The 72,089-nt window shown below is 36.8% G+C and overlaps 3 protein-coding genes across 3 annotated transcripts; 1 reads left to right on the top strand and 2 right to left on the bottom strand.

Moving 5' to 3' along the window:
- Nucleotides 1-17,801: 17,801 nt before the first annotated feature.
- LOC145088570 (aquaporin PIP1-1-like) lies at nt 17,802-19,210 on the bottom strand. Its single transcript, XM_079026940.1, has 4 exons — nt 18,815-19,210; nt 18,447-18,745; nt 18,224-18,364; nt 17,802-18,115 (listed from the first exon to the last, which is right to left on the bottom strand). Exons 1-4 carry the CDS (start codon nt 19,143-19,145, stop codon nt 18,023-18,025), a joined length of 864 nt encoding a protein of 287 aa, XP_078883066.1. The 5' UTR covers nt 19,146-19,210; the 3' UTR covers nt 17,802-18,022.
- A 30,145-nt stretch (nt 19,211-49,355) lies between these two features.
- Nucleotides 49,356-52,420, top strand: EPC1 (Nucleotide-diphospho-sugar transferases superfamily protein). The gene is made up of 5 exons (XM_079026939.1): nt 49,356-49,883; nt 51,008-51,404; nt 51,487-51,650; nt 51,735-51,805; nt 52,064-52,420. The coding sequence occupies exons 1-5, from the start codon at nt 49,684-49,686 to the stop codon at nt 52,222-52,224; spliced, it is 993 nt and encodes a 330-aa protein (XP_078883065.1). The 5' UTR covers nt 49,356-49,683; the 3' UTR covers nt 52,225-52,420.
- Nucleotides 52,421-54,274: 1,854 nt separating this feature from the next.
- Nucleotides 54,275-56,011, bottom strand: LOC145088567 (nematode resistance protein-like HSPRO2). Its single transcript, XM_079026938.1, has one exon. The coding sequence runs from the start codon at nt 55,921-55,923 to the stop codon at nt 54,511-54,513; it is 1,413 nt and encodes a 470-aa protein (XP_078883064.1). The 5' UTR covers nt 55,924-56,011; the 3' UTR covers nt 54,275-54,510.
- Nucleotides 56,012-72,089: the final 16,078 nt, after the last annotated feature.

The raw sequence follows: 72,089 nt of genomic DNA, 5'->3' as shown, positions 1-72,089 counted from the left end.
CTATATCCGTATATCTGTATGTCTGTTTATCCATTATCCGTACTACCATGGGCTTGGTAGCTTTCAAAACTATTTTAAGTATGAAATTACTTATGGAACATAACGTTTTGGCTTTCACAGATTCATTACAAATATGTCTGTTTATCCATTATCCGTACAACCATGGGCTTGGTAGCTTTCAAAACTATTTTAAGTATGAAATTACTTATGGAACATAACGTTTTGGCTTTCACAGATTCATTACAAACACAATTTTATGTATGGATTTACTTATACAAACTATACATTTTGGTTTTTAAAGACTAATTGCAAACATTGTTTTAACTGTTGTTATACATACAAAGAAAATACTTTTTCAACTTTTTAAAAGTATTACTACGGTTAGTAGAAAACTCGTAACGCTCACCAACCTTTGTGTTAACCCTAAATCTTACATGTATTCTTAGGAAATCATTAGACAAGCATTTAGACACAAGATTGGTCATGGAATACAAACGATCTAGGTATCTAGTTTTTGTTATCTGCTTACCTGTCTAAGGCAACAACTGCACTATTATTATTTGTAAGAACCCTATATTCAAAATTAATGATGGAACACAAATGTTGTTTGTTTATCGTTGTGGTTGTGCTATATATTCAGTTTATCTTTGATCCATGAACTTAGTCGCACTCCCGGCATGTTCCGCCTTGGCCGGGGGTGTGTCACTGCAAGTGACTTAACATATTCACCGAATAGCAAGCGACCCGACAAACGAGTCCCAAATCACAAATACCACCACGACTCATCCTGCTGCCCCCTAGCCGCTTTCCAAAAGCAGCTGAGACCTCCCTAGTCCTAACTTACCTGCCGAAAAACTGATTCACCAGCTTTCCACTCGGTTGCTGAGACAACTAGTCATACACAGTAGCACCACGCGACTTCTGAATGCAGGCGTCATCCGACAATAATTGTCCTAGATATCTCGCCACTTTTGCTACAACACCCTTTTTGGATCCAACCGATCATAACTGACCGTCAATCCTGACGCCACCCAAATCCAATGCTAAAAGTGAATGCTACATGACCAACTATAGTCTTATATCACAATCGGCCACATACGACCCACCACTTATTTAATCTTATGGATGTTGTGGCCTTCCCATAGTCTTACAAACTGACATAATCTGGTCTAATCCATCTAAAGAAACCTAAAAGCCAAATCATATATTTGTCATGCCCTCACCGCTACTCAAGGACCGGTGAATGCTATGGGCCACCCTGCAGTCTTACAACGCTCCAACACTATCTACCAACCTAGTGAATGTTACGGGCCACCCCACAGTATTACAAAACATCTCCTAATCCATCCATACTCATCTGGAGTCGAACACACATCTCACTTTACTCCAATCAGGTGTTCGGGTCATGCCTCGAACCCCACAACCTTAATTAGGCAAGAACAGACAGGGAGGCTCTAACACAACCCTCCACCAGGATCCATCTATATGCTTGATATCCATCACCAAGAAGAGGACAACCGGCTGTTGGAAGTTTCTTGAATCCCAACTTACACTATCTTCAATCCAGACGACCACTTGAGTCGTCCTCCCTACCGACTAGGATCTGACACTCATCCTAGTTTCATGCCTAATTCAGCTTCCGAAAATCTGAACGATTCTCCCCCACTTGGATTTGTCGAAGCTCTCCTAACCCATGAAGTTTTGATGGATTAATAAACCATCTTACATCCTTATAATTTGAACCACCTACAGCCTGCGCTTACCAATACTAGTGTTCCATCACTAGCCAATCCCAATGACCACACAACTCTGGAAATACAAATGAACACTCCCCAAAATCTCAGCAAGTACGACAGCCCCAAATGCTTCCTATGATACGACACCCAAATCCTTAAGTCCTTTTATGCTGGTAACAAAGACCATAACCCTTGCAATAAATAAATTACCTTGGTGCTCCCAGTGGGCAACCAAGCTCATGTAACCACCACCACCATCTTCTTTCTACTGCTCCTTCCCTAGCAACGGTAGTGCTTGAACCCAATAATTCTTCCATAGAGACCGCCAATCCCTCCAGATCAAATGCTAAAACAGCTGAACTCTGACTTCACAGGAGAATTAACCCGCTAATCCTGACCATAGACCTTCCAACCGATACCCCTTAATTGACCCATCAAAGAACCGGAAAAAACTGAAACCCGCTCAGAAAGATACAACCCACTAATGACTCTTGTCATGCAAAATGTCATATAACAATTCTTTATGATATAAACTAAACAATAACAGAGACTAAACCAAAGATCATGCTTACCCAAACCAATAAAAAAAACTCCACATCAACATAATTACTTATGACAATCAAGAAGAAAGCAAAAGAGAACATACCTACAATATCACCTACTGAAACTCTGGTCTCTCCTAACTGACACTGCAATGCTCGACTCCTCTGTGCTGGGACTCCTGCCCTACCCTTGAAAGGAATACCATAATTTGCTCAATGTGCTAACCCAATACCAAAAAAAGTGAATACGTGTTGTAACTTTTGATTATGTTAAGTTGTATTAGGGAATGACTAAAAGTCTTGTTTATAATGTTATATATCTTTATGGGGCTAATGTCAAGTTAGTTCAAGGCATGATAGGTACAATGTCGATTGTGTAACACAATAAGGTTAATTGGATTGAATCCTATTTTTTTGTTTTGTTTATTGCATTCTTTTCAAAAATTTAGTATTTAGATTTTTTACTTTCTTCTTTTTTCTTTCTCTCCGGTCTACACTTATTTTTGCTCTTTCTTGAGACAAGAAAGGTATAAGATTGGGAAGGTTTGTTAAGTGCATTTTATACACCTATTTTGTCCGTCTATTTCTTTCATTTCATTGCATTTATTTCAATAATATTTCTTGTGTCGAACGTTTTCAGGAGAAATGGCCTAATCTCGAGAAAATCACACCAGGCTCCAATGCCCTCGTGTGCAATGTACTTGAAGCCTTGTCCTTCTTCCACAAAGAGAGTAATGGTAGTCTTACATGGTTGATGAAGAAAAAACATCATTTTCGAGTTCCTTTTAGGGACCTCAGTTCCCTCCAGCTCTAGCACGACATTACTCAGACTCGGTGGTGTCTACCAAATAATATTTCTGTAAATTCCATTCCATGCGCTCCCGAGCCTATCTCAAGTGCTCTAGAGTGGATGGTTGTCGACCATGAAGACAATGCTCATGTTAATCTCTATGTTCCTCTTGCGCGCTCTACTCCTCCCACTTCAAGAGAATCCACTGTTGTTGCCCCGATGGAGACCATACATTACATCTACACCCTTCGGGAGACTTAGTACCATGACACATACATGAGACGTTTTGATCTCCTTGATCAAGCTGTTGCAGACATTCACGCTGATTTGTCTGCAACCAACGCCTTCGTTCAACAATTAACATAAACAGTACAAAATAAGCATTATGAGGTTATACAGTTCCTTCAATGTTGGACTCCCTACGGTTAGTAGGTTGCCTTACCCTCTCCGAGCATCGAGCACAAAGCTTAATCTTAAGCTTGGGGAATGGTCTTTGTATATTAGGTTCTAGTTTCCTCATGAATTTCATCAAAAACATTTCAAAAAAATCATAAAGGATTTTGCTTTTCTTATTTTCATTTTTAAAGTGCATTCATTTCATACCATCTAAAGAAAATTACAAAAATATTTTTATTTTTTATTTTATTTCTTAGCATTTTGCATTGTTAATCACCAAACATTACAAAAAGATTTTGTTTGCAACTTATTCTTAGCTTGCATTGCATCCAAAAATTTATAAAAGGATTCCATAAATATTTTCTTTCTATTCTAATTTTTAAGCTTTTGCATCTCATTTTTGCATTGTATCCAAAAACTTTTAGAAAAAAATTCATCAAGTTAATAAGTGGACAATTCCACAGTATCAAGTCAATAAGTGGATAATTCCATAGTATCGAGTCAATAAGTGGACAATTCCACAACAACTTGAGTTGCATAAATAAATACAATTAGGAAAACTTGGCTAGCAAAAGATTCCCCTTGACTTGGACTTGAAGTTGTGACATTGGGACTAATTGTTAACTACTTTGACTGGTGTAAGTGGTATGCAACATATAACCAATCTGGGTAAATCCCAAGGAATTTTTAGAAAAAGATTATTGTTGGTCAAAAAAATAGATGGATTTGGTCATTGTCATGTTTCGCAAAATGAATATAATTGAACATATTTTTCATTACATATATTTTCATGAAAGTAAGACCATAATTTGTTCAATGTGCTAACCCAATACCAAAAAAAGTGAATACGTGTTGTAACTTTTGATTCTGTTAAGTTGTATTAGGGAATGACTAAAAGTCTTGTTTATAATGTTATATATCTTTGTGGGGTTAATGTCAAGTTAGTTCAAGGCACGACAAGTATAATCTCGATTGTGTAACACAATAAGGTTAATTGGATTGGATCCTTTTTTTGTTTTGTTTATTGCATTCTTTTAAAAAAAATTAGGATTTAGATTGTTTACTTTCTTCTTTTTTTCTCTCTCCGGTCTACACTTATTTTTGCTCTTTCTTGAGACAAAAAAAGGTCTACGATTGGGGAGTTTTGTTAAGTGCATTTTATGCACATATTTTGAACGTCTATTTCTGTCATCTCATTGCATTTTACTTAAAAACTCTTGCATTTAGTTAACTATTTGGGTACTTGCATATTTTATTCGAAATGCCTGGTACTTCATTACTTTTGGTTTATTTTATAGACATTATAGATCTTGGAGCATTTGAGGTGAGAAAGGAGCTTGGAGCATGGAGAGAAAATGAATCGGGAGTGTCACGGAAAAGACCATGAAGACATAAATCGAATCGTTGCATTTCATCATAGCAAAGGACCACGTTTAAAGCATGGTCCGTGTCATACCAACACGGGTCATGTTTTTCCTTTTCATCATATATTTGACCAACATGACTCGGAGTGAAGCTAGACCGAAGACGTAGCAAAGTTTGAAGACTTATTGAAGTTTTTTTTTTGCATGGCCATGCTAAAAACACATGGTTAAAACATATGGCCATGCTAAAAGCACATGGTCAAAACACATGGCCATGCTAAAAACGCATGACCTTGAATTAAGCACTCGTATAGGTACTAAAATAGAGGAAATCACCATTTTCATCGGATACGGTTTGGGGAGCAAGTTCTGGTGATTTTGGAGGACTTTTGAAGGCTACTAATCATTTCGAACACTTTTGATTTCTAGTTCTTGTTAAAAACATGTTGATTGCTTGACTTTAAGCATATGACTTGATACTTGATTTATGAGTCTATTCTAGTGATTATGTTCGTGTTTAAACTAGAATCCTTGAATTTGATTTGTGTTTGATTGACCATTTATATGAATTGAATTATAGTGTAGTTAATTAACTTTTAGGTAACTTAATAGCTCTATAAAGTTAATGATTCGTAACAAACAATATTTTTTCTTATTGTAGAATATATATCACCCGTTTTCACACTTCCGAGCATAAGAGAAGAAATGAACATTTTTGGGAAGCTTTGTGACATCCCCATTTTCACAGCCAGAAAAGACCGATTTGTTTATTCTTTGTTTAAAAACCAGAGTATCTTTTAAAGAAATATGTTGCGAAATTTGTTCCCATACAAACATGATAAATACGTTATTAAAGCATTTCGAAGAAATGTATTTTATTCATTTTCGAAACATTGGGATGTCATCGTCAATACCAAAACATAAGCATAAACAGAACTTACATTCATTTACACTAGTGATCTACACCCCTTTAATCTCTCAGTGTAATGTAACTTTGTATCGGCACCTGTGATTCAAATAAGCTTGAGTGGGTCAGGTTGGGAAAACCTGGTGAGTACATAGGGTTTTCAACCCACAATAATATAATTATTATGTTTAAACATCAAACAATCAACCCAATTACCCATCCCCATTATCTTCTTTACTCTTAAGGATCTACCCTAAGAATTAGTTATTCCACGTTCATTCATTCCTAATGATCATCCTAAGGAATCGACACGAAATCCATCGTTGTAGGGTTTACTCAACAGTCGCTAAGTCGCCAGGGTTTAGGCACTAAGTCTCATAGTCGCCATGGTTTATACAACAGGAACTAAGTCACATAGTCGCCAGGGTTTAGGCACTAAGTCTCATAGTCGCCAGGGTTTATACAACAAGGTATATCTGGTGAACACGCAATTCAAAACATCCGGTGAGCATGTAGTTCAAAACATCTGGTGAGCACGTAGTTCAAAACATATGGTGAACACTTAGTTCAAAACATATGGTGAACAATTAGTTAAAAAATACCTAGAGAATACGTAGTTCAAAAACACCTACAAGTTACGAGCCTGCTAGTGTTCCACTGGACTGTCTAGAATAGTCTGTGGTCATCATCTATACTGTGCTAGATGGCTAGATCATCTTAAACATTGAGGCCTCTCATCATTTTATCACACATCAACTATTCCACCTACCCATGTTTTACCGAACATTTTCGTAGATATAAAATACATATACAGTTTAAATCATTTAAAACATGTATAAAATCGTTCATCCCGCATAGATAGCAAGTATACAGATAATATGCACACACACACAACACGTGATTTATATAAAATACTTCATATCTATGTGTAAGATGAAAGTAACTATGCAATCAATTGTTAACGTTATGATTCCAAAATCGGGCAGCACTTTGTTGTTAACGATTCTATTTTCCTTCGACGAAACATAGCATTATTATCGCTAAGGCTTAGTCTAATATTCACTAAGACTAATTAATAGTCTAGATATTATTACTATTATATAAGTGTTAAACTATACTCTTCACCCACTATGTACAGACAAGGGACAAACATAAAACACCGGAGGGCAGGACCATTTTGGCATATAGCACTTATGAAATCCAACAACCCTATGCGGCCCTTTAAACCAGATTCCCCGTACCGCGAAATGTTAAAAAGATATTATAACAACACTTATATAACTCATAATAATAGCGCAATTAATTATTATAAGGTCCTAATAACATCACTATATTTAAATAAAAGCTATATTAGAAATAGTGTAGGCATAGCTCACTTACAACAGGTTTTTATTAAAAATCGGGCTTCGCTGGAGCAGCGTTTCCGAGCCGAAAGCTTTTCTTCTCGGAGCTGTCGGGCACTCTGGGGATTCCTTCTCGTGCTAGGGAGGTTCCATAGACTTGGTAGGGGTTTAGGGAGTCTACAGAGAAGTTAGAGAGAGAAAGAAACGCTTATGGTGTGAAGAAAATATGAAGAGTTCATCTCTTACTTATAGGGGTTTTCTCGTAGAGTAGGCCCTAAGTTTTGTCCGTATTTTCCGCGTACGAGCTCCATTTTCTATGTTTTTTATATCCACGCATTGGTATTTACGAGTACTACAACTTTCATTTAGACCTCGTCGGCTAGTTCTCATTCTATCTCCGATTTACAAAACTGTATTGAATTTATCGCGCTCGAAGATTAGGGACTAAGTTTTGTCCATATATTTCGCATACGAGCTTTATTATCGACGTTCTTTATATCGATGCGTTGGTATTTAAGAGTACTACAACTTTCATTTAGTCCCATCATCTAATTCTCACTCTATCTTAGATTTATGAAACTGTATCGAATTTGCCGCGTTCGAAGAGTAGGGACTAAGCTTTGTCCATATCTTTCGCATACGAGCTTCATTTTCGACTGTTTTTTTATCGTTTAACTCCTATTAACTATATATTCATTTCTCGTTTAGATTATTTTGGCTAAACATCGATGGATTTAAAATTCAAATTTCGGGTTGTGCACTGCTATGCTAAATCTTAGAAAAATCATAACTTCCTCATACGAAGTCAAATTTGTACTTTTTATGCACATTCTCAGTTTAACATATACTACGACTTTAATTTAGATCGATAAGGCTAAAAAGTATTTTATCGTAAATTCATTTTTTACGATTCCCGATATCGTGCTGGTGTAGCCGTAAAACTTTGACGGGTCATAACTTCTTTGTTATAACTCAGATTTCAGCGTTCTTTATATGTACGGAACCCTTGTGACATTACTATAACTTGGCCAAGATTATTTATTCTAAACTAGTGAGTGAGTCTGTGGTAAACCACAAATCACTTTTTTGTTGGTTTAATGGTTTTTGGACGGCGTTTCCTCAAAAGTGAAAAAAAATCTAATCATTGTGAGTAAAACAATTCACAGATTATAACAATTTCATTGGGAATATACAAATCTTCCCTTTCTCCACAACACATTAGAATCACCTCATGATTCCATTAGTCCAAAACTCCAAGACATGGCTATAGTTTTAACCTGTGCATCCATTCTATTTACATCCACCATCCTTGTTTCTCATTTCTTCACATGATCTTCTCAAACTTGTTTAAATCACACATTTACATCCAAAACACATTCCATATCTGAATGCTCACCTCATAGCTTTTTGCAGCAGTAATTAGGCGCGCATGATGTCATCATACACAACAACAATCACAAAGTACAACCTGTAAGTGTAGCCAAGAAAATTATATGTTGTTTGTAAATCAACTTTCAATAATGCTACCCAATATCAAATCAAGTATGAGTTTGGATTCTAAAAGTATCGCTAGATTCATGTTTAAAAGTGGCAGTATAATGAAAATTATAAATTATTAGTCTATTCAATAACATCTCGAAGGGAAACAGAATCAATATTAATGAGGAAAACTGCAATAACCAATTGATTCACAAATATTGTATATCAAATAAATTTGAAATTAAGAGAGAAAAATATTCGGAGAATTGTATGAAAATTGGCTTTGGTTGAGGCAAACGGCAAACCTGATTGGTGCAGTAAATAATAAGTTTTGTTAAAATTTATCTAATAGTTAATTATATTTTTATAATTATTAAATTCATGAATTGAACGTTTTTCACTAAATAGAACCACCAAATGCCGATATGATGAATCCATTTCCTTTTATACAGTTGTGACTTTCTCATTGTTAGTGTCGTCTATAATGATAGACAGTTTCATATATTATCGAGTTATACTTTTATAAATATGTTAATGGCCACGGATCTATATAAGTAGTTTTTAAAATATTAATAGCATAAATAAATTACATTATTATTCTTGTTTAGTTTAACCATTAAACCACAACATCGATAAAGTACCTCACCCGAAGACTTTGAAAATGAACCAAACAGATTTGAGTAACTCACGCCACACCTAACTACTATTCTAATTACCTAAATACCCTTGACTGATACAAGGTTATTTTCGTCAATATCAGTTATATACGTCAGTTATGACTCATGATTCATGATTCGTGACGTGTAAAAAAAAGGGTATTTTGCTTTTTATGTTTAAAGTATGAGCAGATCAAAAAAGAAAGCCCCACCATTAAGATGTAAGACATAATCATAGAGCACGTAAAAAGTATTGGAACTTCTACATTCCATTCCAGTTTAGTTTACTACAATGTATCTTCTTCATAGGATCCTATCATTCCATTCCACTTTAGATTTTCAAACCTGAGCTTCATAGGATCTCATTCTCTACAGGAAGAAGGTTCAAACTCAAATCATTGATTGGATTCTTAAAATCATATATTTTCAATTTTGATATCTTAAAATTTGAGTTTTTAGCATTCATTGCTACAAAATCATAGTTCAAACCAACGTTTTTTATGAGCTTTTGTTAAAATCTTTAAATGTATTACCAACCATGCTCCAACACAATGAAAACTTAAAATCATAAGCAAAAATCACAGATATAACATTGTGCCCTCCAATTGCTTGCCTTCCTGACAACACAACTCCTTTCTTCAATAGTGTTTTAAATATGTCAACATAATAAACACCTAAAAGTTAAGAGAAATATGTTTCAGGTAGATCATAGGAGGAAATGAAGAACTCTAAAGAAAAAACATGAAATGGTTAAAAATGGCATGATTTAATTTAGAAAATCTGATAATCTATGATATGCAGTGGTTCTAAAGATTCTTGAAACCGAAAAGCTAACAATAACTTATTCTAATGAAACCGACCCCTTGAAACAAACCTTTTTTTTATCTAGCTCAAACTCTATTTAATAACTTCTTTAACTTTTTACATCTTCTGAAAAGAAGGTTACAAAGGTAAATCTTCCATATTTCCCTACATTTTCCAAGAAAAGACCAAATGATAATCTTTCATATCACTCTTATACTACACCATCTTCTGATTTGTACTCGTAAAAATGAAATTTTAAAAACCTAAAATCATATTTATAAACTAACCACAAACAAAAGCACAAATCTAATAAACAAACAATTAATCGATTTTGATATATAATATTGTAGTACTAACCTTAATAGTATCGTTCAAAAGCTCACTCCAAAAAATAACCTCAGCCAATGTTGTACCTGGGATTCTAAAACAAAAACCCAATGTTTCATTCTTTGATTTCTTTGTTTGACTAAATCTCATAAACCAATAGATGATCTGTTTCAGTAAGAAACCAATAGATGATATAACATAAAACCTATAAAAATTCACTAAAAACTTTTAACAAACACCTAGTGGGCCTAGATTTCAAGATCTAATAAAATATGCAATACATGTATTGCCCCATCAACAAAGTCCAATTCTAAGCTTTGTGAACTTCAAATGAAGTCATTTACAGAATGAGATACAAACAACCGAAAAAAACAACTCTAAATAAGAATAAATAGGTTGGAATAAGTTAAAAAGGTGAAATTTAAAAGAGGATACTCTTACATCAATCATCTCCTGAACAGAAGCCTCCTTGAGAGTTTTCATCCACGGGAACTAAGACACGTTCATAACTCCGATGCCATCTCTTCACGATTCCAAGAATTCCACCGGTAGAGATGCCACCTGCTCTTTTCGAAGGCCTGAAAGCAATTGAAACAGGGACAAATCAAAACCAATTGAAAAAAATAACACAAATACACCCATCAATATACTTACGATAGCGCATCGGTCATCTGATAGATTCCACACCAGCGGCGACGGGTCGAAAAAGAATTATGTAGAAAGAGAAACCGGAGGAAGCAACAGATTCATTGATGATAGAATCACCATGTTCAATAAGGCGTAAATTAGAAAACTTATTCAATAGATGCTCTAGATAGCAACACCTCTTTTCCCTCATCCATCCTCTATGTCTGTATCTCTGGTGGAGAAATAGCGAAGCACGGGATTAAGAAATCGGAGGAGGGATTGAGAGAAATTGGGGAAGTTGTAGAGAAATATTTCGGAAAATAGAAAGAAATTAATTGTCTGGAGGAAGATTAAGGATGAAACTTGTCGATCTCTACAACTTTTGTGGCAAAATTCTGAAATGACAAAAGTTTACTGTTCTTAACTGCGATGGAAATTAATATATGTATATAACAATCTTATATCAAAAATATCATTTTTGACACTCGTTGTCTTTAAATTGACTGCCCGAATCTGCGGACGTTACAATTATCTCCTCGTTAGGATGATTACGTCCCGGAATCATCAACAAAACAAGGCTTGTATAATGACTCCATACATTATATCTTCATCCTAGGTAATAATAGTAACTTCTATATTCCTTCGAATCAGTATCTATCTCTTAGATTTATTGACTGCAAACAATACTTGATCGTGCACCCACTCTCTATCTCACGTTAGTCTTCCAATCATGACCTTCAAATCACAATCTCGATTCCTTATTGGATACTCCTTCTTCTTAAAAAAACTTAATATAAGTTCTTTGATTACGACCATGGACTATTGGGTCATGTTCTAATGACCTCTCATCGTATGATGCGACGCTTAGACTCAGGTCTTTTAGAGTCAAATTCCAGAACATAATATACCTTCCTTCATGTTCTAATGTGATATAATCACATTCTAGCATGTAGCACTTCTAGGTACAAGCTTCTAACCTTAACAACGGTTGCGATACTTCTATTGATCGCTTCGATTATCTTTCACTTCAATCTTCTGACTTAAGTCAGATGCTATATCGATCTTGGTTCTTTGAACCACATAACATACTTATCTTAGTCGGACTCGATTTGATATGACCATTAGGGTTAGATTAACGATCATCTTCTTCGTCATTACCGAAACGATGGTAACAACAGACATGAATAAAACGGAATCAATTACTAGTGCTTTGGTAACCTTATGATTTTCCCTGATCCAAGTGTGAGTCCTGTGCTTCCGGTAGTATAGGCCTCTACTACCTTTCACACCTACTCATACTCGTCCCAAGTATTGTCTCGCAGTTTTCCAAGTTATTATCACAAAAACAATTTTAATACATACAAATGTGTCCAAATAATCATAAAATTTTCCCTAGACTCTACTAGGACTTCTTCCATGTATATCTTCAATCATCCATTCTGCTTCAACTCGGTTGTCAGACAATGGGATAACTTCATGGATTATACCAAAAAATCTTTCTTTTTGCTAATCGTAAGTGTACTTCTCCTGTACTAGATGTATTATTTATTAGGCGCATTCTAAAGACAAGATATCACTCTTACGATATCTTCCGATAGGTATCATTCACTATCGTAAGCCTTCTCATTACCTCCATTTACTCAATTCACTACGAGTCTTCACCATGATGTTCTACACACCAAAGCAGGCGTTCGGTGTATCGAGACGAGAATATAGATAGAGGAAGATTTAGACGTGTATTCCTCCTTATTACTCTGAAAAGTTACATGTCAGTTCTAACATCGTAATTAAACTTTTAGAAACCTGAGCACCTAAAATTTCTAGATCCGGTCGACAACAGACCATAGATCCGATCAAACGATAACATCATAAAGTATATAAGGCAGCATAAATCACTTAGCACATAAAAGCAATTTAGTCATCTTCCCTAAATAAGCTAGTGCTTGTGTCAATTCAGGTGTACTACCTAAAATATAATAGACACACTCCTCACGATTATCGCTTAGCATTCTAAGTTTAAGTCTAAAATAAATCCTTATTCCTAGTTTGCTTAAACTAATGCTCTGATACCAACCGGGACATCTCCATTTTCACAGCCATAAAAAACCGATTTGTTTATGCTTTGTTTGAAAATCAGAGTATCTTTTAAAGAAATATGTTGCGAAATTTGGTGCCATAAAAACATGATAAATACGTTATCAAAGCATTTCGAAGAAATGTATTTTATTCATTTTCGAAACATTGGGATGTCATCGTCAATACCAAAACATAAGCATAAACAGAACTTACATTCATTTACACTAGTGATCTACACCCCTTTAATCTCTCAGTGTAATGTAACTTTGTATCGGCACCTGTGATTCAAATAAGCTTGAGTGGGTCAGGTTGGGAAAACCTGGTGAGTACATAGGGTTTTCAACCCACAATAATATAATTATTATGTTTAAACATCAAACAATCAACCCAATTACCCATCCCCATTATCTTCTTTACTCTTAAGGATCTACCCTAAGAATTAGTTATTCCACGTTCATTCATTCCTAATGATCATCCTAAGGAATCGACACGAAATCCATCGTTGTAGGGTTTACTCAACAGTCGCTAAGTCGCTAGGGTTTAGGCACTAAGTCTAATAGTTGCCATAATTTATACAATAGGCACTAAGTCGCATAGTCGCCAGGGTTTCGGAAGTAAGTCTCATAGTCGCCAGGGTTTATACAACAGGGTACATCTGGTGAACACGCAGTTCAAAACATCTGGTGAACACGTAGTTCAAAACATCTGGTGAGCACGTAGTTCAAAACATATGGTGAACACTTAGTTCAAAACATATGGTGAATAATTAGTTCAAAAATACCTAGTGAATACGTAGTTCAAAAACACCTACAAGTTACGAGCGTGCTAGTGTTCCACTAGACTGTCTAGAATAGTCTGTGGTCGTCATCTATACTCTGCTAGATGGCTAGATCATCTTAAACATTGAGGCCTCTCATCATTTTATCACACATCAACTAATCCATCTATCCATGTTTTACCCAACATTTTCGTAGATATAAAATATATATACAGTTTAAATCATTTAAAACATGTATAAAATCGTTCATCTCGCATAGATAGCAAGTATATAGATAATATGCACACACACAACACGTAATTTATATAAAATACTTCATATCTATGTGTAAGATGAAAGTAACTATGCACTCACTTGTTAAAGTGATGATTCCAAACTCGGGCAACACTTCGCTTTTAACGATTCTATTTTCCTTCGACGAAACCTAGCATTATTATCGCTAAGGTTTAGTCTAATATTCACTAAGACTAATTAATAGTTTAGCTATTATTACTATTATATAAGCGTTAAACTATACTCTTCACCCACTATGTACAGACAGGGGCCAGACATAAAACACCGGAGGGCAGGACCATTTTGGCATATAACACTTCTGAAATCCAACAACCCTATGCGACCCTTTAAACCAGATTCCCCGTACCGCGAAATGTTAAAAAGATATTATAACAACACTTATATAACTCATAATAACAGACCAAATAATTATTATAAGGTCCTAATAACATCACTATATTTAAATAAAAGCTATATTAGAAATAGTGTAGGCGTAGCTCACCTACAACGGGTTTTTATTAAAAACTGGGCTTCGCTGGAGCAGCGTTCCGAGCCGAAAGCTTTTCTTCTCGGAGCCGTCGGGCGCTCCGGGGTTTCCTTCTCGTGCTAGGGACGTTCCTTAGACTTGGTAGGGGTTTAGGGAGTCTACAGAGAAGTTAGAGAGAGAAAGAAAGGCTTATGGTGTGAGGAAAATATGAAGAGTTCATCTCTTATTTATAGGGGTTTTCTCGTAGAGTAGGTTCTAAGTTTCGTCCGTAATTTCCACATATGACCTGCATTTTCTATGTTCTTTATATCTACGCGTTGTTATTTACGAGTACTACAACTTTCATTTAGACCTCGTCGGCTAGTTCTCATTCTATCTCCGATTTGCAAAACTATATTGAATTTATCGTGCTCGAAGAGTAGGGACTAAGTTTTGTCCATATCTTTCACATACGAGCTCTATTATTGACGTTATTTATATCCATGCATTGGTATTTAAGATTACTACAACTTTCATTTTGATCCCGTCAGCTAATTCTCACTCTATCTCAGATTTACGAAACTGTATCGAATTCGCCGCGCTCGAAGAGTAGGGACTAAGCTCCGTCCATATCTTTCACGTACGAGCTCCGTTTTCGACTGTATTTTTATCGTTTAAATCCTATTAATGATATATTCATTTCTAGTTTAGATTATTTTGGCTAACAATCGACCGATCTAAAATTCAAATTTCGGGTTGTGCACTGCTGTGCTAAATCTTAGAAAAATCATAACTTCCTCATACGAAGTCAGATTTGGACGTTTTTTTTATGCACACTCTCAGTTTAACATATACTACGACTTTAATTTAGATCGCTAAGGCTAAAAAGTATTTTATCATAAATTCACTTTTTACGATTCCCGATATCGTGCCGGTTTAGCCGTAAAACTTCGACGGGTTATAACTTCTTTGTTATAACTCGGATTTCAGTGTTCTTTATATGTACAGAACCCTTGTAACATATACTATACCTTGGTCAAGATTATTTATTCTAAATAATATTATATCAAAAATATCATGTTTGAGGCTCAATGTCTTTAAATTGACTAGCCCGAATCTGCAGGCGTTACAAGCTTGTATAAAACTTAATGTAGTTTTTCAATACAATCTAAGAGCGTGTTTTGGTTGAATTTTGTTAAGTTAGGTCTAGTCAAAGAGTATATTTTTGTTAGATAATTTGACAAGCAATAGGTATTAGAGTGTATTAATATCTTTCTGTACCAACTTACAATAACAATCATGACATGACGTCATAATCAAGTTAAATGACAACATTAAGAACTAGAACTAGAACCATTCCAACAAACTGTTTACAAGTTTATTTCATTTTATGCATGGTCTCATAGTAGATTGTTATTTTCATTATTAGACTTTTGCAAACAACCCCCCCCCCCCCCCCCCTTTTTTTTTTATCAAAGTACTTTGCGCAAAAAGGTATAGACTGACTGTATCGTGTCTTTGTGGTTTGAATCTGCTTGCCTTGTACTACTTTTTAGTGTATTAAAACAATGTATTTGGAGTCTATTGTACCCATATTATTTGTTGGGTTTGACACACCTAACAAATTGGCGTCATTGTTGGGTACATGGTGTTACTAATTGTTTATGCCTAGATCTTTAAGTACAGGTACATCATTGCTAATTGACATGGAGATAGAGAAGACTTCAATGAGGTTATAAAAGCAAGCCAAGTTTCGTAAGAGGCAACCGAGTTTCAGGACTTCTTCATCATCCACTCCTCTCATCATTAACATTTGAGAGGACATACCCCTCTCAAGTGTATCAGAAAATGAAACCGAAACCTTCTCACTCTCATTACAACCATCATCATCCAGAAACACCACTCCACCCTCTTCACCTACGCATAGTATCACAGACTTCATACCCACATAAACCTTAATTCCTACTTCCACCATGGAAGACCAAGGAGGAAACGTAGGTACTAATAATAACAACCGTGGTCCACAAAACCTACCCGAGCAAACCCTTTGCCAATGGGCTAGGCAAAATGTTACTCAACAACCTCTTTGCATCACCTATCCAACAGCCACAAACTTTGAACTATAATTCGGCTTCATCCACTTACTCCTAACCTCTAGAGTCCGAGAAAATGAAGATCCCCACAAATTCCTCACTGAATTCCATGTTGTGTGTGTTGGCATGAAACCACACAATGTAGCAGAGGATCAAATCAAGCTTAGGGCATTCCTCTTTACGATGCAAGATTGAGCTAAAGACGACTTTATGATCTCCCACCGAGGACGATCAATACATGGGTAGACCTTGCACGCCTCTTCTTAGATAAATATTTCCCAAAAATGAAAGCCTCAGTCCTAAGAAGAGAAATAATTGGGATCAAACAACACAAAAGATAAGCCTTTCATAAATACCGGGAAAGGTTCAAAAAGATTTGTGTCTTGACAACATTATACTCGTCATTCAACCTCATTAGGAAGTCATGCAACCTTTCCTTGTTGACATCATACTTGCAACCATTACAAACACAAGAGGGTGTAGGACTTATAGACTGTATTTCATCCCACAAACTCCTAAGCTTCGTGTAGTATATAGATACAGACATATCTCTTTGTCGTATGGTAGTCACAGTTCTTCTCAATTCCTATGATTTGGGGGCGTTTTCTTTTCCAAAACGCTCTTCAAGATCCACCCAAATGTCGTGTGCAATAGCCGCATAATTTACACTGCTCTTGATATCTTTCTCCATTGAACTCACAAGTCATCCTTGTACCATTGCATTGCATCTCCTCCAATTCATCAAAATCTTTTGGCATCGACATTGTGCCATCAACGAAACCAAACTTGTTTTTGGCAAACAATTAATGCATTTGTCAGTCATTGTAATTACTAGTCACTGTAATTTCTGTCATGGAGTAAGTTTTTTCCAACAAAATTCTGGCGAGGATGATCAACCGGGGTGAGGAAAACCAGACCCGATACATGATATCAATGTGTGTCTTTGATGAAGATGCGTCAACAGGTCCTGTTGTGGCTTAGGTAATATCAGACCCGTTCTTATACTATGTGAAATATGGCAGAGAAGAATAAAAAAAGCTACGTTTCTCATTGATGAGAAGAAAACGATTATAGTTGTTTTATATACCAAACAAAAGATAAAGATCAATTTAAAATAGAGATAAGCATATATCTAAACAATTCGTATATGAAGATAAGTATTTCAACAGCTTAGAGAATAAATTTACAGAAAAGTACAAGATAAGCCCACAAATACTTCGATGTGGAACCCCAAAGAGACTCATCCACCTCAATTCTCAAATGGATTCTTATGGAATTATTAGAAAAACAAAGGAAACCACTACAACTACTACATACATTTTACAAACAAAAACAAAAAAAAAAACAAAAGGATCGTCGTCTTCCTCATTTGTTCTTGAATGGGATGGCCCTGATCACCACTACGTGGTACAATGCCGCAAGTGCTGCTCCGATGAAAGGTCCGACCCAGAATACCCACTGCATTCCCACAAACACAAAAACAACAAATCTTTATCAAAACATTATTCATATGATCTTGTATTTAAATCAACATTATATTTATATAAACGGAGGTGGAATACTTACGTGATCATTCCATGCGTGGTCCTGGTTGAAAATAATGGCAGCTCCCAAGCTCCTTGCCGGGTTAATTCCAGTTCCGGTGATCGGAATGGTGGCCAAGTGCACCAAAAACACGGCAAACCCAATTGGCAACGGCGCCAATATCTGAAAAATCAACACAAAACCCATTTTCAAATCGTTGTCTTTATTAGAAGATTGGTGATTTAAGAGTTGAACTAGTTCGTACCGGAACATGGGAGTCTCGGGCGCTGCGCTTGGCGTCGGTGGCGGAGAATACAGTGTAAACGAGGACAAATGTGCCGATGATTTCAGCACCGAGGCCGTCGCCCTTGGTGTAACCGTGTGCGATCGTGTTTGCGCCACCGCCGAGTAGCTTATACTGTTTGCTTCCTTCGAACCCCTTAACGACACCGGCGCCGCAGATGGCGCCAAGACACTGCATCACCATGTAGTACAACGCCCTGGTCAACGACAGTTTTCTCGCCAGAAACAACCCAAATGTCACCGCCGGATTAATATGCCCGCCTGCAAATTCATTGTTAATTACTCCGAATAATTAATAAAGATTAATTCTTTTGTTAGAAAGTGATATACCTGAGATTCCGGCTGTGCAATAGACGAGTGCGAAGATCATGCCGCCGAAGGCCCATGCGATGCCTTGGATACCAACGGTGGAGCACTTGGTCGGCGACTTAACAACTCCCATGACCGTCAAAACGGTGACGTATAAAAACAGAAAAGTAGCGATAAACTCGGCAATCCCGGCTCTGTAAAACGACCAGGAAGTAAGCTCCGACGGCTCAAAGAACGGAGCCGGTGGTGGTTCTTGGTAATCCTTATCTGGTACCTGCGCCGCCGTCCCAATGGGTTGTCTTTCCCGGTACTTGTTAGCTCCCAAATGAACATCCTCTTCCTTTCCCTCCATTGTTGTTTCTCTCTGGTACTCTGATCACTGAAAAATTACGTTTGTAGTGAGTGTGGTGGTGGAGATCAGTGGTGGAGTGGTTATAAATAGGAATAAATTGTGGGGTATCAATGAGAAAAATGTGTGTATTTTATCGCCGTCCAGTGCATAATAATGGAAATGAAGTCGTTTTTTACTGCAAATTGACAGCGACGTCGCTTTGGTCGGCTACCTTCTCCATAAAAATAGAAAGCACTGACGTAGCTGGCGATGTATTGGCCACACACGTGTCCAGAGAGACTGAGAGAGAAACGTTAACAGTGTGTGTGATGATGACTCACACCGCCCCATCTCCAATGTCTCATTGAAATGTTATTTATCATATGTTATCATGAAAGAATTAGAATCTTTTATTTTTGTTTTATATATTGATTGTATTCTCTTCCTGTATTGTGTATATATATCCGTAATATTTTGCTTAAAATATGTATATGGATAGATGTTCATACAAATTTGGATAACTAGGATAGTAAGATCAGCTTTATTTAGTGACTTTCCTTGTAGGAATCTCAATTATAGTTTGTAGGGTTGTTTACAACTTTTGTGTTTGAGCCTTTTCAAAATTGTCAAATTCGAGAAACAACAATTTATTGGTATTTTTCTGTGGATTATAGCAGTGTTTTAAAAACCGGTTCGAACCGGGAACCGAAGGTGAGGGCGGTTTGATTTAGACAGGTTTGATAATGATTTTCTGACCGGATTGACCGGCCGGTTTTGGTTAAAAACCGGTTCAACCGGCTGAATTGAACCAGAATGGACCGGGTTCAACCGGTTGAATTGAACCAGAATGGACCGGGTTGAACCGGACATTCTTGGATTTTTATGTTTGTTTTGGGTTTCTTTGATTGATTTTGACTTCTATAATGATTGTTTTTATATGTTGTATTCTATTTACGTAGGATAATTAAAAACATATAAAAATACAGAACCGGTTAAACCCGAAAACATCATCCGACCGGTTCAATTAAAAAATCGGTTTTTAAAACATTGGATTATAGTAATGTTTAATTAACACGAAGAAGCGTTAACTTCAACCACTATATTTTTTATAATATCCTATTTATGTAGCAATCGTTTGACGTTTTAATAACAATATAAATACCAACCCCAAATTTAAACACAATGAAAACCCCCAAAAAACAATTCGGCATCCAAATTGCAATCAGACATGAAAATCATTCGGCATACAAATTAATCACAACTATCCTGAACTAAACCCCCCATCCATATTAGTTTTTAAATTACTGATGGCTGATCTATCACAGCAAAATATAAATACAGCATCCATGATCGATCCATTCCCATATTCTCGATCCATGCACAGCAAAACACTAAAACAGTCATGTCATTCTCTGAATGAGCCACACCATATACACGTTATTCACCTGCTACAGTGATAGGGATCACATATACAAAACGGATGATGGAGTTTGATCGATTAAAAAAACAAAAACATATGAGGACTTGAGGTGTGAGGAGGTATCTATTAATTAAGGATTTCATTCATGAAATAAGTGACAAGATACAAGGTGTATGAATAGATAACACTTTTACATAACAACCATTAGACCATGATAGATTTGCTAGACTAAACATTAGTTCTATACATGGCCATAAACTAAGGTTGGCAAACGACAAGCTTGGTTTTGCAGGTAAAAAACAAGGTATGGGTAGAGGCTTGGTGAAGCTCTTTGCCGTTATATGTACAGCCCATTTATTACTTATTAGCCTTGTATAGTCGGCCCATGCATGTAGTATAAATATTCCTTTGTATTGTATTTGCAAGATTAATGAGAACTAGTGAAGAGGTTGCATAGGTTAGGATTTTTTTCACAACTATTGTAACAAATCTGAAATGTCAAAAATCTAAAATTCAAATTACATTCTATTACAATTTTACAAATAAGATTTATGTCAATATATTTGAAATTAATGATAGAATATTTATTATTTTTGGATCTCAACATTAGTGTCGTCACCTTCACCTAATATCTCTTTATTTATAAAAGAAAGGAATATAATTTTGTCCGGAGCCCAAAGCAAACTAAGGTTTTATGTGCCAAATGTCACTACTTTTCGTAAGTAGCAAAAAACACATTATTAACGCCTTAGATGTGTAGTAACCTTCCTTACATAATTTAAAAATCATTACATATAGTAAAGTTAAAAGGATTGTAGATATACAGTCAAGATGTATGTCCCTTCTTTCTGTAACAAACTATGATTTTGCACATTTTCGTTTTGGTTGTTACATGAGTGGTTATACTAAAGATGTCGTTTTCATTACAAATATATATAATCGCAAAAGTTTCATTTTCGTAACATTATGTGGTCTGGAAGCATGGATGCTCCCTTATTCCATCAACTGAATGCGCTGTAATAATGATGCTATGTCAAAAAACTAAATGCAAAAAATAGCAATCTATTTTCATTTCTAAATCAACGACAACCATTAGAGTGGGTTTGTATATAGAGAAACTTGTTGGTATAGAACAATTTTTGACCAATTATCCACCCTCATTTGAAGCGTACATAGAAATTACATGATTCAAGAAAATCTAAATCAAATATAATCAAGTACTCAATCAAGTAAATTAAAGTGGAATGAATACCTTAACTAGCTCAGACATTTTATAGGCATGTCCAATGGAGAAATTAGAGGGTTATTCTTCCCAAAAATAAATCAACCAAATAGCATACGGGGAACTGAGATGAAGTTAATAAGTAGACCAATGACAAACAGAAGAGCCACTTACGGAGGCATGTCCAATGGAGAAATAGAGAATCATTGTACCTTTGAAGTTGTGAGTGTGATGACGGCATCGACGACAGGTGGTGGTGGAGGGTGAGAGAATGGGGGAGTGACTTGTGGTGCAAGAAAGGGGAGCGTCGGAGATCGCAACGGGCATGGAAGGTTTCTAAAGGAGAGAATGAAGTCAGTGTCAATCAATGTATGCATCCACTGCTGCCGATGTTGGTGGAGTTCCAAAGGTCCTTCCGTCACCACCTTCCTTCCCGAATTAGGGAAGAAGCGATTGTGAGTCGGCCGAGTTGATTCGAAGCAGATGAAGCAGAAGAAGGTGATGTGCCAATTCTCAACCGAATCTATGAATTGGTACAGCACATGAACAAACCACGTGTCCAAGACACACAAGTTGGCATTGACCAGCCAGTCAAGAGACCAAAAGTGCCAGTTCGAGAAAGTTATGTGGTCGAAATCTGAAAGGGCAGAAGATAACTGTTCCTAAGGCCACTCAAATTTAATATTATATATAAATATTTGATTCCATTCTTATATGATTTGCAAGATAACCATATACTGAGATGAACTTAACTCTATATTGAGATAAACTTAACTCTACGCTCATCTTTTTTTACGGATGCTTAGTAAATAAGAATCAGAGGGTGTTTGGGATTACTTTTCAAAAGGATTTTTTGAACTTTTAAGTTTTCTAAAAAGTTAAAAGCTTGAAAAGATGTTTGGTAATTCTAAAAGTCTTTTTAAAATGACTTTTTTGCAAGAAGAAAAATGAGTGATTTTAAAAGCTAGAAATTGTGACTTTTGGCTTTTTAGTCTTTGCTCCCTCAAAAAATAATCCAAACACATTTTAAAACCTTATTTTTCAAAAAGCTATAAAACAAAAAGTCTTTTTGTTGAAAATGACTTATTAGGCTAAAAACCAAATCCCAAACACCCCCTTAGTATCACTAAGTTAGTAGAATTCGTCATCACCCTAATTAGAAGTAGGGTTTTCCAATCTAAGAGGAAAAACCTTTACCAGTGTGCTATCCGACTTTCGGCTCATCTACTAAAACTTTCTATAGAACAAAGAGAAATTATATTTCAATGGGCTTGATGCAAGCAACGTGATATTGGTTGATAAATACGTCGAAATTAGATCACAACACCATAATGTGGACGGACAAACATTCAAAAACAAATCTCATCAATAAGGGTTGAATCTAAGCTCAGACACGATATCCACAAGGGTGTCGTATTCTAACTTGGTAGACAAATCATAGACATTTTGTTGCTTCCTTAGCACCATGAAATTAAGTTTGAGCTAAGAAAGATTGAAAACCATTAGTGCTAATATAGTGATTTCCCTTTGTTAGGCGGGAACGTAAGAGAAAACAAGGTTCTAAATGGCGTGACGGCAAGGCCAAGCCTCAAGCTTAACGATCAATGGCGAGTCATGCCGTTTTTCAAGGCGTAATGTAAGACGTCGATTTTGTATTAATTTATAATTATATTACCACATAAATATAAATTTATATTAAATATAACTACTTTTTAGAAGTGTTATATCAATAACTAATAACAAAAAGTTAATAAAAAACACGATACTTGTATCTCCGATTAAATAAGACATAACAAAGAGCAAAAAACGTGTCTCAAATGAAAAAACACGTGTCATAACGCGTCATGGCACGCCATATCACGCCTTGCCACACGTCACGCCTAACAACAATGTTCTGAAACTTTTCGTCACGGCGAAGCCACACCTCACGACGTGTCACGCCTTGGTGTGCCTTTTAGAACACTAAGAGAAAACGATAAAAGGATATAAGGAATTAATGTGTTTTGATCGATGTAACCTACATCCATGTGTATTAACCGGATAAATCTTATATTACCGGTCTATTAAAAAAACGATTACAATGGAATCTCTAATTATGAATACTTACAATCGTAGAAACCCTATAGCAACTACAAGGTTGAGCCTATACACAAGTAAATCCATAATAACTAAACATGTCCATACATTCGAAAGCGCCCTAAACATACTCCAAAACACTTATCATTTCAAAATTGTCATTCAAGTTTTCTTTACTTTGTTTCGGTTCAGGTTATTAATCCTAGTAACCAAAATTCCAAGTCGCACATTAACATATTCCACCTTGAATTAAATTGTCTTCAACCATCAAGGATTCCCAAAGTGTAACGTCTGTAAATTCAGGCTAAACATTTAAAAGTATAAAAATAATAATTATACATTGTATCGAACAATTAAAAAAACCTTGAACAGCTTAATTATTCTTCGTACGTGTTATGAGCTATATAAATATTTATCGTATACATGTTATGTGAACAAATATTACAAGTATATATAATATTTGCAGAAAATATTAAATATAAAATTTATCGCCAAAGTGCTAAAATAAAGTTTAAAAGTAAAAGATAATTTTGGATAAGTAATCTTAGGGAAAGTTGAAGTAGTCATGATGATGATTTCGTGGATATAAATAACGCTACAATATGACTTTGTATGAAAAAGTTATTATTTTCGAACTTTTGCGTTCTACCAACACAACAATGTGTGTCATAAAAAATGAAAAAGAAATTGGTTGCTTTTTATCCAAAACAATCTAAATGAAAGTTGATGTCCTTGAAAATACGAATTTGTCAATATACATATTGTCAAGAACGGAATTTATATAAAGAAGTTATGATTTATAAAAGAATATTTACACAATAAAATAAAGTATAAATCATAATTATATATATATATATATATATATATATATATATATATATATATATATATATATATATATATACACACACTAGCCGTTTACCCGCGCAAAGCGACGGGTGGGGATCAACAAAATGACATAAAAAATTTGTTAAACAAAATGACGAACAGATAGAGATTTCTTATACCTGGGCTAGGATTAAACGTAAGACATTTTTGGGTTTATTCGATTTTAATAGAAAGAAAAACAAATGAGGAGGTAGCGATTCAAGGTTTAGCGGTCAACGGCAAGGCATTCATGATAGACGAATGCTAGATAAATGCGCCTCTTCCAGTTTATATGAAATGTTTTATAACGTGTACCTCGTATTAGACCGATTCAAATGGATATGAAGAACACTTGGTCAAACTTTGACCCATTCAAAATTTTATCATCATCTTATTTGACTTTTTCATTATTATTGACAGATTCAGTATTTAGCGATTCAATTGGATATGAGGAACACTTGGTCAAAGTTTGACCTATTCAAAATCTTATCATCATCATCTTATTTGACTTTTTTATAAATGTTGACCGGATAAGATTTAGTATTTACCGATTCAATTGGATATAAGAAACACTTGGTCAAACTTTGACCCATTCAAAATCTTATCATCATCATCTTATTTGACTTTTTCATAAATGTTGACCGGATAAGATTTAGTATTTATCAATTCAATTGGATATGAGGAACACTTGTTCAAACTTTGACCAATTCAAAATCTTATCATCATCATCTTATTTGACTTTTTCATATTTAACCAATTCAATTTGAAGATAAGCTTAGAAGACCTATTCAAAATCTATCTTTGACCGGATAAGATTTATTATTTTCCGATGCATAAAATTATTGTATATGATGCTTAAAAGCTTGTACCTCTTAAAATTCAGCAAAATCTTGTAAATGCTTTTTAAGGTATATATATATATATATATATATATATATATATATATATATATATATATATATATATATATATATATATATATAGTAATTAGAAACGTATCGATGATGCGATCGATATAAGACTAATATTGAATATTTTTTTATATAAGTTTAGTACAAATATCATTAAATGTATTGAAAGTAGTATTATAAATGGACGTTTAGTCGTTTAAGTAACTATAATGAAGCTTTTCGAAAATTCGTTTACTATATATAAGAGGCTCTAGCCTCTAATGTTTCTTGCACGATTCTCTTGATTCAAGAGTCTTTCTTTGGTTACCCTCGAGCATGACGGTCCCTTGTTATTTAACATATATTTATGTAGTTTTAGTATCGTAAGCTGAGCGCTAGAGGAATCTTTTCAGAAGAAAGATTCAGCGACAAAGTTCTGTCTGCAGTGTTCTAAGTTTTCACTAGATAATCTCGTAAGGTGAGTTACACTTACTATGCTTGTTAAGTGTAATTTATATGTGTGTTTTTCGTCGTTGTTTTGAACTTATAAATAAGATTTATCGGTAATTTTAGTTGTAATATTGATTGACGTATTTGTGTGCGTGATGTCAAGGCTAGATCTTAATGAGGTGTTTAAAGTGAAGTTTCCAAATGGTACATCTTTTTACTAAATGAATCATACCTCCGGTATGATCGTATCTGGTTGTTCCTTATCAGCTAGAACTTGATGTATTCGTTGGTATTATTGAAGAATTTGGTAACGATTAATATAACCTTTATAAATACGAACATATAATGATGCTTAGTAATATTCGTATTTAGGTCGTTCAAAAGGGAAAATTGAAGTGTCAGTCAGGGAGCTAAAGTTACTAAAGATTTTGGCGGGAAAATGTCTGGTTGGAGTCATACTAGACATAGAAATCCGTTTAGGTTTCGGGGAGCTGCCACCTTGGACCCTTGGACCCCTGCCAAGGGGGCTGCCCCTTGGACCATGCTAGGGGAGCTGCCCCTAAACCTCGCCAGGGGTGTAACCCTTTGGAACCATGAACTCAGAGGTGCTTCCCTTGGACCTCGTATTCACGAGTTTACATTTATCATTCCAAAGTATACACCATGCACTTCCTATCTCGGTTAGTAAATGGAGCTCAGCTGTAACACCCAAAATTTGAGGAGCAACTTAGGGTATAAAATCATCTTTTGGGGATTGTACATGGCGTGTTGGAGGCCCCAACACGAAATTTCGAGACAAGAAAAGAATTGGGTCTCATTAAGAGTTACGCGGCGTGTTGCCTCCTGGAACACGACGTGTTGGTTGCTGGAAATAAAACCCTATCTTCCGGATTTTTGCACCTATTTAAAGGAATAAGGAGGTTAGAATTTGTTCACCCTCGGTCCCCATCAGCCCTCAAGCCCAGAAATAATCCCTAATCATATTTCCCTCTCATCTGTGAGCTAGTGTGGTGTTTTGGAGCCAAAGAAGGAAGAAGTTGGAAGAAGGAAGCAAGATTTAGCAAGCAAGTCCCTCGTCTTTCAGCTTGGCATCCTTTTGGACCTCTGTAAGTGTCCAAGATCCAACTTTTATCATTCCATATTGCTAGATCTTGAGTTTTTTCCTCATAGCTTCTTGTTCTTGAATGTTAGGATGGTTAGATCTCATAAAGTTTGCAACTTTATGAATCTCCAGGTCAAGGTGACCTTGTAGAGTGTTGGATCCAGCTTATGGTTGAGTTTTGATGTCATGCGTAGAGATTAGTGCATAATCCTCATTGTTGGCCTAATATTGGTTCAAGACATGCATTGGACATGTATGTATATAAATCACCGACCTTTGGGATGGTTTTAGTGCTAGAACCTCTTTTGGAAAGTATTGGGCATCGACTTTAAGGATTGAGTGCTTATTGGTTAAGTCCTTGCATCTTCAAGCCTTATAGATGGGTTTTAATTTGGACCCTTTGGAGTAGTCCTAGAGGATAAAGTTGGAAACTTTATCCTTCTTCATATCATTTTGGTCTAGATCTAAGCTTTGGAACTCTGCTGCAAGTCAACACGACGTGTTGGCTGGGGTTTTCCCGACTGTTTGGATGCAGGAGGAACACGATGTATTTGCAAGTCAACACGGCATGTTGGAGTCAACATGGAGTGTTGACTTTGACTTTTAACTTTGATATATTTGACCTAAAGGGTATTGTGGATATTTTAGAATTTTGATGGTTATTGGTCAATTGGATGGATAGGTATTGGTTGGAGTTGAGATTCGGAGTCGGGACCTTATCAACTATGGATCGGAATGAGAGGTGACTTTTCCTCACTTTACTTTTGGGTCGAAGGAACCAAGGCCGACCCATTGGTTTGATAACCTGGTATTCGTTGATATGTTGGGTATGTAATAGATATGGATGCTAGTTTGATATGCTAGTCTGGTAGATCTGTAGGACTGCCTACGATACTATTTATATGATTATCAGCATATGTTATTACATGTTGGCGTATTGGGTTGGGTTGAGGTTGTACTACTTCGTGCGGCAGTCAACACACCCTGGAGTAATCCATATATGAGTTGAGGGCCAAGGAGGGCATGGCAGACTCATACTAAGGGCTCATTATCATTTTATATATGAGCTGAGGGACATGTAGGGCATGCCAGACTCATACTAAGGGCTCAGTAGCATTCCTGATACGAGCTGAGGACCGGTTGGTATGCTAGAATCATACTGAGGGTTGAACATTTTTGTGCCAGTCTAATGACTGATTAGGTTAAGGAGCAAGCCAGACATAGGCTATGGGCCCCGAGGGCAAGCTAGACTTATGTTGTGGGCTCAGGAGCAAGCCAGATATGAGTTGTGGGCTTGATAGGCAAGCCATACTCATATTATGGGCTCAAGGGTAATCCAGTCTTTTAGTTGTGGACCCATTGCATGCTATTATTATATATATGTTAATTGTTTGTGTGGGTACTTTGGGGGAATTCACTAAGCTTCGTGCTTACTGTTTTGGTTTATTGTTTCAGGTAATTTAGTGGATTGTGGCAAGATGAAGGCGTGACCATACACATCCTTGCGTTTTTTGGGACTTATTATTTCTAGGAAACTCTGATAACTAAAATGTTTTGAAAACTATGTTGTAAACGATCCGGATTTTAAATAATCTTTTGGAAACAATGGTTTTTGTAATTACCTCTTTAGTAAATGGGTTGTTTTAAAAAGTTAGAATTTGTTGAAATTTTTGGTATGTTACATCAACCTATCTCATTATTAATAATAATTATATCAAAATATGTTGATAACACTAAAATCACTGACACACCAGTCATATTCTCCAAGATATTTAACTATACTTAGATTAAAGTCAAATATGGAGATGAAGTATTCGTAAAATTCACACAAATTAAATTTAGTCAAACATATTAATAAAGTCCTTATTTTGAGTTAAGTATGAATGGTCACACTTCAACTATAGGACTTCATTATTCTAGAAATTGGATTTTTATTTGGATTTAGTATTGGGATATTGGAACATTAAGACAACAACTATTATATATTGTTTTGATATATTGGGATATGATCATCACATCATACTTGTATTGTTCTATATTAACATGTTTAATCCATGAATAATCTTATTATTCTAAAAGTTCATAGTCGATTATAATTGTCTGGAGCAATTATGAAGAATAATATGAATTCGATTGGTCGAATCTCACTAGATGAAAGTAGGAAAGTGCTTGTAACCAAGTTTCACAGGTACTTGTCAGATAACTAGTATTGAACGGACCCACATCAAGGTTAACTCTGTTGGAATAGTGTCTAAGACTGCAACTATATTAAGCAAGTATTTGACCCGGTTGTGCATGGTCCTTTTGGGTTGCCTTCACCATAGCAACTTGATAGGATGATTTATTAAGAGAGAATAAATATTATTAATATATTATGGGAATAGTATAAAGAATAATAATATTGTTATTTGATTAATATAAGTCATAAATTAATTGGTATTAATTTGGTGACTTAAAGAGATTAATTAAATAAGAGGGTATAAACTATCAATTGTTTGATAGTTAAACTTTAGACTGTAAATCCATATAGATATGTATTGGACGGATTCTAGAAGCTAAAGGATAGCTTCAAATCGTCCAAGGGGTTATCTAAGGAATGGATTTGGATGGCTTTAAGAGAAGATTATCCAATTAGGGTTTAGATTGTAACCCTTAAGGAGTCTACAAGTATAAATAGGCCCTATGGCAAAGGGAAATCGGCACTTGATCTAAAGTAGAGAAACCCTGGCCGAATTCCCTCCCCACTCCTCTCTCCCAAATCACCCTCCTTGCTATTTGGTGTTTGTAAGCCATTAGAGGAGTGACAATTGTGACTCTAGAAGCTTCAAGACAACAAGATCAACAAGGAATTCAAAGGTATGATTCTAGATCTGTTTCAATGTTGTTATTACACCTAAATAGTCATTAGAAGCCTTGGATTCAAAGCATGTTTAATTAGAAAGCCTAGATCTAAGCATTAGGGTTTTGCATGCGCACATAGGAATGTTCTTATGGCTAAAACCCATCAGTGGTATCAGAGCCTAGCTTGGTTTTCATTAAATTGTTGCTTATTTGTTTGAAACTTGTTTGCAAAATTCGAATTTTGGGTTTCTGAGTCGTAAACTCGACGAGTCCCATGGTGGACTCGACGAGTTGGCCTAACTCGACGAGTTCAAGCGTCAGGAAAGGCCAGATTCGGGATTTTTCCATACTTATCTTATGGAAACTTACCTTTATCATATTAGATCAATCCTAATCCGATTTTTTGATATATATGACTATTATCTTGATCTAATTAAAGATATTTATCAACTAATAAAATATTTAATTTCCTTATATGATAATTAATTAATTTGGTAATTATCTTGCAAGAAATCTTGAATAAATCAAATATAGATAATTAGGAAATTAATTGTTAATTAAAATTATTTGTTATTTGATCCTCCATGTTTTAAATGTTTAAAACTTGTCCTCAAGCTTTGAAATTTATATTTTGTGATTAAAGGTTTTAATTTAGACAATTTAAATTTCAAACCCTAGATTTTAAAATGTTTAAAATACAACCCTATACTAATATAATATTACAAGATTAATATATATATATATATATATATATATATATATATATATATATATATATATATATATATATATATGTATAACTAAAATGCTAGTCTTACCGTTAGTAGGCCTCATTCACGAAGCCGATCTATAAGGTGGGTATAAGGTTGCGGCCTATAAAATGGTGCTTAATGGGTGTACACTCACACCCACCGCTTGCTTGATCGGTGGAGGGTCGTTAGCCGAACGGGTAGGATAGGGCAACCTCATCCTCTCATTAAAAGTATAATAAGTAATACAAAGTAACTACACATATTTTAAATTTCCCAATCTTAGTTACTTTAGGAAAAGTGAATTGATGCAATCCCATGAAATTACACTTTGCACCCTTTCTAAGAAGTTAGTGGAGCGTGTGTGGTTTACCGGCACACTAATTGGTTCTAAGCAAAGATGGCAAAGGGTGATTCATTGTTTATCATAGTTCGATGGATCGTGTGTGGTTTACCGGCACATCGAATAGGTGATCGTTACAATGAAGGCACCATGTGAATTTGCATGGTAATTCACACCCGCTTTGTGATCCTCGGTATCCCAGTCACAAACTAGAGGGGCATATCGAGATTTAAACATGCCATTGAATAGTTTTCAATGAATCTCATCCGAACCTAGGAATTCTCAATACGTTTAGGACTTATAGTTAGTTTTTTGGTGGAGAATTAGTGAATCGTCATTCACTTACCTTCAATTTAATTGCATGTTAGATTACGGCATCCCTTTTCTAATATGTAAATGTTGTTGTTGGATCCTAGCCCTAATTTTTCTTATTGGGTGATAATTAGGGATTCATATTCTAATCTATCTTTGTCCTTTTCTAATTGTAGATGTCGAACGCAAACAACGCTACTGCTAGTTCTTTCACGTTGATGAGCCTTTGCCAAAAGGTCACCTTCGATGGAACGAACTTTAGCGAATGGATAAGATACATTCGCACCATTGCTATGAGGATAAGGAGTATATCCTCGATGAGAAGCTCGAGAAAATCAACCCTGAAATCGCTACTCCGGCCGAAATTACCGCTTTTGAAACTCATGAGCGCGATGCAACGAAGGTACATTTCATCATGATAGCCACCATGAACTCCGAATTCCAAAAGTCCTACGAGGACATGTACCCGTACGAGATGCATCAAGACTTATTGGAGAGATACCACCAAAACGCGAGACAAGAGCGTTATGAGATTTTCATTAACATGATTTCCGCTAAGATGGGTCATGGAGAGTCTCTTACCGTGCACCTGCAAAAGATGCAAAGGTATGTCGACCGCCTTCGCAAGTTAAATGTTGACTTTGGGGAAGACTTGGCGATCGACATGGTGCTTCACTCTTTGCCTCTGATGTACAATCAATTTAGGATGACCTACCACATGAACAAAGAAGAGGTCACCCTAAGCAAACTCCAAGGTCTCTTGAGAGTCGCTGAGAGCAACTTCAAAGACAAGTCTGTTGCACCAACTCCCAATCCACCCGCTGCTCCTGTCTTGGCTATTGGTCAAGGAAAGGGAAAGAAGAGGAAGGCTTCATCTAAGAACTATCGCAAGGTTAAAGCCCGAGATGGTGCCTCTTCTAGTGGGACCAAAGTTGATCCCGCTAAGCCCTGCCCTAACCCTAAGGAGGCAGAGTGCCACCACTGTCACAAGATAGGACATTGGAAGAGAAGCTGCCCAGAATACCTGCAAGCCATCAAGGAAGGAAAGATCAAGCCATCTTTCGCAGGTATATACACAATTAAATCTAACGATTCTAATCATGCTATTTCTTGGGTTCTTGATACCGGTTGTGGTTACCATATTTGTTCTAATGTGTAGGGACTAAGAAGAAGTAGGGATGTTGAGCAAGGAAGAATCAATCTAATCATGGGGAACAGAAGATCGTCGCCTGTGACCAAGATTGGAATGTATTCTTTAGTGCTTAGGAATAATTTGTGTTTAGATTTGAACAATTGTTGCTATTCGCCAGAAATGGCTAGAAACATCATTTCATTTCATGGTTTATATAGACAAGGTTTTAGATTTTCTTTTAATAATGAGAACGGTTCTATTTTGGCTTATCTAAATGGTGTCTTTTACTTTGAAGTTATACCATGTAATGGAATTTATGAAACTGTTATGATTGTGGATAACTTAGGAAATGATGTTTTGAACATAGATTCTTCCACTAGTATGGATAAAGCATCCTTGTGGCATTGTCGTCTTGGACATGTCAACAAGAAATGCATAGCTCAACTCCAAAAGGATGGAGTGTTGGAGTCATTCGACCTTAGGGAAGATGACACGTGCGAGTCTTGTTTACTTGGAAAGATGACTAAATCACCCTTCACGAGTACTTGTGAAAGGGGTGAGGGTCTATTGGACCTAATACATACCGATGTATGTGGACCGTTTAGATCAACCACGAAGGGTGGGAACCGCTTCTACGTGACTTTTACCAATGATTATAGTAGATATGGGTATATCTATTTAATCAAGCAAAAGTCAGAAACCTTTGAAAAGTTCAAAGAGTTCAAGAATGAAGTGGAGAATCAATTGGGCAGGAAAATCAAGATGCTTCGATCCGATCGAGGAGGAGAGTACCTAAGTCTTGAATTCCACGATTATCTCAAGGAGTGTGGAATAGTTTCACAATTGATGCCTCCTAGGACACCACAGTTGAATGGTGTGGCAGAAAGGCGTAATCGAACCTTATTGGATATGGTTCGCTCTATGATGAGTCATGCTTCACTACCTATCTCTTTTTGGGGGTATGCCTTAGAGACTGCCGCCCATATCCTTAACCGAGTCCCTACTAAGAAAGTTGCCAAAACACCTCACGAGATGTGGACAGGGAAAGTTCCCTCGTTAGCACACATCAAGGTTTGGGGTTGCGAGGCTTTCGTAAGACGAGATACTCACGAAAATCTCGAACCTCGAAGTGAGCGATGTATTTTCATCGGCTACCCGCAGAAATCCTTTGGATATCTCTTCTATAAACCGAAGGACAATGTTGTCTTCGTTGCGAGAAGAGGAGTTTTCCGAGAGCGAGAACTCATAAGCCAAGGAGACAGTAGGAGGCAAATCGAACTTGAAGAGATTCAAGAGTCGATAGATGAAGGAACCTCTATCGCTGGCACTCAACCCGAGGAGGAAACTCCGGTTGAACCAATTGACGAATCCTTACCTCTTAGACGTTCCGATAGAGTTAGAGTTCTACCCCAGTTTTATGGTTTTCATATTACTACCGAAGGGGACACGTATATTAGTGACGGTACACTAATAAACCTTGATGAACCTAATAGCTATAAGGAAGCCATGGCAGGCCTGGAGTCTGCGAAATGGAAAGAGGCAATGGATAGCGAGATCCAATCCATGCATGATAACCAAGTTTGGAATTTGGTTGATAATGTGTCCGGACGTAAGACCGTTGGGTGCAAATGGATCTTCAAGAAAAAGACCGACGTGGATGGAAATGTACACACATATAAAGCGCGATTGGTTGCGAAGGGCTTTACTCAAACTCCCGGAATTGACTATGATGAGACCTTCTCACCAGTTGTGAAGATAAAATCTATTAGAGTGATGCTAGCTATTGCCGCATTTCATGATTATGAGATTTGGCAAATGGATGTCAAGACCGCTTTCCTTAACGGAAAGTTGGCTGAGGATGTTTACATGGCTCAGCCAGAGGGGTTTGTGGATCCGAAGCATCCGAATAGAGTGTGTAAGCTTGAGAAGTCCATTTATGGACTTAAGCAAGCGTCTCGCAGATGGAATCTTTGTTTCGATGAGAAAGTCAAAGAGTTTGGATTTGTACGAAGCGAAGATGAATCATGTGTATATGTCAAAGCCAGTGAGAGTATAGTAAGCTTCCTCGTTCTATATGTCGATGACATATTACTCATAGGAAACGACATCCCGACTCTGCAGGAAGTTAAGTCCTGGCTCGGGAAGTGCTTCGCTATGAAGGACCTCGGAGAGGCTTCTTACATTTTGGGAATAAGGATAGTAAGAGAAAGAAGTAAGAGACTAATTGGACTTAGTCAGAACACTTACTTAGAGAAGGTACTAAAACGTTTTAGTATGGAAAACTCAAAGAAGGGAGAATTACCGATACAAAGTAATGCCAAGTTGAGTAAGACTCAAAGTCCGAGTACCGAAGCTGAAATAGCAGAAATGAGCCGAGTACCATACGCTTCCGCAGTTGGCTCAATCATGTATGCTATGACTTGTACTCGCCCTGATGTAGCCTTCGTTTTGAGCATGGTTAGTAGATATCAAGGGAACCCTGGCAGAGGCCATTGGATTGCGGTGAAGAATATCCTTAAGTACCTTCGGAGGACGAAGGAATGGTTCTTAGTCCTCGGAGGGAGTGATGACTTGAAGGTGCGAGGGTATAGTGACGCCAGCTTTCAGACCGATAGGGACAACTACCGTTCGCAGTCGGGCTGGGTCTTTACCCTGAATGGAGGAGCAGTGACATGGAAGAGTTCCAAGCAAGAAACCGTAGCTGATTCAATGTGCAAATCAGAGTACATTGCAGCAAGCGAAGCGTCGAAGGAGGCAATATGGCTGAAGAACTTCATCGGTGGTCTTGGGGTTGTACCTGCCATAAAGGAGCCCATGGAGATTTTCTGTGATAACGAAGGAGCGGTTGCCTTGACCAAGGAACCGAGGGATCATGATAGATCACGACATATCGACAGAAAATATCACTTCATTAGACATCGTGTAGAAGAAGGACAACTCATAGTGAAGAGGATATCATCGGAAGATAACCCAGCAGATCCGCTTACGAAGGGACTGAGTAGGGTTAAGCACTTGCAGCATGCTATGAGTATTGGGCTGAAGGATGATATTAGCATAGATTAGATAGTATTAGAAACAAGTAATAGATAAATGTAATTAACATTTGATGATTAAATAAAGGAGTTTTATTTATAAGTAATGTTACTATCTTATGTTAATTGTTTAACTATTGTTTCACTTTGCATGTTTTGACTTCCATAATAATTGAGTTTATTAGGAATAATTGAATTATTCAAATTGTCCACAATCGTTCATATGTTGGAAGTAGATATGAATGAAGATTGTCATGAATTGGTGTGTAGATTGTCTAAATGGTGTTAGACATAGCAAAGGGTTGCTGCAACGTTCATGAGTGCTTATGAACTGGTTTTGAGCATTGGAACAAACCCGCGCTTGCTGGAATCACCTTATGGAATTTGATATAAAAGGGTGATCGCAAGACGATAATATCATATAGTCTTAAAACCTAGATATATGGTTTGTTATTTGTTAATTGATTGTACATTGATAATGCGAAAACGCATCAGTAACTCGATGTTATAAAACGCATTGTTGTGTATAATTGGTTAATGAATAAGTAAATGCATATAAGTCGAAGTTTATCTGTAACTTTTATCTAAGAAGGTAAAAGTGATATCTCGGCCGCTCGATGATTTGATTTGACTTATGTGTCGGGCCCGGTTAGAAATAAATTGATGTGTTCGATTAAGTTCTATGTCGAATAAATCAGAGATCGAGAAACCTAAATGCTTGACTAACCATTCCATAGGATTGTCAACATGATATTTAACAGAGAACTGTACGATCCCTTATCTAAAGGACAAGATTGATTAGATCAGAGTTTGACAGCGTCTTTGAGAGCTACGATTACAAACCGAATTGTACTTGTGCATATAGTTACTAGACTTATCCAAGTAGGAGACTGTTGGAATAGTGTCTAAGGCTGCAACTATATTAAGCAAGTATTTGACCCGGTTGTGCATGGTCCTTTTGGGTTGCCTTCACCATAGCAACTTGATAGGATGATTTATTAAGAGAGAATAAATATTATTAATATATTATGGGAATAGTATAAAGAATAATAATATTGTTATTTGATTAATATAAGTCATAAATTAATTGGTATTAATTTGGTGACTTAAAGAGATTAATTAAATAAGAGGGTATAAACTATCAATTGTTTGATAGTTAAACTTTAGACTGTAAATCCATATAGATATGTATTGGACGGATTCTAGAAGCTAAAGGATAGCTTCAAATCGTCCAAGGGGTTATCTAAGGAATGGATTTGGATGGCTTTAAGAGAAGATTATCCAATTAGGGTTTAGATTGTAACCCTTAAGGAGTCTACAAGTATAAATAGGCCTTATGGCAAAGGGAAATCGGCACTTGATCTAAAGTAGAGAAACCCTGGCCGAATTCCCTCCCCACTCCTCTCTCCCAAATCACCCTCCTTGCTATTTGGTGTTTGTAAGCCATTAGAGGAGTGACAATTGTGACTCTAGAAGCTTCAAGACAACAAGATCAACAAGGAATTCAAAGGTATGATTCTAGATCTGTTTTAATACTTATTACACCTAAATAGTCATTAGAAGTCTTGGATTCAAAGCATGTTTAATTATAAAGCCTAGATCCAAGCATTAGGGTTTTGCATGCGCACATAGGAAAGTTCTTATGGCTAAAACCCATCAAACTCGTATATCACAAATACGACTGATACTTGATTAAAGGTGTTATCTTTGTATCTTTAACACCTGAGACACATAGTGAGACTTAAGTTTAGGGAGTGATATGCTTTGATATGGTCAAAATGTTGATCCTTAACTGAGTAATTATAAAAGTCATTTTCAGGTATGGTGTGAACTATGCAAGAGGCTTATGTAGGTAAGATAAGATTTTTTTTTCCTCTTATCTGTTGAGAGTTTGGTGTTGTTTGTTTTTTTGTAAAAAAAAAAAAAGAACCTATTCAGACCTCTTATTGATGCGTGACGCAGCAGACACACAACATTTTTCATCTCACAGTTGTTTATTTTTTAGAAGTCTTTGGAGTAAAGAATGTCTGAACGTGTTATGTTTAGGGCAACACTTGTATTGCCTCTTCCAACTTCTTATTTTTTTTCTTGCTAAAATCTTGATGAATCTTGGTTATATGTTGTTGAAATTTTATTTTACCTTCTTTTTTCTTTTTGTTTATTTTTGTTGATTTTTTTTTGTTTTTTTTTTTATATTGAATAATGATAATTTCTTGATGAAATATCATTATTTTTTGTTAAAATATCTTCTTTTTTTTGTTGAAATATCATTATTTTTTGCTGAAATATCATAAATTTTTGCTGAAATGTCATACATTATTAAATTTTCGGTATTAAAAAAATATTTCCGATTTATAAAATGTAACATCCCAAGTTCAAAAGTGCAAGTTCAGGGTTCAAAGTGTAAATAAGAATGGTGAACTCGGCGAGTCCATGGGTAGACTCGGCAAGTTGAGTCGTGATTCTGGTCGCGTGTTAAGTGGCCAACTCGGCGAGTCGGCGGTTGGACTCGGCGAGTTAGTGTTGAAGATAGAAAAACCCTAATCTTCGGGATTGCACCCTATTTAAAGGACTTAATGTCCTCCCTTCAGTACCCTTAGCCCCCTTTGAAGTCCAGAAAACCCTAGATCCGTTGGTGAGAGCATTGGAGAGCAAATTTGTAGTTGTGTTGATTATGATGGCATGTGCGGAATTAGAAAAGATCTAGTAATTCATCATACAAATTCAAGAACACAAGGAGTAAATAATTCTTTGTAAGCTCTTATTAGATCTAGAAAGATTATACAAATGGGTCTTGTATACAAATTCTCTCTCTAGTCTAACACTCCAAAATAGACTCTTACATTCTTACATAATGGGAGTCACTCACTTCCTATTTATAGGAAAAGACTCAACCCTTTTACACATACAAAGAGGAAATCCTAAACACATTACATCCAAGCATGACTTTGCACCCTAACATTCTCCCCCTCAAAGTTAGGATTGGATGTCTGGCTTTAATATCCAACGAGCTAGCGTGATCAGGACCAAAATCCCCCTCGAAGTAACACCGGTCTTCAAATCCGCAAATGAATATTCGACAAACCCGAGAAGCTTCGAATACCCACCATTTCTCCCCCTTTTTATAATCAAAAATTGATTATAAAACCCACTAAGGATGAGAAGCGCCCGAGGAATAATCTTCACAATACTCCCCCTTGATGTGTACCAAAAATGAATCACCAAAAATCTTGCACGGAAAAACAATCACGAAAAAGCCACAAAAAATTTTCCAATTTATGAAAATTTTTGACTTTTTAAGTGAAAGTTGCAAGATTTTTCAAAATCCGGGTAGATATTCTAACTTTCTGAAACTTGCAGGGACCCGTTGCGTCAAAAACAGTCAGATATGCGAAACTTTAGCCCATTTGCGAAACCGGGCGTAAAGTGTAAATTCGCACAAACTGCAGGGACCAGAACTGAAAATTCTGCATTTTTTCAGCTTTTATTGCCATTTTGCGAAGTTGGGTTAATTTTGCTATGTTTTTGAAATTTCAGGGCCTAATTGCGAAACATGTGTGTTTTCTTCTTCATTGAACGATTAACAGGGAATGTTTCGCATTTTCATTCCCACACCCTTCGCATCCCTTCGCATGTTCCACCCAATTAATCAAATGAACCAAATGCGAATGAACAACTTCCAGATATGCGAACCATGGATAAGAAAATACTTCGCATCTTAACTCCAAAATTGAACAAAATGCGAACTCACGTGATCTCTGTAACCAACTAAACAAATATGCGAACTCGTCTTTAATCTCATATGCGAACTCAAAATTGAGACCCAGATACGAAGTGAACCAACCATTGCAGATGCAATTTCAAATGCGATCCCAAAAAAAAAAACAGCACACATCAAAGCCTTATGCGAACTGTAATTAATCGAACACAAATTCGCATCATCAAAAATTTTCGCACATCGATCCAAGATATCCCAGTCGGCATCGATTCTTTACTTCTTTACTTCAATCGAATCCAAGCTATATCAATCAGCTTCGATTCCTCAGCCATTCAATCACCAACGATTCCAAGTCTCAGTTCGTCCCCAAAACTATCTCCTTCGATCATCGACTATCAATTCCAAATCCAATTTCCAGAAAACACATACTCAAAATCGAATTCGCAACTAGTCATCCAAAAGCGAATCCATTCAAAATCTAAACTCCAAACATCAACCTTGAGTTCATTATCAATTGTGCTCTCACTTTTGAAACGTATACATGTACTTCCAAATCACAGTGTCCATTCACCACGAAGACAACTTATCATATTTTGAATTTTAAACTCAAAATTGAACTTGATTTCGACATTCACATCCCAAATACAACCTGTATTAACACATTTCAGCCTCTAATTCATCGATTCAACACTTAAATCTCATCTTTTTCACATTTTGACTTTTTAGAGTCAACGAACTATGAACATGAAATCGATGAATCTAATGGCCAATTTTAGATCAAAATGTGATTTTATCACTGTTCTTCATCACGAATCATGTGTTCTTGATCAATTTCGTTCAAATCAAAGAACCAATTTCGAAATTCTTCACTCTAACTTGATCATTATCGATTTCGGGAATTAGAGAAAATCGATTCACAAGTTGAAATCATCAATCAGAACAAATCATTGAACAATATCGATCCAAAGAAAGAAGGAAAAATTTATCAAGAATTTGAGATGAATCTTCAAACGCAGTCGATTAAGAGAAAAAAAAAACAGATCGTATGAGTTCTAGGTACAACTAGTTGAAGCGTATGGCTGTATCAATTGGCTTATCTACAATCAAATGATATCGGATCCATACATATGTGAACGGGCTTGAAAGCGGATGAACAGTATCAGTTCAATATTTTGGTTTTGGGCTCAATGTTTGTGTAAATGAAAGTAACAAAACAAAAAGAATTTTGATTTTTATTTTGGTTTTGATCTAAACAAAAAATAATTGGATCAACAAAGGGATTGAAACGGATTAGATCCAATGAGGCAAATCGATCAAAAATGAAAAACGAAAAACACGAATTGAAATCATGGATGTTTTGGAATCCATTTGAGAATTTGAGATACCTTTTTGACGAATCGAGTTCTGTTTTCAACGAACGAATCAAATTTGGAAGATCTTGGTTCTTTTGACGGAATGAGAAAATCTCCAAATCGAACATTGTACCACCCACCATACGAGATGTACAACTCATTTTTCGTGTTCTTCGTGTTCTTCATCAAACCAAGAACATCTTCAAAAGAACCACCAACACTTTTGGGTTTTGACTTCAAATTCAATGCAACCTTTGGAGATTGTTGCTTTGGAACCCAAATTTGCTTCACGGATTTCGGCTTCACAACATATGACGATTTTTGTGAGTAAACCCGCTTATACTTCCAATTCATCTTCTTCTTCTTTTTCTTTCTCATCTTTTTGCATCTTGAAGACTTGACTTCATGAACAAACCCACTTTCAACAACATGAACATTTTGAGTTTGAATCAAATCTTTTGGAGTTTGATACTTGTGATTTTCTTGGATCACCGGTTTCCGATAAGGAATCATTCCTTCAAACGAATCACAAGAACACAAAATATCATCAGTTTGAACTCCAATTGAGCAAAAAACTTTTTCATCATGAGAATCAACTTGAACTCCTTTTTCTTGAACATCAAGAACATCACATTGAACTCCATTGTCAAGAACTTCAACCACCTTAAGAGCACGAAGATCATTTGGGTCTTCAATAAGCGAAACATATTTCTTATCGAACAAATATTTTTCTTCTCCTCTCTTATCACTACTACGTGATATTATGGAACATGTAATATCAGCCAACCATTTGATCTCACAAAGCGGTTGAAATATCAAGCTTCCATGATCATCCTTCAATCCTCCATAAGAAACCATAGTTCCCCAATATATCTTCTTGTTTAACACAAACCCATAATATTGATATTTATTGACTTTGTATTTGATACCTTCAATGATCATAATCCAAGAATTGTAAGGCAAATTCACCATGATCACAAAAACTTGAAGAATTCTAGAGAGAGAAAGTGATTTTGAATGGTTTTTCTAGAGAGAGAAAGTAATACAAACAAGTATTCTAGAGAGAGAAAGTCGAATTATGGATCAAATCAAGGAAAAATTCGACTTCTAGAACACACACCACTCTCTAATCACGAAGATCCATGATCAAAAATTGAATCACTAAATCAAAATCGCCATCAAGGATCAATTCTTGATGAAATCAAGAACACCCGCTCTGATACCAATTGTAGTTGTGTTGATTATGATGGCATGTGCGGAATTAGGAAAGATTTAGTAATTCATCATACAAATTCAAGAACACAAGGAGTAAATAATTCTTTGTAAGCTCTTATTAGATCTAGAAAGATTATACAAATGGGTCTTGTATACAAATTCTCTCTCTAGTCTAACACTCCAAAATAGACTCTTACATTCTTACATAATGGGAGTCACTCCCTTCCTATTTATAGGAAAAGACTCAACCCTTTTACACATACAAAGAGGAAAGCCTAAACACATTACATCCAAGCATGACTTTGCACCCTAACAAAATTGGAGCTTTGAGAAGTGATTGGTGAAGAGATTTGGAAGATTTAGAGGATTGGAGCAAGGGGCTTTGCAGAGATTGGGATTATTCTTCAGTTGGAGCTTTCTTTTGAGGTAATAATTCGTCGCTTGAGCTTTTGTTCACCTAGATCTATCATTATTGGAAGTTTTGGGAGCATATATGGTGTTATGTTGGGTTTGGAGGATGGATCTAAGGTTGCTACCTCAGATCTGGGATTGAGATGATTCATAAGTGTATAAAGTCCCTTTCCTTGAGTTGTTGGTGAAGCCTTCTTGTCCCAAACCCTAGCCTTGAGTGTTTATGGCTTATATCTCTTTGGATTCACGTAAAGTTTGCCACTTTACGTGATGGATGGCTTGTAGAAGAGTAGATCTATGGATTGGAGCCCTTGCATGACTTGGAAGGCCACTGTATGGGTTAAGAACTAGAGGTACTCGGCGAGTTGTATGAACATGACCATGGACTCGACGAGTTTGAAGAACAATTCGGCGAGTCTGTTGAAGATTGCATTGGACTCGGCGAGTCTGTTCTTGGACTCGACGAGTCTGGTCGTGGGACCCTAACTTTTCTGGTTAAGTCGTGAATCGGTGAGTCGAGGGAAAACTCGGTGTGTTGAACAGGATAGGACTCGAGGACTCTTGGACTCGGCGAGTCTCGGGGTGACTTGGCAAGTAGAGTCGAGGCATGGGAGTTTTCAGAGCATAGGAACTCGACGAGTCATCGGGTTGACTCAGCGAGTTGAGTCGTGATATGGGGTTTCTCAGAGTATAGGGACTCAACGAGTCAGTGGGATGGCTTAGCGAGTAGAGTCATTTAGGAAGGTTGACTTTGACTAGGGGTGTAAGTGAGCCGAGCTACTCGGGATCGACTCGTTAAAAGCTCGACTCGAGATCGAATTAAACGAGCCCGAGCCGAGCTCGAGCCCAAATATGAGGCTCGTTTATTAAACAAGCTCGAGCCGAGCTTCAGCTAGTGGGCTCGCGAGCCTAAATGAGCCTAAACGAGCCTATATATATATATATATATATATATATATATATATATATATGTGTGTGTGTGTGTGTGTATATATATATATATATATATATATATATATATATATATATATATATATATATAGGCTCGTTTAAGCTCGTTTAGGCTCGCGAGCTCACTAAATTGTTCACGAGCCGAGCTCGAGCTTCATTTTAAAGCTCGAATCAAGCTCGAGCTCGAGCTCGAGCTTCTTCAAATTAAACGAGCCGAGCTCAAGCTTGGTTAGGCTCGGGCTCGGCTCGGCTCGTTTACACCCCTAACTTTGACTGAGGACTTTGACTTTGACCAAGGGTTGACCAGTTTGACTTCCAGGGGTATTTTGGTAATTATTGGTATTTATTGGTTTGGTTATTTGGTAATGATCAGTGGTGGAGTTCGTGCTGGTGGTCGGATCAGCGTGGTCTTAATCCTTCACGTCGGCGGTTGTAGGTGAGTTATCCTCACTATATCGAAGGGGTCTAAGGCACCAAGGCCGGCCCCCTTTACCGGATGGAAAGTCGAATAGTTGTTGATTACTTTATTGTAGAGTTATGTTACGATATGAGCATGAGATATACGTGTAACCGGAAGGTCTTATGTGCTATGGATAAGTAATTATATGATATGTGATCCGTATGAGTAGGGATGCGATATGAGTATGAGTTATATGTGCCACCGGGAGGTCTTAGTTACCATGAGAAGTATTAGCTAAGTTGATAGATGTTATGTGATTCGTATGAGTAGGATTGCGATATGAGTATGAGATATATGTATGACAGGGAGGTCTTATGAGTTACGAAGAGTATGTGATATAGGTTGTCTTATGATATGTGATATGTATATGTCATGTATGAACTGTATGTTATGGACCGGATGGTCAATAGAGTATGGACCAGAAGGTCATTATGGGTAAGACCGGAAAGCCTACTAGGTTTGGGATGAAAGTCCCCTGAGACATTCGGATCGGAAGATCCCATAGAGTTATGGCCTGGAAAGGCGTATGTGTTGCATGTGGTATTTTGGGGGTAATTCACTAAGCTTTCGAGCTTACAGTTTCAGTGTAATGTTTCAGGTAATTCAAGAGATCATGGCAAGGCAAAGGCGTGATCGTACCGCTCCTCAAAATTTATGTTGATATTCTGGGATACTCTGATAATAATGAAAACCTTTTTGTAATGATTTTATGAATATGGGTTGATTTTAAAAAGTTTTAATTTATTGTAAATTTCACGGTGTTACATAAAATCAATTTATTTTATTTTTTTTAATATCTGCAGCAGCATGCAGCTGTTAAAAAATAAACACGTTTCTTATTACAGTCTGCAGCCGTTTGGTCCACCTTTTCTGCTGCAAAGGGTTGCAGAGGTGGTCCGACAGACTTCATAAATTCTGGCTTCAAAAAACAAACAATACCTTAGAAATCCAACACGCGTTACCCAGAGTTGAACACCATATTAGACTGATTGCGATACAAGTTTCATGTTCAATAGGATATCTGTAACAAATGGATAATTGATAAACTTACCTTAATACATCAATAGAAGCTTTGAGCTTTTGGGAATTAGATGTTGATAGAATGACACTAAGTCACATATTACTAGGGGTGATGAAATGTTGTTAGATTTTCACCACTATCTATATCAATCTATGACGAGCCTTATGAAAGTGGGAGGTTGAAATATTTATATACCCAAGAGTCATTATAGAATGGTATTGTTAGATAATATATGATCCTAAAGAGGCACACTAACAACAACTTGATGCAAATATATTATTTATAAGAATTTGATCATCGATAAATAAATATAATTCTTGTAATTAATTGGATATTATTTATTTCATGGAAACATTAATTTTAAAAGTTAAGTATCAAACATATCATAATATATCATAAGGTATGATTTATTATGTCATGTACATCTTTTTGGACAAAAATGGGTTTTTGTCTTATATGGATTTATATGTTTTATAAGTTATAAAAATTAGCAGAGTTTTTATATAAAAACTAGATTCTTCTTTTTATAAAATATTCAAGGAGACCATAAAGAAGAAATAAGACTTGCTTTTGATCAATTTTGTCAAAACACCATACTCGTGGAAAACATGGGTCTTAAAGCGCTAAGACCTATGGGATAAAGGCTTAAAGTAAGCACTTAAATGAACCAATTTTCTCCCTTCTTTTACAAGCCAAAAACCATGAAATTTATGGCTTCCCATCTCTATATTATTTTCAGTTTTTGTCTATTAAAGTGTTAAGAACATAAAAATGAAGATGGTACTTGAATACTCTCTTTTTAGGCAAACTACTTTGTTTGTCTTAAGAGCTTAAGAGATTCTTTTATTTTAAGAAGAAGACTAGCATCTTATCAAGTTGATTTATTGTGTTGGGTTAAGGTGCATCATCCTTTTGGTGCTAAGCTTTCGGTTGTGAGCCTCTTGTCTTGTAGTTCTAGGGTTTGGTTGTGAGTCATTAGATGCATCATCCTTTTAGTGCTAAGCTTTCGAAGACCTACACTACAAGAAGATTGAGGTGATTTGTTTGCTAAAACAAATCAAAAGGTATGTAACTCTATACTTGGTAAGTTTGAATTATAATAGGGTTATGCTAGGTTTAGTTGTTCATTGTATGTTGTTATCAATGTGTAAGACATATACCCTTTATAGGATGCATGTACCCTTTTAAATGTTTAAGTGTTTTTCCGCATTGTACATGATTTTGTTTTCTATAAAACCCAACATATTGTTGTTGGATATCTCTAAAGAACTTCTACCTTAAAGTTTCATGTCACACTTCATCAACTTTCAATCTCCCATGAGAATCAAAGTCTTCAAAGGTTGTAACACTTTTCTTTCTATGGTTGTTTTTATCTTTCTAAGTCTTGCAAAATGATCTTTTGGTGAGAATAAAACTAGTTTTATTTTGTTAAAATCTAAAGTCTTCCGTTGCTATATTTATGTTTTTGAAACAATTTTTGAATAAAATCCCAACAATTTCATCCAACCGACATGACACTTGTGCTTCTGCATCAGCTGGGAATACAAAATAAACCCCGAAACCTAAACTCAAGTTGCACCATCATTGAAATCTTGAAAATAAAACCTAAATTTCATCTTGAATCCACTAAACTTTAAGCAATGAACATTGATCATAACCGTCATGTAGCAAGGAACTATGATTAATAACACATTGAAGGCAATAGACTTTAAGAGACCCATTTGTAGTATCAAATGAAACCTGATTTAACAGTGATAAACCAACCATAAAAAATATAACATAAATACATCAAAAAATGTGGCATAAATACCTCAACAAAATCCACAAATATAAAAAGCTTCGATTGGAGCACAAACAAAACAATCTTTCCAAATCAGTTATTGAATCATATATACTCTCGTCGGTGACGTTCTGCCCACATTACATATACTACAAGTAGAAGTGTCGAACCCCACACACAGACTGGGATTGTAAATGAATAGTCGGAGGTGGAAGAGTTTTGATTGGAACACATACACTTTGACTGAAATTACAGATTAACACACACAAATAAATTGTAGAATCGATTTGTTAGAGAAGTGGAAATTATAGATGAACACACTTACATACCTTCTATTGGAGCACACGATGTGAATTTTTGGCTGAGCGATGGTAGCAAAGGAAAAAAGCAAATGTTTCTTATTTAACCGTCTCATCTTAAAAATAATATTGTGTGGATGGAGGCTTTTTGGCGCCGTTGGTGGTAGGGATGTCAAAAACTTATGTGGGACCCTGATTCCGATTCTGGCTGCGGCCTGTCGCCGCCAGTCTCCACCATTCGTCGACGACTCGATTACATCTCAACAACTCCACTTCCGATAGGATTCTCACTTCTGATTCACTTCTGAATTCTGATTGCTATTTGTGTAATGTAGTTATGTAACTATGTTTAGAAATCAATTTAGCTTTCTAATTTCTCACTTTTAAGAATCGGTTTGTGAATTTTGAGTATCAATTTTTTGATTTCTCAATTGTCATTGATTTCTAATTTCTCCGTAAATAATGTTACATATGTAGTTATGACTTATGAACAATGATTTAATAATCAACGACTCCATAACCCGAACAATGATTTTTAATTTTTTTGATTTTTATTTCTCACTGATCACTAATTTCTGCTGTTAAGAACAATGAGCATTGAACTTGCTTTTACTATTAAGAACAATGATTTTTGATTTCTCAGTGTTTACTCTTTTTTGCAAATTTTCTTTACTTACCATTTCATTACCCATTTATTTATCAGATTTTTGGTTAATAATTTGGTTGATTATTTGTTTTTCTGGTAGCCATTTTCAGATTTCATGTCTTCAACATTTAGTAGAACCGAATCACCCAAATGATTCAAATGTCAAACAATGAAGACTTGATGGATATTGGTGATGTATTGAATTAGTAATATATTTTTGGAGGTGTAATTTTTTTGTAACATTGTATTTATTATATCTTATATTTGTAAGTTTGTTCGATTTGTCGTATTTCTAATGTTGGATTTGTTGCTTTTAAAATGTTGGATTTATAAATTTTGAGTTGCTAGAAAACTAAGTTTTTAAAGTTATGAAAAATTGCTCTTTTTAGTTTAAAATATAGCATTCTTTTAGCATAAAACGTTAATTTTAAGCTCATAAAACGGGGGAACGTGGGAGGGATTAGAGGCGATAGAGGTATTCGGGGGTGGGATCAGGGGCTAGGTACCCGGGGGATTCGGGGACGGGGGTGGGGGCAGAATTCGGGGGCGTGGGCGGGGGAGACAATTTATGACCCTATTTGGTCCCGTTTACATCCCTAGTTGGTGGGGAAGGAAGGAGGACAATATGAAAGAAAAATAAAGAAAATATATGTAGGTTATGACGGCAAAAAGGGGAGAAGTCACAAGGTTCGAGACAAACATATTCCGAATTGTTTAGATGCTTGTTGAATAGACGAGATGTTTGCTGAATCGATGAGAAAGGTTGTTTTTTAATAGAATCACATTTAATGCTGAATGGTTAAGAAGTTATATGGTAAGGAAAAGATGTAAAGTAGCGGACATAATCATTGACGGCTGTTTTGTAGGTCATTGGAATTCTTGCCCAGTTGAATCTGGACTATATGAGGATTTGGACAACCTAATGAATGAACTGTCCACGGTAAACTTGGCGAGCGGGTGTGATCAATGGAAAAGTAAGCTTGATGTAGATGGTCGCTATACGGTTGGGGCACTACGGAGGTTAATCGATAAAAAATCTGTTCCAAGTCAGATACTACCACCTATGCTATGGCATAAGGATGCACCGATCAAGATGAACTTCTTTATTTGGAGAGCATTACAAAATAAAATCCCTTCTATGATGGCTCTAAGATCACGGGGTGTAGAGCTCGACTCGACGTGTTGTGGTGCTTGCTTTGCTAGTGACGAATGTGCCAATCCTATCCTAATAACATGCCCGTATGCGAGTGCAATAAGAGACAAATTATTTGACTGGTGTGGCATCAAGCACCAAACATTTCACAATGTCAGGGATCTAATATGTTTTGCTACAAGCTGGGGTCGATGTTCAAAAAAGAAAAAAAAAAAGGCTCACGATGATATGCTACGGGCTTATATGGAGCCTCTGGAAATATAGAAATGACCGGACTTTTAATCTGAAATTTGTCGGTACCTTTTGTGGAGCTGAGCAGATAAAATCATTGGTGTATCTCTGGATCAAATGAAGAGGGAAAGACGGTTTATGTGAATGGAACGTGTGGTCTTCATCTCCTTTCCACTTTTCCTAGTTTTTACTATGTATTTTTCTTTACTTACCACTGCTATATGTATGTCTTTTTTCTTTTTCTGTTCCTGCCCCCTCTACTTTCTTACTAGTTGGGGTTCATTTTTTCTAAAAAAAAAAAATACGAACCATAAAAATGTATATCAAAAAACCCATTAGTCTATTCGTCTTTTATTTTCATTTTTTTTTTGTTTAACTTCAATATATTTCAACAATTAGTAATCCTTTATTCATTTTTGTTCTTTTGCTAAATTAAAGAATCATTAATTGACATTTTTATGCATACGTTATATCGGATACAGTAAGTTGAAATCGGTTATATTTTTAGGATGGATTTGATGTAAATAAGATCCCAATACGTTTCCAAACTAAGTCAACCATTTGACTAAGCCGTAACTATTCAACAATCAACACCCCATAAAGATCTGCAGCCTTCTCCACTTCTAACTGAATCCCCAACATAGGCCTCGTTTCTTTCAACGGATCATCAACCTCTCCGCCCAGCGAACCCATAGCCAAAATCAAATCCAGGTACAGAGACAGAGACTCAGAGAGAGTGAGAAAGATACTTAAGGATATGTATAGAAAGGAAGCGGTGGAGGGAGGGAGGTAAACGTTACACCTTGGGGAAGTAAGAGTTTATGCCTGGAGCCTGGAGGTGTAAGGAAGTGATTGATCTAAGTTCGGATCGGAAATCAAGTCACTAATGGTGGCCAGAACAAGCCTAATTAGCCGTCGGACTGCGCAGAAGTTCCGGCAAGCAGCGATCTCGGCCGCTGGTTCAGTCAAGATCAAGTTGTTACTGTTTTGTTGCTTTCTCTTTACATTAACCTTGCTCGCAAGCCGCACGCCGTCGTTTTTGGGATGGGGACAACAGAGTGTTCCCCTTCTTGATCGGACTTCCAGGTTAATTAGTTACCTTAACAGTTTGATTTTTTTCTCTTTTTGGCAAAAAGGTATCTCTATATACAATATCGTACTTCAAATTTTGCATCCAAGATACGTCACATAGGAGAGAATTGACACACTAACACTGTCAATTGATCCAAAAGAAGCAAGCATTACAGACGCCCCTTACATATGAACATTACAATCAAACAAAACAACCTAAAGTTACAATTTGAATCTTCCAGTAACGCATTCAATTGAACTATCATTTGCGAGGGCCCACGAGAACATGGCTTAACTTATACTTTATATGAATAATAAATGAATATCGACTCGTGATCTTCATTGATTGATATAGTATAAATCATAGTTATGTTAAATTTGTTTTTTTTTTATTCCTATTATCTGTGTTTGGTCTTCTCTTTCTGGTGAGTTGAATTGCCAATTACTCCACTTTTACCATACGCAATGAACTTTGGCAGTTTTTGCAATAGAGATTCACGTATCATGAAACTTGTCGATAACAGTAATTTATCTTTACTTGGAAATTGTCTAGGTCAAGTTATTGATGCAAAAATAAGAATCCGATTTAGGAGTTCATGCAATTTTAACTAAGGTCCAGAGAACAATAAATTATCACCCAAGTTTTGGAAGCTCAACAACATCAAGTATGATGAGATAAAAAAACGAGGATGCACAGTAATGACTCTTATACTTCTTAAAAGAGTTAAAAAAAGAAGAAGAAAACGATGAGGCCTGTTCATTTATTCTAACGTTTGTTTGCTCTGGTTAGGTCTTGGATTTTAAGAAATTAGTTTTGGATGTACACAGTGGTAGAATTTTGCACAATGAAGTTCTTATTTGAGGGTAAAAAAGATATTTAGATTAGGTGTATTCCTATAAAGTAAATACATATCATTCTGTTAGAACATGTGTAGTTTTTGAACAATTATGATTATACGAGTGGGTTCTTTAGATGGAATAATATGATCTTTAATCATTTAAAATGAGAGACTTGTATTATATACCTTAGGAATTAGGAAGACATGCATTTTGGAAAATTATCACTCTTGAATATGGTCCATATCTCAAATTTAGTAATTTATTTAAAGTTTTAAAATTTTAAACTTGTTTTTTTACAGTAAAGGGTACACATTGCTGATAAATACATGGAAAAGATATGATCTTCTGAAGCAATCAATTTCTCATTATACATCGTGTCCTCGACTGGACTCAATCCACATAGTATGGAGTGAGCCTGATCCTCCTTCAGATGCTCTTGTGAAATATCTGAATCAAGCAGTAAAGTCAAATGCTGGAAATAATCATTATATCGAGTTGGCTTTTGACATAAACAAAGAAGATAGCCTCAACAACAGATTTAAAGAAATAAAAAATCCAAGAACAGATGCTGTTTTTTCTATCGATGATGACATTATATTTTCTTGCAAATCAGTAGAGTTTGCTTTCAGTGTTTGGCAAAGTGCACCAGATACTATGGTGGGATTTGTACCTCGCATCCATTTGATTAATCGATCGGTATGTTTTTTTCTTCTTAAAAACGTTGAAGAATTTTAATTTGTTAAAAGAGAATGAAATATATTTATTTTTCTTTATGCAGAAAGAGAATGAAAATTCTTACATTTATGGCGGATGGTGGCCTGTATGGTGGACTGGCACATACAGTATGATACTCTCTAAGGCGTCATTTTTCCACATGAAGTACCTTCGTTTGTACACTAATGAAATGCCTACATCCATCATGGAATATGTAAAGAGAAATAGGTACACACCCTTTCAAATTACTTGTAATTTTACTACTCATTTTTCTTTTACAATTTATTAAAAAATTTCAATGAATCTAAACAGGAATTGTGAAGACATCGCAATGTCATTCCTGGTTGCCAATGCAACCGGCGCCCCTCCCATATGGGCAAAAGGTAATTTCATGGAAAAATACTGTGTCACATGTCCTGGACCAGACAAGCTTTCTAGGGCTATTTTGCACAGACGAGATGAGAGATCAAAAGCAAGTCCATATCCGTCCCACCTTTATAAGTGGGACAAAAGAGTTGCAATTTTTGTCCTGTTGACGTCAGTCTCAGTCTAATGCATGTCAAACGCAGTATAGACTGTCATGTCATGTCATGTCATGTTTTACTGACTTTAATTATATGTTTGGTGTACAACAATTGTAGGCAAGATATATGAAATTGGATCGACGGGAATCAGTAGTCTAGGGGGTCATAGCGACAAAAGGACGGAGTGTGTGAATAGATTTGTATCCGAGTTTGGCAAGATGCCATTGGTACCAACTACTGTGAAGGCTGTTGATAGCCGTGGTACTTGGTTCTGGTGATGCCATTGATTCTCTTTTTTCTAGCTTCACACTTAGTTTGTTAAATTACCACTACATTAGCTACGTATCTCTTGTAATTCTTAACCGATTTTTAACGTTATTAGCATCCAACAAACAAGTCAAACCACGTAAACCATATTTTGTTTATTGTATCAATGCAACTCCCTATTTTGTTTCTAAATTGAAATATTTTTCACTGTCTGAGTCCAATGCATGTCAAATGCAGTACAAGACAAGTTACTGTTTGTCATTATTATGGTTTCGGTTTGTTCGGCTTCTTTTGTTGTTATTGTGGTTTGCCGGTTTATGTAGGTTTGTTGGATAGAAAAGAATCGCATTTAATATTTAGGCCACGAGTCCATGACCATGCCTCAACTAACATGGGATTTGAACTTATCTATTGGGGACTTGTGTGGAGAAATGGGTCTTGATACTATCCAATTCCCATACTCTAATTGTTTTGTATATCTTTGGTGTGTTTTTTTGACTTGCTCATGTGCAAATTGCTGTTGTTGCCATAAACATGCCTCATTTAAAGTTCCATTTCTTAGGGGGTTTGTTTTTTTGTATTTTATTTAAATACTTATTTCAAAAGGGTATTATTTAAAAGTAAAAGGGTGATAAGATCAAGCCAAGTTGTAGGCTGTCTTCATTCTTTTCACACCAGGACGAAGTAATGTTGGAAGAAAATTGGGTAAAGCATCAGACGTGTTGAAAATCTGTCTACTAAAAGCAAAACAAACTGGTTTGGGACATTGGTAGTAACATCTATCGACATTTTTAAATTTGCTTTTCTTTAATGCTAATGATAATTAACAAAGTTACTAGAAAATATCGGACATACTGATAAAAGTTTTTTTTATCTTATTAAGAAGCATTAAAGGATGTGATGATCAATCAAATATATTCATTGTAGGACCAGAAACTTTATTTTTCAATAGAAAAATGGAATCAATTTGCTAAGTAAATAAAACACTAGTTGCTCTCATTTTACTCGTCGCTATTAAGGCAACTTTTTTTATTTTATTTTATTTTATTTTTGGCAACTAAAATGTTTTGGTTAGCCATGTTGCTTCTTGCCTGCCCATGGATTCCAAAGTCGGTTTGAAAGATTTCTGAATTCTACTATAATAAATGAATGTTTTTTTTCTCACATATCATATTCTTATTCAATTTACAAATGTCATTTTGTGGTTACTTTGAATTAATTTTTTTTTTTGATATATCATTTTATGAGTTTTTCCATTTTATTAAACTCAACATAATATTTTAATATAATAATTGTAATAAATGTAATAATAAATGAATATCAATTTCATTAATGAATTTGTTTTTGAACCGGCAAAATTGAACTTACCTTTTAATTTTAAAAATCCCAAATTAAAGCTTTCTTTTGTTTATTATTTAAATTTAAAAGATAGAAATCAATTCAATTATAATAATTAATTATTTTTATTATTTTCTTATTAATTTAAAGTTTTCAAATATTTTGATATTTATATTTAATTTTTTTTTAAATTAACTCGTGTATCACATGTGTCTCACAGCTAGTCTTTGAATATATTTTTGTTTTCAACTTCCTGAAATAGTTCATCCCTTACTAAAAACTACGATATTATATGGTGAGCTTGTGGTGACAAGTATACTTTTAGCTGCATTACTGTTTATAAAATGACATATTTTCACTGTATGTTAGTAAACTAAGCTCTTTCATTTTAACTTTGATTGCCTAAAACTTCGAAAAACATTAATAAAAATGATTAGATCAATTCTTAAATCTTAAAAAGTCAATAAATAAGAACGTTAGTTATCACATTGTCTCCCTTTGGTTGGTATAAAATGGCAACTAATTAGCTTTTTATTGAATGGACCTTTGACTCTTTGTATATCCAGCTCATTTCCATAGTATAGTTTACTGCTTCCGTGTGCGAAACCGATTGAGTCTTATTCAATGTTACATAAACAATTACTAAAACTACAAACAAATTAAGATTCATAAACGTACGAAATATATAATATTATGACCCTTTTTCATAATATAAATAGTTAATTTATCAATAAATAAATTAGAATTTTTTATATATATTAAAATTTGAATGGAACACATGATGACATGAATAAGTTTTGTATACAAACAACTTTGCCTTTGACCTTATCCTCCAATCAAAGTCCTACTGTAACTTTGACTTCCGTTTCTTTTTTTTCTTTTTTTTTCAAAATTCCGCCAACCTAATCCTGTCTGTGACACACCACAACCGAGTCACCACCGAGTCAACCCGCGTCTACCTACCGACCTCGGCCTTCATGGCTCCAGTAATCTCCCAAAAACGTCTTTGCTCCGTCCAAGCTCGGAAAATACGTCGGTTCCAAGAAGATCTGAGCCAATGAATCACTAGAATCCACCGTAACGAAAGCCAGACTACCTTTCGCCTCCACGCTTCCCATCGCCACCACCAACAACTGTTTATAGGAGTAATAAAATTTCTTCACCGCCGCTTCGATCGCTTGTAACCCTTGTAGCAGATGAATCTTCACCGGGTTGTGCTTTTTCCGGTAGAGTTTCATCGCCGCCTCTTGAATCCTTGGTCCGCCCATAGGATCCACTTCTACGTCCAGAATGTACGGAACCTTATGTCTTAGATCCTTGGAACGTTTGGTGATCTCTATCAGCGATTTTGATCGGAAGCAAAACGATTCAGACTCGGTGGTTGTTTTGACGTCGAGCTGGTTCTTCAACCGGAGAAAATCGTCGGGATCCATTAGTAGATGAAGATCTTCAACCTCTGTTAATAGTTTCCATACCTGTTCCAGAATGTAACTATCGCTCGAAGCATTTTCGAAATCGTTTGAATCGATTTCTGATTCGATTCGATTCAAGAGCTGCTGAGCAACGTAGATCCACGATTCCAGGATCTGATGCGTCGTAAATACCGTTCGGTTCTCATAGTTGTTGACGTTAGCTTGATCCGGTGGCGTTTTGCTCAGAGCATGAAGCTCCGATGGCTTGCAAACGGTGTCGTAGTTTAGGCTTGGCTTGCCGTTGAGATTCGGCTCCCCTAACCCCAACGTGTATGGACACCGTCTCATCTGGCATTCAATCGAATACAGAATCTTCTGTGCTACGTCTTCCGATTTCTTCCACGTGTCAAGCCGAGGTAACAGGCTTTCCTCGCTTATCTGGCTGACTAAAACCGTCGCATCTTCGCCGTCGTTAAGCTTCCACACCTCCGCCGAGCTTCCCTCACGCGTCAATACGCCTCCGCTTCCGCTGATATTAACAATCGGAGCCGTTTCGATCTTATCATCCTCGCAAAACAAGGAAATAACCTCGATCTGACTCGTCGCCAAAGACTCCAGTCTTCTTCTCCACTCCCGTTGATTAACGTAAGGTCTTGGATCAGACAACACAATCGACACAAACCGAAACGTGAACTCTAAAGCTTGCAACGCCGGTTTCAACACGGCCTCATTTTTCCACCCTGGAAACTCCACCGTGTTCCATAGCTCCTTTATTTGAGGAAGCCGTAGGTAATGCTCGTATGCAAAACAGTCAGTATCAGACGCCGGCGACAAATCCGGAACCCGGACTGGCGGTGGTGGAACCAACGCAGTAAGTTTGTTAGACGACGTACGCCGTGGTGATCTGCTTGGCATACTATCTGATGATACCATCTTTGCTTTACAATCCAAATCAACCATCTTCTCCAAATTGGAATACGAAATCACAGGTAACTTATATATATTTTTATTTTGTTTGAAGGAAATGAAAAATATTGTTTGTAATGAAGTTAAAGTTGGATAACGTATTTATAAGGGGAGGGGGGGGTCTCGTTGGAGATATGATATGGGTCATGAGAAGGTACAATTAAACGCGTGTAGAAGCGAGGAACATGGAATTTGAAAGTCGCCATAGTTTGGAAAATATTATTATTTAAAGAAATCAAAATAAATGCCTCACTGTTAATTCTTTAGCATCAAATACATTTTCATTATTATCATATAAGAAAAACTAATTTAATGTTCAAAAAAATTATTATGTTATTATTTTTTAATACTTTTGATTATTAAAATTATTATATTTTACGATTTTGATTAACTTGGTGATTTACGACTAGATAACCCAAGAAAAATGATTGGATAACTTATAAGAATATAAAATAGTTTAAATTATAAAGCTTTTGTGAACAATTATAATTTTAAAAGTTATTGGTATTATACTTTTTGAAAAAAAAAAACAAATTTCTACAACTTTATATATAGTTTTTTGAAATTAATAATTACCTGTTATCCATTTAGTTTCACACATTCTATGTTCTATGCAACCTATTTCTTGGATTATTTGGTCGTAGAACATTAATTAAAGAAAAATAAAATGTATAATGATTTTAATATACATAAAAGTAAATAAATAATTTTATTCAACATTATAGGATAATATGTTTTTTATTATTGCCCTAAAATAAATTTATATCTTAAATCTTTCAACGATGAAAGAAATAGTTTTGTTATCATTCAATTTTATTAAAATATATAAACTATGTTAATTGTAACAATATTCTATTCTATCAAAATTATTAATGTAAAATGAAATATTGATAGATATGTTTTAATAATTTTAAATATTGGACTCACTACTTTTAAATTTTTTGGGATTTTGCAATTAATTTTTTATGTAAATCAGTTTCAATATTTAGCAATTTATATATAAAATCAGGTTGATGTTGTGATGTAAATTGGATTGTATAACATTAGAGTTGGCATGATACTATTTATCAATATCAAAACTAAGAGTTTATATATTATGAATAAAACAAATAGCGACCGCAAAAAATATTAACATATAGCTTTTGGTTCGAATCGTCCTTATGTGAAACAAGAACATGTTAGAATTTATTCCATAAGAATTACATATATACTCTAAAAGAATTTGAGGATTAAAAAAAAAACGAGGCATTTAGGAAATGAAGATGGAGTTGAAACAGGTGGATGCATGGAGGAAGAAAACGAATACTTATCCATAAATGGATAATATTACCTATCCTTGTTTGGAATGGGTCGGGTCACGTTTTTCTTCCTTGGATCTAAGAAGCTTCCCAACTCGGAACATTCGTCATGGTTCATGCGTGGATAAAACGTTTTTTTTTTGGCCAACCATTTTATTTTCAGTTATCCCTATTTCCTACATTTTATTATTCATTGGGCTGACTTTTATATAGGACCGGTCCAAGTCGATATAAAATTATGGACAAAATAAAAAAAAATGAAGCACTCAACATTAAAGTGATTTTTTTTTGTAAAGGGAACTTCCCTAAGAAGGGTTTCTGGACCAGCTTTCGCGCACCGACTAATCCCCTGCTGCAAACATAAAGTTTTGTCTCGTGCCTTGGAGTCACTACAGGCGAACCTCCATGGTCACAAGGGCCGAGTGATGCCAGGATTTGAACATGGGTCAATAGGTTATCCACCATATCTTCTACATGTCTTACCAGATTACCACAACTCAAGTGGTTAACATTAAAATAATTTAGTAAAGGAGGATGACATCTCCCAAAATTTGTATTAATTATTACAATAATAGGTTGAAAACTCTATGGAAAAGAAAAAGGACATGAGTGGGTCCCACATGCCAAACAACCTAAGAACTACAAAAAAAGTGAATAAAATTTTATCAATATTATCCAACATATCATTCTATTTGCATAATGTGGCAAAATCGTAATTCATTTATTACGAATCGTTTTTTTTTTGCTACCGTTGAAAAAATCAGAAGAATCAGAAATTTCCTTTAGCTCAAGGTTATCTTCGATCGATGGTGGTGAGATTGTGAGAAGCCTAATGTGATGATTATTCCACAAGAATCGGACGTCCCCTAGTCTTCTTTAATCGCACATCCCTTAGTCTTCTGACTCTTCTTTGTTGATTTTGTTTTGGATTCAATTTTCCTCCTTAGCCGATATACACGATATATCAACTTACTTTTTCTGTACTAACATAATAAGATATATAAAAATAGGGCCTTAAAAATTTGGAGCCTTTTTAGACCATCACCCATGATGCCCTATCCATCGGCACAACCGTGTTTATATGTCTAATATCTATTTGAGAATAAATTACAATTAATATATATTGCTCATGTTGTGTTATTTTTTTAATATTAGGGTTCTTTAGAATGAAGATCAAAGAGATGGAGAAGATTTGGAAAGATGCTCATTTGTAAGAATTGAAAATTTGAGATGCTAGGTTAAATGGCTCAAGCATAAGAACACTTTACAACCCTTGGATCTAAGCATGTCGTGTTGATGTTGATGTTGTATGTCTATATTATTCAAAACAAATTGTGTTAACATTAATCGTACAAGATTTTTGGTGCATGTCGAAGAGGAAATTATCGGTTTTTACTCATGTTTTGATAAAGTTCCTTCAACTTCAAACACACAATTAGTTATTGATTTAGTGTCTGCTTAACTCTTTTAGTCTTTATCATGATTTCTCGTTATATGGTGATTTTATTCTTTTGATGATTTGTTCTTATGGAGATACAAGAAAATACCAATCATTGTACTTAAGTGGAGCAATTGCAGTGTGCGAGTTCTTTGAATTGTTAGAGTACCATCTGTTTAATTTCGTTTGCAATGTTTTGATCCTTGCATTTGGTTTTGTTCTTGTGATCCAATGTTTCTAAGTTCATCAACAAGTTTTTGATTTTTTAGATTTGATTATCGTGTTTTGAGGTTATATGCTGACTGTTGCCCCTATAGATCTCTTCCATATATCCCTGAAGTTCGAATTCCTAAACACAAGTTTCTTTAGATTGTTGTTGGGTCAAGGAATTAACTCACTGTGTTTGTTAATGTGATGTTTTAATTATGTAGTTTAAGAAACATAAAACACTTTGTCACCCAACAAACGCCAAGCTAGATGTTATTAGAGCCCTTATTGGTTGATAAAACATCGGAAGAAGGGCATACAATCCAACCAAAAGAGTCAAGTTTTCTCAACAAATTAGTATTTTTGTATATATTTTACCTTTACAAGAATGACCTTTATAGTAAAAGGTGATGCAAATTATAGTAAAAATGAAATGTTATAGTAAATGGAATATATTATTGCTTTACTCTATCCTGAAGATATTCCATCTCTAGCATTTATAGACTAATAATCTACTATTGATGAGGAATACACTAAAGGCATAAGATTCACTTTATAAGACAGGATAAGGGAAGGTTGAAGGTAGCATCAAAGGAATCTCAACTACTAATCCAACTCAGAAAGTATGGTCGGTTGTTGTTCTTTCACTTGTCTTTTCGTATAATGTGGTCGCATCCTTTGGCTTTCAATCATGAAAGTATGTCCATTCCCAAATACAATCAAACATTTTATAGTTACATACATGTTAATTAAAGTGATATAAAACTGGCCAATCAACATCTTAAGGGAATGATGTAGCACCCTGTTTTGGACCGTTTCCTAATTCGGGGTCGTGATCCAAAGATCGATTATCTTAAGGCTTTGGGCTTTGAAGGAGGAAAGGTTTAGACCCAATTGGATATGGGTAATATAGGTTATGTGATCCAAGCCCTCGGTTCGTGTTTTGAAGTTAAAGGAGTAATATGGGAAAAAGTAACGTTTTGGGCTTCTTGCGTAAATTAAGAATCTTAGTTTGGTATAGTTTTAGTCAAATGTAACAAGATATGTTAGTAAGGCTCTTCAATACCTTTCCGAGCATATAAAGATCGTCTAAAATGGAGTTGGGGCGAAGAAGTTATGCCAATTGGAAGTTAAGATGAGAATGGGAATTGATGTGTACGTCGGGCATACATGGCATGTACGCTGGGCGTACATCATTAAAGGCGATGTGGTCATCCTTAAGTACAGTGGACGTACATGGCAGTTATGTTGAGAGTACTCATGCAGCTGCCAAACCCTAGTTTTTGGGTCTTGGATCCTATGTGAAGACCTTAACTCCTTGGAAACCCTTCTTATTTCTAGCCTCCATCCTCCCCAACCCTAGTTTCAAAATCTTTGAGAGCTTAATTTTGGACCTTTAAAGTGTTCTTGGTGCCTTGTGGAAAAAGGATAAGTTCATCTTTGTGGATTGTTGTGGCTAGAGCTTGGAGATACATGACTTTTATCATCTCTACAAACTTTTGGAGGTATAGAGATTTAAAATTTATGGCTCTTTAGTGTAGATCTAGTTTTGGGTTATGTTTTGAGGGTGTTTTGGTCCCATGGATTGGACCTTGTAAGTATAAGTTACTCCTAAACCTTTGAGCCTCATTTCTAGTCATTTTTAAGGTCATTAAGTCACAAAAATCGAATCTTGATGGGTATATTTCTTCCATGCATGAGTTAGTGGTCCTTTGGTGAATATATGTATCTAGGGATTTGGTTTGGACTCCATTAAGCCATGTAAAGTCATAAAATCAAGAACTTTATGACTTAAGATGATCCTTAGAGTCAGATTTGTGAAATGGACGAAAGGACTTTTAGCATTAAGAGCTTAATGTTGAGTTTTGGTAGCAGCGGAGTATGCTGAGTGTAACGGGTTCAGCTCGAGTTCTCTTTCTGTTGAATACCGGTACGCTGGGTGTAATGCGGTGGTACATTGGGCATACTCACCAAAATGCCATTTGGGCCATTTTTGGCCTTGGGTCATATTAGGTTTTAGGCCATGATATGTTGGGTCAAGTGTAGGAAGAGTAAACTGGTCTTTGACCCTTAGTAAGATAGAATAACTATTGAACCTTTGGGAATGGGGTATTGTCCTAATTATCGATTAGGAATGATTTTGGATGTGTTCAGTATGAAGAGCCCTTGTAGTAGCCGTGTAATGCCCTGTTCCAAATCGTTTCCTAATGCGGGGCGGCGACCCGGAGATCGCGTATCATAAGGCTTTGGGCCTTCGGAAAAAGAGAGATTTAGACCCTTTTGGATTTAGGTAATGTATTTATGTGATCGGAGAGTTCGGTTTGTGTTTTGGAGCCAAGGGGTATATCGGTAAAGTGTCAGTTTAGGCTTTTATGAATATTAGATTTTTGTTCAGGAGGTTTTAAGGCAAGGATGAGTTGATAGAAGCGTAGAGATTCTTATTACCTTTCCATTGATATAAGGATCGTCGAAATCGGACTTATAACGGAGAAGTTATGGCTTTCGGAAGTTTGGTGGTAATAAGCTTAAACCTAGTACGAGGGGCGTACATAAGTGTATGCTAGGCGTACTAGTGTTAAATACAGTATGTGGGGCGTACATAGTTGTACTCTAAGAGTACTAAGCAGATGCATCGCGGGTGTTCTTTGGAGTATGTTGGGCGTACCAGGATTACGCATGGCGTACTCCAGTTAGATCCAAACCCTAATTTAGGGTCTCGGACCCTAGTTGAGCTCCTTAACTCACCATTAAACCCTTTTATTTTCAGTCTTCATCCCTCTAAACCCTAGAAACGAACCATAGCCCCCATTTGAGTGGTTTTGGAGCTTTTGGTGCTATTTCATGCTTTTTGGTGTTCATAGAAGAAAAAGGAACTTCTTGGAGAAATGGGGGATTGTTTGAAACCTTTGGATCTAGTCTTGTTGCATATTGATCTACCTTTTGAGGTATAAAGTTTCTATCTTGATGACTCTAGGTGTTAGACCTAGTTTAAGGAGTATTTCGCGTTCATTTTGGTCCTTAGAGTCATCCTTGTGAGTATGAGATACTCCAAGAGCTTAGAATGTTGGATCTTGGCCTTTGGGAGGTCCATTGTTCATAAAAATGTCATCTTGATGAATTATTTTGGACCATGCATGAATTTGGGTGTTTTCTATGGATTTTATTAAGGATTTGTTCCCATTAAACCATGAAAATGAGTAAAGTTGCCTACTTTACATGTTAAGACATCTCATTAGGGTCATATATGAGTTTGGAAGTCATTGTCTTAACCATTAAGAGCTTAATATGGATTTTTGGTCTCTGATGGGTACCATGGGCGTATGTAGGAGTAGGCTCAGTGTAATGGGTGTTTCATGCACCAATTTCTTGTACCTTGTGCTTCATTGCTGAGCACATGGGGCGTACGTCTCTGGTACGTAGGGCGTACTCCCCAGAATAGTCATTTTGGGCCTTTTAAGGTTTGGGCCTCGTTGGGCCATTGGACTTCTGATTTTGGGCCTTGGTTTGGCTTTAGGCCTTCTTAGAATTTGTCTCATGATAGTTTTTGGGCCCAATTAGTAAGTTGGGCCATATTAGGCTTTGGGTTACCATTATGGGCTTTTTGTGCAATTAGGACGGGCCTTGGTTTTGGGCCAAGTAAGAAAAGGGTAAAATGGTCTTTTACCCTTTATGAAGTTGGTTTATGGAGTGGGCCTTAGGTTTTGGGTTTCGAGATAATTATTAATTAAGTTTTGTATTTTTTTAGTTGGCACGAGGATACCCGGTTCAAAAACCCGCGTAGTCATTTGATTATCAGCGAATTGAGGTGAGTTTCCTCACTGAGTTTAGCAAGTCGAAGGCACCAATGTTGGCCCATGGTTTATTATGTTAGGATGCAATGTGTATGCATGAATCTTGCATATGTTATGTGATGGTATGTTTACCAGGCAAGGCTCGATGCCAGGCGAGGCCTGATGAGCGTATCGTATGCTAGTTATCAATATGTGTTTTTATGCTTAATGGGCAAGGCCCGATGTCAGGCGGGGCTTGATGATTGTATTTTATGATATTGTATTTGTGATTATCACATGTGTTGTATGTTTATATGTTTATATGTGTACCGGGCGGGGCCTGATGACTGCCAGATTTGTACACTGAGCAGGGCTCGAAGTCAGGCGGGGCCCATTGTGTGTTTATTATGTATGGTATGAGGTATTTTAGGGAACTCACTTAGCTTTATGCTTGCGATTTTTATGGTTATGGTTTCACATACTTCCAGTTTGAAAGGGAAGGGCTCAACTTGATCGCAACACATCCACTCATGTTTCTACATTATGATGATTTTGAGATTGTACTCTGATAACTGTTTTCTTATAAAGTAATTTTGAATAGTTAGGAAAAAGATATTGAATGTTGACTTAAAATATAATTAATGTTTTGGTTGAATTAAAAATGAAACTTTTACCTCATAATTTTAGGATGTTACAATCCGCATGGGTGTGATTCGGTTATCTTTAGTTTGAGGTGAGTCTCCTCACTGTACTCATGGGTCGAAGGCACCAATGCTGGCCCACTGGAATGTGTTATATAGGATGCTATCTGTCTGTCTGACTCCTGCATTGTATGTTGGGGTATGTAGGGCTAGGACACTTTTCATGAGTGGGTTGGGCCCATTGTATGCTAGTTTGGCCCATTATATGACGGGCTAGGACCATTTGTATGCTAGGTTAGGCCCATTGATTAGGAAGGGATAGGCGCATTATTATGGGTTCGGCCCAATGTACGGCCTATGCCCAATGATATCTATGGTATGTGGTATTTTGGGGTACTCAATAAGCTTTGTGCTTACGGTTTTGTGTTTATGGTTTCAGGTACTTTCGGTTGTAAAGGGAAGGGACCGACGTAACTTCACAACATCCCCAACGTTTTCCACATTGGCTATTTTGTGACTTTTACTCTGATGATAAAATGATTTAATTACTGTAAATGGATTTTGGGACAACTTAATTGTATGGTTTAAGTGTTTTTAAAATGAAAATTTTACTCTGAATTTTTGGGATGTTACAAGTTGGTATCAGAGCCTTGGTTTGAGGGATTCGGGCACACTTTCGGGTGTGTCTAAACTCAAGTTGAGGAATTGGTAACCTTTTGGAAAGAAAATAATTGTTCTAAAAATATATTTATAAAGAAAAAGGGTCGGGGGTGTGATGTGTGCAATTAGCCGAGCTCAAGTAAGTGATTCCCAGAATACCCGTACATAATGTTATGTTATATGTTATGAGAATTGCATGCTAGATTATGGCTAAGGATCTGCTCAGGATTGCATGATAGAATGCTAGGATAGATTCCTTTATATTCCTATTGGTTGAGATTTTAGAACTGCATACTTGTATCGATGTCAGGTGATTGGATAGAATGGCTTGATTAGGTGGTGCAATGGTTAGATTTTTCCCGATCCCTGAATGATGCTTGCTTTGTGCTTTATGAGACTCACATTAATGTGAGCTAGTTATTTCATAACTATGTTAAGTTGCATGCTGCAAAGGTTAAATAATATCAGAGTGATTGATTTGACCCTATTGCACAGTTCTTGTCTGAGTCTAATAGTTATAGGGTTGAGCCTTTTAGTCGAAGGATTATCTAAGCTTTGTTGCATGTAATTGTATTCATGAAGTAGTTAACTGTCATTAGTGAGGGACCTTCAGCAATGGATGATAGGGTAGGGTGAGGAACCTAGGAGAGCCTATGAAGTATTTGGTGGGTTTGGATGCGCTTTTTAGCGAGTATTTGGAGTACCAGTTTAAGAAGGTAACTTAGAGGATTCGAGAGGATTCCTAAGGAAAGTATGGATAGGTGTGGAAGGTAGTATTGGGCCCGTACTACAGAAAGCACATGATCCATACTCGAATCAAGGAAGGTCATGGAGAGTCTAGGAAGCCTGTAGGATGAGGAATATTTGGGTGTGATGGCTTTTCAGTATGGTGATGAGCACACATGGAGGAGGTTCAATTTATGGATTAGGCTCAGGTGCTGGTACTAAGCCGTTTGAGGAGTGGATGCCAAAGTTCATCTCGTCGTAGATCACCTACGGTATTTCGGACTAGACTTCGGTGATATTTGGTTCGATCAATAAGGGGATTATGGAGATTATGGATGAGTGTCTGGGTGCTTTCCGCATTGAGATTATGGCTATTATGGGAGCTGCACTCTGTCCTTCTGCGAGTTCCGTGCTTGTGGAGCTCCCGAGTTCTACGGGGAGAAGGACCCCATTGTTACTAGGAGGTGGTTAGCTGACATGGTGAACACTTTCCGTACAAGATTCTACCCCGATGGATTGAAGGTTAGATTTGCATCATGTCTTCTGAAAGACAGAGCTCGTGACTGGTGGGAGAAGGTAGATTTTGCTCTGGGAGGCGAGGCCATTGAGATGATGACTTCGAATAAATTTGTAACCCGGTTTCAGGTGGAGTTTGCACTAGCTATTCAGTGAAACGGCTGGCGAGGGAGTCTCAGGACCTTCGCTAGACGACCGAGACTATGGTACAGATCGCTTCCAAATCGAGGGAGAGGGCCTTATTGGTTCCGTAGTACGCTATAGACGAGGAGAAAATGAATAAGAGGTACCATGATATGCTATGGGACGATATTAGGGAATTTGTGAGAATGTCCAGTTGCAAGACCCTAGAGGATATAATTTCTAGATCCTGGGAACGGGAAATTGACTTGGAGCACCTCGGGAAGAGGAAGACAGATTAGGTTCTGACAGTTGGGGCTTCTGTGAAGAGGCCCAAGACTTAGGATTCGTAAGTAGGCTTCCATCAGGGTCGGGGTCGTTGTGCCAAGCGTGGGAGGACACATAAGGGGAGCTTTTAGGAGTCAGGACGTGTAATATTCAGTTCAGGTGAGCAATTGTCAAGTTTAGAATTTTAAAGGATTTAACCCTACTCGCGACGTGAGGAATGTATGTCATGTCGTGAGGAGTTTAATTAGTATGCACATCACTTTTGGGCTCATGACAAGAGCACATATGGCTCACGAAGTGAGATCTACCTGAGAGGAAGTCCTATTTTTCGGGGTTTTATTCCCATATTTAAAGGAAGTAAGGGCTAGGGTTATCCCACCCTCAACCTCCATCACCTCCTTACACTCTCCTTTGAAACCCTAACATAGATCTCGAAACTCATTTGTGGTGATTTTAGCCAAGGAGAAGAAGAGGAAGAGCATCTAGTCCATCATTCCTACATTCAAGTCTCACTATTAAGCATTTGCATACCTTCTAGGCCTTTTGAGAGTTTCAAGTTCATTTCTTTATGAGTTAAGCTTATATCTATGTTTTTATGCTTAATCCTTCATATTCAAGATGATGTAGTGGTTGAAATCCATATATTTGACAACTTTAAGTATCTCCAATGTCCCTTGAGTAGTATAGATGCTAGATCTGAAAGATGGTTGAGTTTTATGATTCTTACATGAGATTTGGTTTCATTTTCTCTTTTTGTGCCCTAGCTAGTGTTTGAGACATACATGTCCAAAAAGCCACGATTTTTATGATGTTCTGGAGTAAATAAGACAATATAGGGGATTTGGTTGCTTGGCCAAAAGGAGACTGAGAGTTTTATTAAGAAGTTCTGATCAGAGCGTTCTCACGACGTGAGTACAAGGAGTGTCACAACGTGAGGATGGGGTTCCTCGACTATTTTGGACTTATTAGGTCACGACGTGACCTATAGGGGGTCACGACATGACTAGTGGTTGTGGGACTTTCAAGTGTGAATTGATTTTGACTTTGACCAGGGTTTGACAAAGTTTAACCTGAGGGTATTTTGAGTTGTATTTGAGATTGGTCACTATTTGATGAATAGTTGACCGGTAGAGTTGATATTCGGAGTTGTATCCTAGTAAGAGATCTTTTTAAGACTGAGAGGTGAGTTTTCCATACTGTACTTATTGTTCGAAGGCACCAAGTTCGGCCCACTGGATTTGATATCCTATAATAGTATATGATGTTATGTTGAATATGTAGTAGCTCTGTATGATTATCTGATGATTGTTTGTACACGATAAACTGGTAGATCTGTAGGAATACCTTTAATTACTGGCTATATAATTAACTGTCTGTTGAATATGTTTCTTATTTGTTATATGTCGACATGGTTTGTTTGGGGGTTGAGACTGTACTGCTTTGTGCTGTCATTCAACAGACCGGGGCAATCCAACCAGGGGGTTGTGGGCCAAGTCAATTCAACCGGGAGGTTGTGGACCCGGTATGCTATATGCAGGGCAATCCAACCAGGAAGTTGTGGGCCAGGGCAAGCCAACTGGTAGGTTTTGTTCCCAACATGTAGAATTGTATATCATATATGTTTGTGTGGTGGTACTTTAGGGGAACTCACTAAGCTTTGACTTATAGTTTCAGTTTATTGTTTCAGGTACTTCAGATTATCGTGGAAAAGCGATGGCATGATCGTACACATCCATCTGTGACATGTTTCTAGAGAATTTATGTTACACGAATCTTGTGCATAATTGTATTTGAAACTTGGTTTGATTGAAAAGAATGGTTCTTTTTAATTTAAAAATGAAAATTTATCGTAATTTTTAGGGTGTTACAGTTTAGTATCTGATCCATGGTTTGAGAGAATTGGATTAACATTCGTGTGAATCCAGACTCAAAATAAGGAACTCAAAAATATTTCAAATGATTTCAAAATAATTTTCAAATTAAATTCAGATTGTTTTCAAAAGTAAACAAGGAAGGATGTGATGTGTACGATCACCTGGAGCAAGAAAGTATACCCCAATTTACCACACTATTATTTGTTTTGATATGATAGAACTGCATGCTAGTGATAGGCTAGGGATCTTTAGGAACTGCATGATAGAACATCTTGGTGTATCATGTTAGATGAAATAGACATCATTACTGTAGTTGCTTAGTGTATGCATCGTAATTATACATAACTAAGATTCTATAGCCTGAGAATGTTCAATTTAGCCTTACTTCATATTCATTTTCTGGTTGTGGTCTTAGGGTATAATCAAATATTCAACTCTCTATAGGATCCATTTTTATGTGTGATTAGCATGCACGAGCGGCTACAGGGTTGGTGGAAGTTTCATGGGTGGGTATGTGTGTAAGCAGTTGGCCATAGAGGCGTGATTAGACACTCTCGAGAGAGTGAGGATAGGATGTATGTGTATCATAGTTATTATACATATTTTAGGCAGTTTGTGATGATCCTCTGAGACAAATACGGGTAGGTATGGAAGGTAGTATTGGCCTATGCTACTGTGAGCATTGGACCCGTATGCGTAGCAAGGAAGTCATAAACCCAAGGGTTTGTTTTATCTGCGATGGTTTAATTGTATGAATTGTGGAATTTTTGATATATTTTGGTGTATTTTTCATTATGTTGTTTATGAGAGGAACTGATTCCGGATTTGGAGCGAGTGACCAAGATAGGCTAGGGTTGACTGATGATTAGATACGTGAGATGATTGCCGCTGATGTGGCTACTGCTGTCTAAGGACCAATTCCAGAGTTTTTTGTGTCTATCAAGACTGACATGATTGAGCTCTTTGATGATCGTTATGCTGCTCTTACTGAGGCTGTTACAGTTGCAGCTACCGCAACTGTTGTTATTTCGGGGACTCAAGGGAGAGAGCTTTCTAGTACCGGGACTTCGACAATACGAAGCCACTGGAGTTTGATAGGGTCAAGGAACTAATTGTGGAGATTAGGTGGTTATCCAATGCGGAGGTTTGTTTTTTCACATGTTCTTGCCCTGCTGACCAGAAGGTCAAGTGCGCCCTGAACCTTCTCAGGTTGGGGCGAAGGATTGGTGTAGATTGGTTCTTACATTCCTTAGCAGAGAGTTGTTGTTACTTGGGAGCAGTTCTCAGAGATGTTATGGTCAATATACATTCCTTTAGTGGAGAGGGAGAGGTTGGCTTATGAGTGTTTGGATTTGAGGCAAACTATTGAGTCAGTGACGGAGATCACCAAGATGTTTACTGAGAGGGCTTTTTTCTGCCTCGATTTTGCTGCTTCGGAGCAGGCTCAGATGACTCAGTACTTGAGCATGATCAAGATGGATATTCGACAGTTTGTGTCCACCCAGAGTTATGGTTCCCTCACTGAGCTTTAGGATGCCATAAGGAGATGAATGATTGAGATAGAGGTCCAGACGAGGGAGTTGAGGCAGGCTCCAGTTCAGTCATAGTCGGCAGCGAAGTGGTTTAAGCCCGTTGATTCGAGATCTGGAGGCCAGAAGGGCAACAAATGTGGGAAATGCGACAAGGTTCATGATGGTGTTTGTTGGTCTTCTTCTCTGCATGCCACAATTGCTACAGGGAGGGACACCATGCAAAGGATTGTAGTCAACAAGCTCCTATGCTGATTAGTAGGATTTGTTGTCATTGTGAGCAGGTGGGTCATATAAAGGCCCAATGTCCCTTACTTGCGGACAGAGTTGTGTAGGCACTAACTATAGCTACCCCTTGGATTATGGAGGGACACCTGGGTAGGGTAGAACCCCCAAGGGCTCGAGGTCGTGCTTTCCAGCTTATGGAAGTAGAGGCCAGGGCGGTGCCGAATGTCGTTACTGGTATGTTTCCAATTATTATTCTGTCAGTGATTTTATAGTATGCTTATGTTTATGATTCTATTATGTACCTTCTTAGTGAACTCTTTTCCTGCTCTTGTGCTTTTTGACTCGAGTGCGAGTCGTTCTTTTGTATCTCAGACGTTCATTAGGGGATTTGATATGTCGCTTGAGGAGTTAGAATTTCCGTTGTAGGTTTCTATCGCCAACAAAAACTAGGTTTCTGCATCGAAGGTTTATTAGGGTTATTTCCTAGAGATTTTTGAGGTGTCTTATTCGATTGATTTGATTCATATCCTCATGGGGGATGTATGTGTGATAATAGGGATATATTGGTTCAGCAAGTTTAGTATTATGATTGACTGCGAGAGTCAACGGGTGGTAGTTCGAACCCCAATTGGGGGTGAACTTGTCATTAATGAAGAGGGTACCAGGTTAGGGTTAGCTTTTTGTTCTGCTGCCAGGGCTCGGGAATATATTTAGCATGGTTATATGGGTTATCTTGTGTATGTGGTAGACACCAAGTTTGGGTTGGAGGTTTCGGTTTTGGATGTACCTGTTGCTACGAAATTTGCAAATGTATTCCCAGATGAGTTACCCGGTGTACCTCCTGAGAGGCAGTTGAGTTCAGGATTGAGTTGGTCCCTGGTGCGGCTCCGATTGCTAAGGCGTCCTACCAATTGGCACCACTAGAGATGCAAAAGTTCTCCTCACAGCTTAAGGAACTATCGGGCAAGAAGAAAGATGGTTTGCACCGGATATGCATTGATTACCGGGAGTTGAACAAGTTGACGGTGAAGAACCGTTACCCACTTTCATAGATTGATGACCTATTTGATCAGTTGCAAGGTGCATCTTGGTTCTACAAGATTGATTTGAGGTCGGGGTATCATCAAATGATGGTTAGAGAGGAGGACATGGAGAAGACCGCGTTTTGGGCTCGTTATGGGCATTACGAGTTCGTGTTATTTCTGTTTGGGCTCACCAACGCACCAAAAACATTCATGGATTTGATCAATCAGGTATGCATACAGATGCTCGATCAATCACTCATCGTGTTCGTTAATGATATCATGGTCTGTTCCAAAAGACCATGGAGCATGAGAAGCACCTTCGAGAGCTTCTGGGAGTATTGAGGCTGGAATGAATTTATGCCAAGTTCTTAAAATGTGAGTTTTTGTTACAAGAGGTCCAGTTCTTGGGATATCTCATTAACCAGCATGGGATTTTGGTTGACTTGACTAAGATTAAGGTTGTTATGCAATGGGAGGTTCCAAAGTCCTCATCTGAGATCAATAGTTTCTTAGGATTAGCAGGGTATTATCATAGATTTATTCAGGAATTCTCCCATATTGCAGTACCCCTCACTCATATGACGAGGAAGGGCATAGATTTCCTCTAGGGGCATGAGCAGCAGGCTGCATTTGAGACATGGAGGTGAAAGTTATGTGAGGCCCTGGTGTAGACTCTCCTAGAGGGTGTTGAGGATTTTGTGGTATTTTGTGATGTGTCCATCACCGGCCTTGGGGTAGTTCTTATGCAGTGGGGGAGGGTTATTGCTTATGCTTCTCGGTAGCTGAAGGCACCTGAGGATCGTTATCTGACTCATGATTTGGAGTTGGGAGCAATGGTGTTTTCTCTCAAGATTTGGTGGCATTATCTGTATAGGGTCCGTTGTACCATCTACACGGATCATAAGAGTTCTATATATCTCATGGATCAACCGAATCTGAACATGAGGCAACATAGGTGGCTTGACGTGGTCAAGGATTATGATTGCAATATTTTATTCCACCCAAGGAAAGCAAATGTAGTCGTTGATTCATTGAGCTGCAAGACGACTAGTTCTGCTGTTAGGAGCATCTGTATGAGGTTTTCTATTAATTCGACATTATTTGGTATGATTAGAGAGGCTCAGGCGGAGGGAGTTAAGAAAGAGAACTGGGAGCACGAGCGAATCAGAGGCGATGTTGACAGGTTTTCTACCGACACTCAAGGTCTATTAACCCGATATGGTGGGTATGGGTACTAGATTTTTGGCAGGGTCAAACATGTTGTGCTGGAGGAGGAACACAAGTCCAAATTTTTGATACACTATGGACCCACCAAGATGTATCAGGATATGTGACTCATTTATTGGTGGTCGTGCATGAAGTGGGAGATAGCCCGGTATGTTGAGTGGTGTTTGACTTGTCGGATGGTCAAAGTCAAGCACTAGAGGCCGCATGGAAAGCTTTAGTTTTTGGAGTTTCCCATGGGGAAATGAGAGCAAATCACCAAGGATTTCACTACCAAGTTACCTGGCGGCTAAGAGGCATGTTGTGATTTGGGTGATAGTGGATCGGTTGACCAAGAGTGCCCATTTTTTAGCCATCCGTGAGAGCTCATCGGACGAGAAATTGGATGATGTTTATGTGCACGAGATTGTTGCTCGACATGGTGTTCCGGTTTTTATTGCTTCCGACCGGGACGTTCGGTTTACTTCGCGGTTTTGGCAGAAATTCCACGAGGAACTGGGTACGAGATTGCACTTTAGCACTGCTTATCATCCATAAATTGATGGCCATAGTGAGAGGACCATTCAGACACTTGAAGACATGTTGAGAGCTATCACTATAGTATCGGTGCTAGTTC

The sequence above is a fragment of the Lactuca serriola genome, chromosome 2, assembly GCF_051521515.1.
Source record: "Lactuca serriola cultivar US96UC23 chromosome 2, Lser_US96UC23_V15, whole genome shotgun sequence".
Lineage (NCBI taxonomy): Eukaryota > Viridiplantae > Streptophyta > Magnoliopsida > Asterales > Asteraceae > Lactuca > Lactuca serriola.
Note: the sequence above shows the minus strand (reverse complement) of the source record. Positions and strands in the feature narration are given on the sequence as shown.

What these genes read in the sequence shown, in the direction of transcription:
- LOC145088570 (XM_079026940.1), bottom strand. Translation starts at nt 19,145, where the DNA reads ATGGAGGGAAAGGAAGAGGATGTTCATTTGGGAGCTAACAAGTACCGG. An exon ending in TTGCACAGCCGGAATCTCAG is followed by an intron (nt 18,746 to 18,814) that starts GTATATCACTTT and finishes ATGAATTTGCAG; the next exon opens with GCGGGCATATTAATCCGGCG. An exon ending in CCCGAGACTCCCATGTTCCG is followed by an intron (nt 18,365 to 18,446) that starts GTACGAACTAGT and finishes TTGATTTTTCAG; the next exon opens with ATATTGGCGCCGTTGCCAAT.
- EPC1 (XM_079026939.1), top strand. Translation starts at nt 49,684, where the DNA reads ATGGTGGCCAGAACAAGCCTAATTAGCCGTCGGACTGCGCAGAAGTTC. An exon ending in TCCATTTGATTAATCGATCG is followed by an intron (nt 51,405 to 51,486) that starts GTATGTTTTTTT and finishes TTCTTTATGCAG; the next exon opens with AAAGAGAATGAAAATTCTTA. An exon ending in CCCTCCCATATGGGCAAAAG is followed by an intron (nt 51,806 to 52,063) that starts GTAATTTCATGG and finishes CAACAATTGTAG; the next exon opens with GCAAGATATATGAAATTGGA.
- LOC145088567 (XM_079026938.1), bottom strand. Translation starts at nt 55,923, where the DNA reads ATGGTTGATTTGGATTGTAAAGCAAAGATGGTATCATCAGATAGTATG.